This window comes from Neofelis nebulosa, chromosome X (assembly GCF_028018385.1).
Source record: "Neofelis nebulosa isolate mNeoNeb1 chromosome X, mNeoNeb1.pri, whole genome shotgun sequence".
In the NCBI taxonomy this organism is placed as follows: Eukaryota; Metazoa; Chordata; class Mammalia; order Carnivora; family Felidae; genus Neofelis; species Neofelis nebulosa.
The window spans coordinates 12,371,756-12,426,552 of NC_080800.1; the positions used below are offsets into that span (position 1 = coordinate 12,371,756).

The window sequence follows — 54,797 nt, forward strand, 5'->3', positions numbered from 1 at the left end:
CATTTTCCAGGCAAAAATGACTGACAGTTGAAACATTTTATAAATGAGGCAGGGTTCTCAGGGTCAGGGTGAGCTTAATACAACTGTTCTGTTGAAACTTGTTCTTTTCTCTGTGTTCCTTGTAGCGCAACATTTTGTATAGTCCCACTATCTTCAAGCCAGAAATGATATGGAGGGTGGGAAGGAAAGAAAAACTAAATATGCTATCACAAAATTATATTGTTGGCATATGAAGAAATAAATGTAGCAAATCTTACTGCTAGGAAAGGAGGAATGTTATCTTTCTACACATGTGAAAAATATAAGTATTCAATGAAGATTTATTGAGAATTTATTGTGTAAAGAAGTGTACTAAGGCCCATAAAAGTGGCTTCCTGTGTTTGCTGCCCAAAATATCCCTACTAATCAAATCAAGAAGACTTGTGCTTACCAAATCCTTTTCCACCTATCAGCCCCTTGCCACATCTTCTCTTTCTCATCATTTCTTGTCACACTGAGACCCAAGTTGGGACAACTTCAGACTGTAAGCTCCTTGAAGCTCACCTCCTTTGTTACAGGAGCATGTACTCCAAAAATAGGATTTGAATTAATGAATCAGATTTCTGCACAGGAGTAGAAAAGCTGGTTATAACCTTCACATTTCTCTTGTGGACCCAGAGTTTTAAGTGGAGAGAGTAAGGCTAGCACAGTGATTTCAGAGCGCACACAGGGCTGCAACCAGAGTTTCAGTCTCATTGTGGTCGTGTCTCTACAGGCCGTAGACAGCCGAAGCTCACTGGGTGCCTAGCCAAGGTCATCTGGAGGAGGCATCAGGAAATACAGGAATTCTGTTTACTCCACTCGTCTGTCTAGCACTTAAGGTTGGCTGAGGGACTAGAAAAAACATTGGCCCATAGTTCTGGTTGAGGGGATGTGAAAACTGGCAGAAAGGGGCAGTTTCAAATTCTAGTTCAAATGTGAAAACTGGCCTGAACAAACTCGGGTAAAGTGGACATGAAAATAGCGGGAAAGGGACACGGCTGCGTGACTCGTCCAATGCTTGCGTTTCCCTACTGAGCCACGTGCTCTCAGTACATTCAGTCTTCATGTTTGGAAATGGGAGAAACCTGAGAAAATCATTCTCTCTACACGAGGCTCGTAAGCCTGCAGTCTGATTGCACCCGACAAAATGTCGCCAGCGCTCAGTTCCCAGACCCGGGAGTGTTTCTCTAGAGACAAGGGGAGGCCGCCCACGCGACCTCAAATTCCTACGATCAAGTCCCGCCTGGTAGGAGGGAGCGCTAGGGGCTCAGGGCAAGCGGGGCAAGCGGGGCCAGAGCGGAGCCCAGGGGCGTAACCAAGGTGGAGGGCTGGGCCCAGGGGGAGCTCAGGGCGGTGGCCCCGATGGGGAGGCGTGGCTGTGACCGGGCGGGAGAGGCCAGACCGCGGACTAGGAAGAGCACGGCCGGGGGGCGTGGTCAGGGCAGCACGTAAGGACGTGAAGGGGCGTGGTCCTGCCCTGTGGGGAGAGGCCTAAAGGAGAGAGGCGTGGCCTAGGCTGTGGGGCGTGACGATGGGGCGTGGCTATGATGGCCCCCCGCACTAGCGGCAGGTCCCGGGACTAGAGCTAGCCGCCAAGGTTCGCGCTCTGGAGAAACGCTAAGGTAAGGGCCGGTGGCCGACTGGAGTGGGGGCTACAGCGGAGACACGCCGACTCGGGGAGACCCTCACACCCCCCGCCCCACCACGCCAGGTCTCAGACTCGGGACAGCTGTTGGTCCAGCGAGAATTGCAGGGGTCCCCGCGGGGCGTCGCTCTTTCACCCCCGCAGCCCTATTCTACCATGGGACTCATCAACTAGATGGCTGCACCTCCTTAGGGTTATTGCACTTGCGGGGAAACAGTTGTCTGAGGGAATTTGGCGGGGAGGCGTGAGGGCAGTTCCCTAGGAGAGAGCGCTGCCAGGGGTGGTTGGATGTGAATTAACGCAAGTCCAACCTGCTGTGAAATAGGTGTAGACAGGGGTAAGGGCTACAAAATCTCAGATTGCAGTTCCGGAAACCAAGGCGCGGCAAACTGGGACTAACTTGGGTCTGGATTGTATTCCCCCCACCCCCGACTATACCAAGGTCTGTGGACGGAGTCCCAGCCACCCCCAAGGCAGGGACTCAGCATCACAGCTGTGTCACGTGAACGAATCTGAGCCTTCTCCATTCCGCAGTTACTTCTGGCCTTTTTGTTTTGTGCCCCACCCCAGAACTGAAGGAAAAACGCCTAAGTACATTTTTGATAGTTATGAGTCTTTGTGGCATTCACTGCTAAACGCTGCTACCTTAAGGCTGGTGGCAACTCTTTAATATTAATGTAAGCACCCTCCCGTCCCCTGTATTTTCCCTGGGAAAATTTGAGAAATACAAGAAGTTAATGTGTACACCTGAATTTGGTTCGAACTTGTTCTCTCCCAGCGTCTGAATACTACAGACTATATTGCTTTCTGCTTCTCCTTCTTAGTCCTTTACAGATAATGTGGCCACCTCCTCTCTGCTATTAAAAGCCTTGCTGGAATAAGGAAAGGAGTAGCCAGATTTTCGGGTGAGGGAAGCTCCCCAGCCCCTACCCCTTATCTGCCTGCACATCCCTCAGAATATGTTGGAATATGGAAAACCTTTCAGCTATCTAGGGCCTTTCTCAGATAATTTTTATGTCAGAACCAGGACTGAAATTCACCAGAAGGCCAAGATCATCAAGGGCACGGTTCTCTGTGCCTGTACACACCGGCCCTGTTCTCCCTGGAGCCAGGCGAAAGGTTGTGACCACTCACAGTTGGGACTCGATAAAGAATGTGAATTGTGAGCGAATGAGAGAACTTGAATATTTTGGAAATCTGATGGGAGGAAGAAAATTCCATCTCATCGGCACCACAGGGGAGCTTGGTTGTGGCACACAAAACAGTTACTAGAAATGTATTTTGAAACCTTTGGCCACCCCAGATTGGGATCACGATCTTGGGGAAGAAGTGGGTGAGAGGAAGAAGCTCCGTTTTCTCGTCAAGACGTGACAGCTTAACCTTTCATTTACATTTCAGGGCATATTGCAAAAGACTGGCTTCCTTTGGAACTCAGGAGGTGAGAAAATGGAGAGTCAGTCTGATGAAAATTAAGGAATTTTCTTCAATGTAATTGTAACCTTTAGTCAGTACTTTTTTTTTTCTGTCTGTTTTGCATACATATAAATGGCTTAATCAGGCAGAGTTCAAACTACAGCTGACCCTTAAACAGCACAGGGATTAGGGGACACCAACCCCCTGCCCAGTCGAAAATCCATCTATAACTTTTGACTCCCCCTAAAACATAACTACTAATAGCCTAGTGTTGATCAAAAACCTTACCAATAATATAGCCAATTAACACATATTTTGTGTATTATATGTATTATATACTATATTACAATAAAGGAAGCTAGGCAGTCAGTTGAGCCTCCGATTCTTGGTTTTGGCTCAGGTCATGATCTCACGGTTCATGAGTTCAAGCCCTATGTCAGGCTCTGTGCTGCCAACCCGGAGCCTGCTTGGGATCCTCTCTCTCCCTCTTTCTCTGCCCCTCCCCTGCTCGCTCTCTCTCTCAAAATAAATCAATAAACTTTAAAGTAAGCTAGAGAAAAGAATATTAATCATAGGGAAGAGAAAATACATTTACCCTACTGTACTGTATTTGTTGAAAAGAAACCCACAGGGGCGCCTCGGTGGCTCAGTCGGTTGAGTGTCCGACTTCGGCTCAGGTCATGATCTCGTGGTTCACTAGTTCGGGCCCCGCGTTGGGCTCTGTGCTGACAGCTCGGAGCCTGGAGCCTGCTTCCGGTTCTGTGTCTCCTTCTCTCTCTGACCCTCCCCCCATTCATGCTCTCTCTCTGTCTCAAAAGTAAATAAATGTTAAAAAAAATTAAAAAAAAAAAACCCCACATACAAATGGAGCTGTGTTGTTCAAGGATCAACTCTCCCTATCATTTAATAAATACATAACTTATTAATGATTCTTTAAAAGCTTTTAGAATCTTTTTTTCATACATTTCTAAGTCTGCAAAACAGCAGATAAAGGACATGTTAGTAAAAGTTAAGGACGTACATAAATAATTAGTGATAGTAAAGGCATATAGTGAAAAAAATGTAGCGCTCCTGGGGCCCATTCAAGCTACTGTCCCATCTTTAAGGACAAACTTAAGTAAGGATGGATTTTCTGTGAAATCTAGTAATGTATACTAGTAGTTCATTGTTATATATAATGTTTGATAAACATTATTTATGGTTTTTACAAGTTACGGTTTTATGAGATCAACAGGTAAATTTAACTATCAATAAATTATAATTTTAATATAACAGAGGGGATTATCTTTAGGCTTTGGCATAAATAACCTCACGTATTGCTACAGGTATTGTAGCCCAGCATTAGCTAAGTTGAGTTTCTGTTTATTTGAATTTTCCTGGAACCCTCCTCACCCCTGACCTTCCATGCTCTGTTCCTTCCTTGATCGCCTTTACTCTTCCTTCTGTCTCTTGGCTTCCTCACTGCACTTTGTCAGTCTCCCTCTATACACCTGTTACTCCTGGGGGAGGGAAGGGAATTTTCTTCTCTCTCTGACCTCAGGACCTCTCCTGAGCACCAGAGCTGCACTGACTCTCTCCTAGACTTTTCCTCCCGCTGTCCCCTTGGACCTCAACTCCGTAAGATTCACGGGAAGAATGACCTCTTTCCCTTCCCACCTGCTCCTTGAGCCGGCTTATTTCTCTCCTCAGGGACTCATCCTCCTTCTACCGTCAGCGTCGTCCCTCCATAAAATCATGGGGCCTTCTTCAACTTCTTCCCTCTTCTCTCTTCCAGTTGAGTGCCGGATCCTAGGTTTTTTTACCCAAGTGGCAATCTCTTGCATACAGAGTACCTTGGTTCATCGCTACTGTCACTGTCCCGTCAGTGCTTCATATTCTGTCACTTGGATTCCTGGAATTTCATTTCAAACTCAAGTGCCCAAATCTGAGCTGCTCCTGTCCCACCCGAAACCTGTTCTGCACACTGTGGTGCTCATCTCGGTTCCTGGCAACTCCGTCCTTCTGGCTGATTAGGCGGAGAATCTTTCAGTCATCCTTGAGTCCTTTCTTTCACATCTTACGGGCTGTCTCTCCAGGATACAGCCAACACCCAACTGCTTCTCACCACCTCCACTACGACATCCTTCGTTCCAGCCCCTGGATTATTCTGAGTGATCTCCCTGCTTCTTTCCTGCCTCCCATCCCAGTTGATTTCCAGTAGGCACCCTGAATGATCTTTTAAAGATGCAGATCAGGTTGTGTCCTTTCTCTGCTCCCAAAACTCCATTGTGTCCCCCATTTCACTTAGAGCGGGGGTTTCCACTCAGGGGTGATTCCCCTTCTCCAAGAAACATCAGCGGTGTCAGGACACATTTTTGGTGGTCGTAATGGAGGGAGTGTGTCAGCGGCATCTAACGGGTAGAGGCCAGGGATGCTGCTAACCATCGTACAATGTATGGGACAGCCCCAAAACAGAGTTATCTGGTCAAATGTCAACAATGTCAAGGGTGAGAAATGCTGAATTAGAGACAGAACCTTTACAGTGGCCTAGAAATCTACTTGATCTGGCATTCATGGTCTCTCCACCTTATCTCCTACTACCGTCCTGCTAGTACACTCTGCTCCTGCCGTGTTGGGCTCCTTACTATCCCTTGTATGTGCCAGCCATGCTCCCGCCTCAGGATCTCTGCATAGGCAATTCCGTCTTCCTGGAAAACCCTTCCCCCGATAGCCCCGGAACTAATTCCTTCATTTCCTTCAACTTTTTGCTCAGACTTCACCTTCTCAGTAAGGCCTCCTTCAAGCGATTTATTTCAAAAGCAACACTCCTTTCCCAGTGGCACTCCAGAGTCACCTCATCCTGCTCTACTTTTCACTGAATTTATTTTAATTGTCCGTGCAACTGACTTATGTGTTACGTTGCTGTTTATCATCTGTCTCCCCGACTAGAATGTAATTTCCACCAGGATAGGGACTTTGTTTTATTTCCTCGGTGATCCGAGACCAGTGTCTGGCATTTGGTAGCTGCTTGATTGACGTCCTGATGAATGCGAGGATGAAAGAGTGATGGATTGAAGGAAGGATGGTTGGAGGAATCTCCTTGTCACGGACCTTCCCGCGTCCGTTCTGCCCACTCCCATCCATCCTGTGCTGTGCGCACAGAGTCCTCAGAAACCATCCTGTATATGTGGAATAATACCTGAGGGTCTTCCAGCCTCCTGGAAATTCATATTCTTCAAGTTAATCTCCAGTCCCATCCAGCTTCACCTTCAGCTGCGTCACCTGGGCATCTGCTTGACCAGCACCTTAACAAATATTCATAACAGACTTGGGATAATGGGAAATTCAGATACACTTGGCTTTGTAACAAAATGGGATTTTTTGGTTTAAAAACACAAAAAAATAATCCTCAGAGACTATGTTCACTGCAGTGAGGTCAGCAGCATTCTTAGAAGACAGAGAAATGGTTCAGGTTTCTAGACCCTGCGCACAGCCCACAGCTTGATGGGCTTTGTGAAAGAAGATGACCAAGAGCTGAGGGTACCAGCGGGCTCGCTGGAACTTTGTGTACTCCTTCCCCCTAGAGAGCGAGTCCAGAAGCGGGCAGGAGATACTTCCTCTGGGCCGGGTGTCATCAGCCACCAGCCTCAGTGTCGTGCACAGACAGCATGACTGCAGAAAGCAGGGCAGTCGCCCAAGGAATGAGCACAGCCCTGGCCATGCCACGGTACTTTCCTGATGGCTCTCGGTGGAGCTAGACCAAGGACCATTCACCCAGACTTCGCTGGGCACCACGCTCACATGCTTCAGATCCCCACACAGCCTCTTATGCAGGGCCAAGTGAGTACCCACTTGTCTGTACAACTCCCCTGGCAGTCAGACACGCACTTGGCTGTGTCTTATCACAACTTTCCCTTTGAAGGACAACCAGCATGCCCCTTCTTTTGAGTATATGTTGTACTTATCACTGGGTTCCTGGGAATTACTAAGTCTCCTTTTCCATTTAGATTGTTAAGCAAGAAAGGAGTCCTTTTCGATATGTTTGCCGACCTCTCTCTGACACTGGGATTGATTATTGAATAAGCCCAAGGTTCTGCCCATTTCAACCTCAGTTGTCCTCTCCAGCCTTGACTACTAAACACTCCTGCCTCCCCAAATGTCCTCATCATCCCTGACATTACCCCTATCTCTCTAGCTTTGCCTCTCCTGTTCAAAGTATCTCTCTCCTGTGACACATGGTCCAGATGCTGCCCCCTGCTAAAATTTAGAGCCTCTGCCCTCTGTGTTCTCATTGAATTAAGTCAGAGCTGCCATCACATCTGGCTTTGATTAGGAAGTATTTGTTTAATTATACTAAGTGAAATAAGACAGGCACAGAGGGAAAATGTTGTATGAGTCCACTTACATGAATTATCTGGAATAGGCAAATACATAGAGGCAGAAAGTAGACCAGGGAGTGCTGGGGGTGGGGGGGGGCTGGGGAGGATTGGGGAGTTATTGTTTAACAGGGATACAGTTTATGCCGGGAATGATGAAAGCTTGGGGTATAGATACTGGTGATGGTTACACAACGTTGTGAATATGATATTTCATGCCACTGAATTGTACACTTAAAAAAAGGTTAAAATGGTAAATATTATGTACATTTTTCCATAATATAAAAAGGTAACTAAAAAAAACAGAAAAGTTACATGTTTAATAGTTTTTTATAGATTGTAAGTTTGTGGGAATGGGGAGAAAACATGACTTTTTCGTCTTCACCCAGCCCGGTGCTTTGCATGAGATAATCACTCATTATTGCTTCAAGTCAGGAACGGAAATCAATGAAAAGAAGCACAGAATTCAGGCAAGATTTCCCCATACCTCTTAGCAACTTTTAAAATTTTATTTTATTTTTGGGGTGCCTGGGTGGCTCAGTCAGGTAAGCATCCAACTTTGGCTCAGGTCATGATCTCACGGTTCATGAGTCCGTGCCCCACTTTGGGCTCTGTGCTGACAGCTCAGAGCCTGGAGCCTGCTTTGGATTCTGTGTCTCCCTCTCTCTCTGTCCCTCCCCTGCTCGTTCTCTCTCTCCCTGTCTCTCTATATATCAAAAATAAGTAAACATTGAAGAAAAAAGAAAAAAATGTTACCGTCAAATTGATTTTATCAGAAAGAACCTTCTGTAGTTGGAATTGTTTAATGGCATTGTCTCAAAAAGCAAACAAAAAACATGAAATTAAAAATTGTCCCAAACTGCTTTCTATTTTCTTAGTGTTTGCATTTATAGCATCAGTAGCATTTTAGCAAACTCGATTTGAATAATAAGAACTTTCATTTATACAACACTTATACCAGCTTTTCTGAGAGCTTTTTCAGCCCTTAGACCATTTGAAGTCACAGAAAGAGTCAAGGTCATGTATAGCATTACTGAACAAATGTTTCTCCTTCTTCTGTGGTTCTAGATTCTTTCTTGCATAAGATGAAGTGTGTACATTAAGCCTTATTCTTACATATTTCAGTTCATATAATCCTTTTACTCTGCTGATCTGCAATTATAAATTATACAGTTTCGTGCTGCACATAGTCTTACAAGTTAGAAAAAAGCATAAAGGTCTTGATATGACTCTCATCCAAGATTAGGGTGGAGATATCAAGAGAGAGGTGAAATGTTTACATGAAGGGATAGGCAGGTACTGAGAAAATATCAGGTTACTGGGCTTTTTTGCAATGTTTTTAATTTTGGAAAATTGATTGTTCTTATATTCTGTCCATAAACAACACCAGAGGGTATTTTCTACAGATGATTTTTGTGGAGAAGAAACTATAAATTTGGAGATATTTTCCTATGGAAAACAATCATGGATAAGTTTCTAAGATGTCGACCATTTGCTTCAAAGTAATACAGAGAGGGGAAGTAGAAGGGAGGGTAGAAATAAAACATGCTTGGCCACCAGCAGATGATTGTTGGAATAAAGTATTGGGTATAGAGGTGGTTTTATTATAGTATTTCCACTGTTTGTACGAATTTGAAGTTTGCCAAAAGAAAAAATTAAGGACAAAAAAGAAATAGATTCTGAAAGGAGGTAGCCAATGGTCTATTATTTCATACACCTGATGAGTTAATTCAGTGAATGGAGGGATTTGAAAATGAGGTACTTTTATTTGGCACAAGGCACTGTCAAGATAATATCTTGAGAAGCAGCCTGTGTGGCTCTGTCAGTTGAGCATCCGACTCCTAATTTTGGCTCAGGTCAGTGATCCCAGGGTCATGGGATCAAGCCCCGTGTTGGGCTCTGTGCTGAGCACGGAACCTACTTGGGTTCTCTCTCTCTCTGTCTCTCTCTCTCTCTCTGCCCCTCCCCTGCTCGTGTGTATGTGCACGCATGCTCTCTCTCTCTTGAATAAATAAACATTAAAAAAACCTGATAATATCGTGAAAGTTTATTACCAATCTATATTTGAAATCTGCATAGCTTAAAGAAGGTACATATTGACATATCGCCCCAAAATGTGTATGCGTATGTATACGCGCACACACACATAAAACTAAACAAAAGTGATTTTATGTTGGTTTGAGAATTTCTGATACCTGTTGGCAATGCAAACATACTTTAGTTGTCGCTGATCTAAAGACCCCAGGTAAGGAGTTAGGCCTGCAGGCAAGGAGCCTCCATGGGATTCAGAACTTTCTACCACTCCCCTTTAATGCAGCGACCATGCATCTTTGCTTCCTGTGTTCAGTGTGTTCACTGGCAAAGTGATGTATACAACAGGGTACATGGCACCAGGTTTCAAGGCTGGCTGCTTGCCACAGGTCACTTTACAGTACTTGGCCAGACACATGGCTCGTTGATGGTCATGAAGGGTTCTGCCTGGAGCCCTCACTGGTTCCTTTCAGGTAGTAACAGGAAGTAACTCTCCTTCCTGTTTTTACTGGACACACTTCAGGTGTGATTTTTTTTTTTCCTCTCCTTTCCCTTAGATGTAGACCTCTCCTCTAGCTCAGATCTAGCAAGGTTAAGGGCAGCAGCACAGGGGAGAAGAGCTAGTTCACCGTCAGTTAAAACCAGTGTACTTCGTGAAGTACACGAAGAGAGGAAAGGGTGAAATGAGAACATTTGCCTCTTTGCTCAGCATTGCTAGGGATCATTATTTCTCTTCTTATACCTTTGGGCACCTCTCCTTCCCCCACCATTGCCAGACAATTGAGAGGCCTCTAATAGGCTGAAGGCAGAATCTGAGGAGTCATGGTTTCCCTTCCCGTATGATGTGCATTTCAAGACGCCCTGAGCAGGAGAAATTAATGGCACACCTGGAAGGTAGAGTTCGTGCCTTGTTCGGCTTTGCATCCCGGCACCCAACATGGTGCCTGGAACAAAGGAAATGACGATAAATGTTGAAATACAAACGTTTACTGGCAGAACTTCCATCCCTGTGAGACCAGCTTAGGCTCATATTTAGCTATGGTCCTCCTTCAGATCGTACAGAACTTTGGGGGTCCTTCAGATCTTACAGGTAGGGATTGGGGCCCTACCCTTAAATGGCAAGCATTCCAAAGTGTTTCAGAAGTATAAATAACCCCACAAATGGGTGACGGTGGCATCTAGGAAAAGGAAAAACCCTTCATACTGTCTTAGAATATTCTGGCATCACTTCACAGTTTGTGGTTCTTGAAATTAGTTAAGATCAACATCTTCTCTATCGCCAAGGAAGTGTGCCCAGGTCACTGAGTGGCCATCAGGTGCCAGACAGTAAGACATACAGCTACGGGAGAGACAGACACGGTCCCTACCACCATGGGGCTCGGCTTCCAGGAAGGTGGCGTCATAAAGTACATTCCTGATCAGGTGTTCAACTGCAAGGAGCACCGTGAGGGAGACGAGGGTGCTGGGCTCACCTGGTGAGTGCCGGTCAGGGGAGGCTTCTAGGAAGTGATGCTGGAGTGGAACACCTGGAGGGGGGTGGGGGGGAAGAACCAGGCGGGGATGGAGGGAGAGTGGTCCAGGGAAGGAGGAGCATCCCTACAAGCCCTGAGGCCGGAGGGAGCATGGGGAGTGGGAAGAACCGGAGTCCTTGTGGCTGGTGTGCAGGCAGAAGTGGGAAGGAGACTTGACAGCAAAGGATCTTTCCTGCTGGAGTGGCAGGTGAGTTTCAGGAAGAGGAGTGGATTAACTCTTGACTCATTCCCCCTCCACCCCTCCCCACCCCCGCCCCACCATGTGTGCTCAGAGTCCTAATGTTGTTGCCCTACTCAGAGCTTCCGCTCGATGGTCACCGTCGGTTGTTTACAGCTTCGCCTTCTCTGTCCTCCTCCCTCTAGGTTATCAGGTTCCTGCACGTTATTTCGGGCCTGATCAACATTTCAAGCTAAACATGGTGGTGATGAGTATCCTCAGGGCCATTCTGCAAGCCTCTCCATGCAGGTCACCGTGGAGAAGATTCCAGATCCCCAGCTCCGTGCCGGCGAGGCCCTGCAGCCTCTACACCTGCACGTACAAAACCCGGAACCGAGCCTGTGAGTACCTCGCTGCCTTCGAGAGAGCGAAAGGCTGGTTTCGTAGCAATCACGTGTGTCCTGTTTATCCACGTGCTGTCAGTGGCATTCCAGAGTGGGATTCTGTGCCCTAAGAACCGTGGGAACAGCTACTTGTTTCTCTACTTGTCTTCTCAGATAAATGTGGAAAATTCTTTTCCCCCAGGTTCTTTGAGATGTAGTCGCCACATAACATTGTGTAAGTCGAAGTTGTGCAGCGTGATGATTTGATACACGTGTGTTGCAAAACCGTCATAAGGTTCAGAAAGTCCTTTCCTTGACCGATTCTAACATGTTCAAAGGATGTCGTGCCGAAATAGGACAAGGGAGATGTCCCAGTTTCCGGTACTCTGGAACCTGTTCTGTGCTGTTGTGGTTAGCAGTGGTCTTCTTACTAACGTGGATCCACAGACGGCGAATTCTCCCCGTGAATCTTAACGTTCTGCAAGTTGCGTATTCACGTTTGCCAGCAGGTCAGTGGCTTCGCGCTCTGGAATGTTCTTTCCCGAGTCACAAACTGCAGAGTTAATTCCAGCTGAGCAGCTTGCCAGCGTGTGCTCTGCTGTCAGTGCGGCATCAAGGGAGGCGGCAGATGGTCTCTCCTGCCACCTCCCGCATCCCGTTCTTCTCCTGAGACACCAGCTACCTGGCACATCCCTGTGGTGCAGGGATTGTCCACCGAGGCACTACTGACTGGGGTATGGGCCACTCTGTGATGTTGCATGTGAAGCGTGCACAGTAGGGTGATTAGCTGCATCCCTGCCCTGTATCCACAGTGGTCATCCACAGAGATGACAGTTGCACCCTCACCCAGTTAGAACAACCACAAATGTCAGCGGACGTTACTAAATGAGCTCTGCGGGAGACAGAATTGCGCTGGTTAAAAATCAGTGGGATGAGAGGAGAGAATAAGAATGCATGTTTTTGTGGAGAGGTGAGTTTGAATTTGTGGAGAGGTAAAATGCCTAAGTATATTGTGAAAGAGGAATTTTTCATATTTTCTATTATCTTAAAGGAATTGACGCAGGGTTTTCAAATGTTCGTTTCCTTCTAGGTCTGGGTTTCTCTGCTTTTTCTCTCTGGGTTTTCTCTCTTTTGACATCATAAGCACATACTAAAAAAAGAAGGTAAGAAAGGAATGTTTTTATATCAGTAGTACTAATCTAGCTAAATCCAAGGACTTGAAACTTCTTCACAAATGCATTTTTATTATGAATTTACTTTCTTTCCTCTAACATTGACAATGTTCTCATTAAAATGAATTGGTCGGAGTCATAATAAATTTCTGGTTGCTGGGTGTGGCTTCCTACCAGCAGACCCACATCCTACTGGGACTGGCTTATTCTCAACACTGGCATTTTGTGGTCTGAGGCTTCAAATGGAAAAAAAGAGTCATATTTATGTAACTACCAAAGTTTTACTTTTTTTTTTTTTTAACAGAGAGTTGAAAGATAAAAGTCTAAAGTCCAACATACATATGTCTTGCTTCTTTTAGTGCCGACAAACAAAACGCGGTGGCTTGGGGAGGTGTGGGCTTTCCTTGATTAATTTTTCACATCAGATGTTCTTGTTTTTAACTTACTAAGAAAAACAGGCGACAGTCATGATTTGGTTTTGCTTTTGGCATATTGCTCTGCCCCTCCTGTTTTCACTGGGGAGAATATTGTAATTTCTGCTGCTCTGAGCCACCGGCAGCTTAATACGATGGCAGAAGGCCCCGTTGTGTACTTGTGTGACCAAGAATGACCCAAGATCGTTGGGGGCTAGAAAAGATAACCTGCAAAGCCCGTAGCTAGTGGCCGCCATACAGTGAGGACTGTGTTGGCAAGTACTCCTACTCCTAGTACTACGATTATCATCATCACTGTCCTTATCGTCATAGGCTCAGTGCCCCCGTCAGATGTTTTTGTGACCATTTTTAACATTGGGTTAAGCGGGCGGCACCTGGGTGGCTCAGTCGGTTGAGCGTCCGACTTCGGCTCAGGTCATGATCTCACAGTCTGTGAGTTCAAGCCCGGCGTCGGGCTCTGTGCTGATGGCTCAGAGCCTGGAGCCTGCTTCCAATTCTGTGTCTCCCTCTCTCTCTGCCCCTTCCCTGCTCATGCTCTGTCTCTCTCTGTCTCAAAAATAAAATAAAAACATTAAGAAAAAAAAATTAAAAAAAAAAGATTGGGGTAAGCAGAATGAGGAGTAAATGAAGTAGGAGGATATGGCAAATTCAGGAAGCAGCATTTCACTAGGGCCTTGTGCTCTGGGATTCACCTTCAGTCCCCGCTTCTCACCTCCCAGGGAATCATTGGCTGTCGACTCAGATCACTGTTCGCTGTTATCTCAAGTAGCAGACAGTGTTGACAGTCCTAATTTGAGGACTTGTAGTATGATAAAATAAAGCTAAAAGCCTGCCCCTGTTACCCAAGATGAAAATAAAATCAAATTCACTTGGTATATCTTCTACTGAAATTTATGTTAATTGTTACATAAAACATTCAGTGTTAGAGTAGATCAGAAAATGAAGCCCAACAGTCAACAATAAAGAAGTCTAATTAAAAACGGATCAAAGACCTTACTTAACAGATACCTCACCAAAGAAGATCTATAGATGGCAAATAAGAATATAAAAAGATGCCCCACTATGTGATCTGTGATCAGGGAAATACAAACTACCACAATAATGAGATATCACCAAACATCTATTACAGTGGCCAAATTCCAGAACACTGAGCATACTGAGTGGGTATGAGGGTGTGGGGCAACACAAACTCTTACTCATTGCTGGTGAAAATGGTACAGCCACCCTGCAAGATACTTTGGCAGTTTCTTTCAGAACTAAATATATCCTTGCCATACAATTCAGCAATCATGTACCTTGGTATTTACCCAGCATTGTTTTAAACTCATGTCTACACAAAAACCTACACATGGATATTTACAGCAGCTTCATTCATAATTGCCAAAACTTGGAAGCAGCCAAGAGGTCCTGCAGTACTTGAATGGATGCCTTATCTATGGTGTATCCAGACAATGGAATTTTATATCCTCACTGAAAAGAAATGAGCTATGAAACCAGGAAGAGAAATGTAGGAACCTTAAATGCATATGACTAAGTGAAAGAAGCCAATCTGAAAAGGCTACAAACTGTGTGATTCCAACTGTATGGCATTCTAGAAAAGGCAAAACTATGCAGGCAGTAAAAAGATCAGTAGTTGCCATGTGTTAGAGTATAGGGAGGGATGGCTAGGTGGAGCAGAGGATTTTTTTAGGGTAGTGAAAATACTGTGTATATTATGATGGATACAGATCAGTATACATTTGTCCAAACCCAAGGAATATATAACATTGAGAGTGAACTACAATGTAACGTATGGGCTTTGGGTGTTATCATGTATCAGTGTAGGTTCATGAATTATAACAAATGTACCACTCTGGTGGGGGTTGGTCATAATGGGCGATGCTGCATGTGTGGGGGCAGGGGTAAATGGGAAATCACTGTACCTTAAATTAATGAATAAATAAAGTCCTAAAAAATTAAACATGTGATCTGAGACCAAAACGACATAAATTTAATAATTTTAATTCTTAATTAAATATAAAGAGTATCATCTAGAATTGAAATAGTACATATTTTTATTTGTTATTATTTCATTGATTCTTATATTTCATGATCTCTGTGTTTAGATGGAAGAGAAATATTATTTTAGGACAACATGGAATAGAATGGCACTGTATAGGAGCACCTGAGTGGCTCAGTCAGTTAAGCGTCCAACTTTGGCTCAGGTCATGATCTCATGGTTCGTGAGTTCAAGCCCCACATCAGGCTCTCTGCTGTCAGCACAGAGCCCACTTTCTCTGTGCCCCGCTCTCTGCCCTGTATAAAATCTAGCCACTAACCCTATGTGTGTATTTTCATGTAAATATAAATGTATTAAAATGTTATGGCCACATGTTGCTAGCACTTACCACAATGGAAATTTCCATCATCAGAGAAAGTTCTGTTGGACAGGACTGGTCTGTATTATAGTTGAACTGTGTTAGAAAGTTGTTCTGTTATTTCTCCAGTTAATTTTGAAGGATAAAAATCCTAGAGGACAATAGTAGCAAAAAGTTTGTTTTGCAATGTGTTCACAAAGAACTCTAATAATCCCTAAATAATACAGATTCAGGATGCCCCAGAGAGAGTTTTTCATTAACATTCAAATAACCTTGAGAAACAATAGGCTGATTAAGAGCCCCTTGGAATTGTATTAATAGCTTCAGGGGTATCAGCAGCAACAAGGAGCTAACAAACAGCCCTGAACTGACCCCCAGGAACTGTGGCCTTTAGTCTTCTGTGTTGTTGACTGCATGTGTATGCTGCTGTTACCTGGGCTCAACATCAAAGTGCCTTTTAGAGCCCTCATGCTCTGAGAAGACAATTTATGATTCTGTGATCATCCCTAACAATATCACATGGGAGGGGGCTGTCCCTGTGTATCCTATCACTGTGCTAAGCCCTCGGGCCTACTAGGATGGTCTTCAATCACATGAGAAAATTGTACAGCTCAAGAAAAAGGATGGTAACAGGGCAAGGCGAATGAGAAAAAAACAATGAGGGCCTAGAATAACAATGTCCAGTAGATGAATAATGTGAACCACCAATATGAGAGCCATATAGGCAATTCTGTATTTTCTAAAACTACATCTTTAAAAAGAACAAATAATGTCAATTACATCTCAGTAAAATGGGAAAATTCATTCTAAAATAGCAAAAACATAGGCAAAATATAGTATATAAAGGGGCACCTGGGTGGCTCAGTTGGTTAAGTGTCTGACTCTTGATTTCAGCTCAGGTCATGATCTCACTTTCTTGAGATTGAGCCCCGCATTGGGATTCTCTCTTTCCCTTTCTCTCTACCCCTCCCCAACTTGTACTCTTTCTCTCTCTCTCTCTCTCTCTCTCTCTCTCAAAACAAATAAACAAATAAACTTAAAATATGTGTATAGTATATAGTTAAAAATATTTTTGCCAATATATTTGTTGGGGAGGAAGAATATTTAACCTAGCATATCCAAAATATTCTCATTTTAACATGAAATGAGTATAAAAATTCTAAATGAAATATTTTACATTGCTTTGTGCTAAGTCTTTAAGGTCCCTCGCTGTTTTACATTTATAGCACATCTCAATTTGAACAGTCACGCAAGGTGAGTGGTTACCTTATTATGTAGTGCAGGTACAGAGAATAGATATCAAGGGATGCTTAATGCAGTGTGGGGTTGTCTGGGAAGGGGCTCGAAGTGATCTTGAGAGCCTGTGGGATTTTAAGAAATGAGAAATGGGTAGATGTGATCATATGAACTGTTAAGGGGGAAGCATTTCTTTTACCCAGTTCCTGCTAGCCGGACTGAGAATCGAATTGACATGAGACAGATTAAAGGAAGATCAAATTTAATAGCATACATAAGGGAAATCCAGAGACATGAAAATTCCAAGTATAGTGAGGCAACATGAGGCTTGTATGAGCTACAGAGAGGGGTAGGGGTCTGAGGACAAAGGGAAGGAAGACCATTAGCAGGAAGGTGTGAAGAGATGTTTGGAAAACAAAGGTTGCCCTATTAAGATCAGTCTCTTAAGTAAAGAGGACTCTTTATTAGTAGCTCTCTTCCTGGTATAAGCAAGCAGTTGAGGGAGAGGTACAGAGCTTTTCCTGAATCTGCTGGGGTTATTTGCTTTTAACACAAAATAGCATTCATGCCAAAGTGGCCTATCTTGGGGCAGCCTACACGTGGCCCCTACAGTTCGTTCCTCTGAAACTTGCCTGAAGTTTCTACACATTAAAAGTTGAGCTGGCAAATTGTTCCATCTCATTGAACCAGTCTTAGTCCTGACAGTAGGTCAATTCAGCTAAGTTCATTTCATCTCTACCATGATGCAGATGTGTTTTCAAAATTAGGCCTTTGGTTCAAGTCATTGGGTATTAAACAACAGGCATTTCTGTGGAAACAAAAGAAAAACAATGGTTATTCATTAGGTCAAAATATACATCAGGTTTTTTTGTTCTGAGGATAGCCAGTGGAGAGGATTTCTAGATGTCAAGCTCGAAGCATCTTCAGATAGAGTGAGAGCAGGCAGTGGCAGTGTGACAGAACTTCCTGGTTTGTAGTTCTGAGTGTCTGTGGTGATTTTTGCGTGGTCAATAGAAGAGCAGGCATGAAGATTGCCTACACATGAGCTGTTGTGATTTCTCTGAACTTACATCAGGTGGTTTATATTTATTTTGCAGGGCTTCGGGGGAAAAAGGGCAGTTTTAGTTCTCAAATGAATCCAATTCAGAAAGGAGGAACAAAAATCAAAAGCATTAGTTTGGACAGTTGCAGCAAAGCATTGGAAGGGACTAGAAGAAATTAGGAGCTAGCCTTGTTTGTAACAGACAGCATTAGAATCTAGTATTTACATAGGTGTGTTATTGAAACATACTTTTTCCTTTCTGTAATCACCCTGATTTCTACCAAAGATAGTCAAATTTAATATTTGTTTACAAAGTAAGTCTAGTTTTAAAAATTTGGCCTAATTATTTACAGAACCACCACAAGAACACTGATTGGCCATGTAGTTTCCTTTAAATCTCCTTTGCTGGAACTTTTCCTTGTTGTTACGAAATTATTGGAGTCTTTAAAAAAATAGGAAATATCTAGTTTCAAGATTTCAAGCTTAATTACCTTTTTTTACCATTAAAAATTTTTATTTTAATTCCAGTATAGTTAACATGCAGTGTTATATTAGTTTCAGGTGTAAAATATAGAGATTCAGCAATTCTATACATTACTCAGTGCTCATCATAATAAATGTACTCTTAATCCCCTTCACCTACTTTACCCATCCCCCCCCCCCAACTGCCCCTCTGGTAACCACCAGTTTGTTCTCTATAGTTAAGAATCTGTTTCTTGGTTTGTCTCTTTTTATCTTTGTTCCTTCGTTTTGTTTCATAAATTCCACATATCAGTGAAATCATATGGTATTTGTCTTTCTCTGACTGACTTACTTTATTTAGCATCATACTCTCTAGCTCCATCTGTGTTGTTGCAAATGGCAAAGGATCTCATTCTTTTTTATGGCTTAGCAACATTCCATTGTGTATACATGTACTTTTTCTTTATCCATTCATCTATAGGTGGACCATTGGACTGTTTCCGTAATTTGGCTATTGTAAATAATGCTGCAATAAATATAGGGGTGTATATATCTTTTCAATTAGTGTTTTTGTATTGTTTGGATAAATACCTAGTAGTGCCATTACTGGATCGTATGGTAATTCTATTTGTAATTTTTTGAGGATCCTCCATACTGTCTTCCACAGTGGTTACACCAGTTTGCATTCCCACCAACAGTGCACAATACTTCCTTTTTATCCACACCCTCACCAACACTTGTTTCCTGTATTTTTTTTATTTTAGCTATCCTGTCAGGTGTGAGGTGATACAGCCATTGTGGTGTTGATTTGCATTTTCCTGATGATGAATGATGTTGAGCATCTTTTCATGTGTCTGTTGGCCACCTGGATGTCTTTTTTTGGTGAAATGTCTTCTGCCCATTTTTAAATCGGATTTTTTGGGTTTTGGGTGTTGAGTTGTAGAATTTCTTTATATATTTTAGATAATGACCCTTTATCAGATATATCATTTGCAGGGGCACCTGGGTGGCTCAGTCAGTTAAGTGGCCAACTCTTGGTTTTGGCTCAGGCATGATCCCAGAGTCATGGGATCAAACCCCGCATCAAGTTCTACACTGAGTGTGGAGCCTGCTTAAGATTCTCTCTCCCTCCCTCCCTCTCTCTCTCCCCTGTCCCTCCCCTCACTCACACATGCTCTCTCTCTCTCTCAAAAAAAGATATCATTTGCAAATATCTTCTCCCATTCTGTAGATTGCCATTTACTTCTGTTGATCATTTCCTTTGCTGTACAGAAATTTTTATTTTTACGTAGTCCCAATAGTTTATTTTGCTTTTGTTTCCCCTGCCTCATGGAGACATATCTAAAAAATGTTGCTACAGCTGATGTCCAGAGACATTACTGCCTGTGCTGTCTTCTAGGATTTTTATGGTTTCAGGTTTCACATTTAGGTCCATAATCCATTTTGAGTTGATTTTTGTGTATGGTGAAATAAAGTGGTCCAGTTTCATTTTTTGCATGTAGCTGTCTAGTTTCCCTAGAACCATTCGTTGAAGAGACTATCTTTTTCCCCTTGCATATTCTTGCCTCCTTTGTCATAGATTAATAGACCATATAATAGTGGGTTTACTTCTGGGCTCTTTTGGTTGCATTGATCTATGTGTCTGTTTTTAATGCCAGTACCATACTGTTTTGACTACTACAGCTTTGTAGTATATCTTAAAATCTGGGACTGTGACAGTTACAGCTTTGTTGTTTCCTTTCAAGATTGCTTTGGCTATTCGGCGTCTTGTGTGGTTCCATGCTAATTTTCGGATTATTTGTTTTAGTTCTGTGTAAAATGCTGTTGGCATTTTAATAGGGATTGCATTAAATATGCAGATTGTTTTCAGTAGTATAGACATTTTGAGAATATTTGTTCTTCCTGCTGGAACTTTTCATAAGGAATTTCTAGTTGTATTTTTAGCAGCATCAAGGCCAGAAGCCAAGCCAAAACTTGCACCAAATACCTGCCAGACTTTGCCTGTAAGACCTATAGATTTGGGTGAATTTTTCTCTTCTTGAGGTTCTCCAAATATTCTGAGGTTCCCATATACCTGTCAGGAAGTAACCTTCTTTATCATCTGGTATGGCTGCTGGGAACTCTGTAAGCAAGGTTAATATTAAGGCCAATATTTCCAGGGGGCTTTATTGGCTCCATGAAGCCAATCTTAGTTCCTTAAAGCTGTCTGGTCATATCTAAATCTATATAGGTATCAAATATTACATTCCAGTCAAAGCCTTGGTAATATAACCTATGTTTCCAATTGTGTCCTGTTACAGGAGAACGGATTCTTATTGACCTTATGCAAATAAATGTATTGCCATAAAAATATAAGAATACTTGGGCTCCTGTGTGGCTCAGTCAGTTGGGCGTCCAACTTCGGCTCAGGTCATGATCTCACGGTTCGTGGGTTCGAGCCCTGCATTCAGGGTTTCCACTGTCAGTGTGGAGCCTGCTTTGGATCCTCTGTCTCTCTCTCTCTGCCCTTCCCCTGCTGGTTCTCTCTCTCTCTCATAATAAATAAATAAACTTAAAGTTTTTAAAAATATAAGAATACTCATTTTCTGAATTATGGAGGGTTCAGGTAGGGAGAAAAGATAAATGTTTCAATTCTGTTTATAACAATATAATTTATCAAATTATTATAGGTCAGTTAGCTTAAGAGAAAAGATTTCCTCAATCTTGAAAAACAAACCATTTCATGGGGCGCCTGGGTGGCCCAGTTGGTTAAGCGTCCGACTTCAGCTCAGGTCATGATCTCACAGTCTGTGAGTTTGAGCCCCGCGTCAGGCTCTGTGCTGACAGCTCAGAGCCTGGAGCCTGCTTCAGATTCTGTGTATCCCTCTCTCTCTGCCCCTTCCCCGCTCATGCTCTGTCTCTCTCTGTCTCAAAAATAAATAAAAACATTTAAAAAAAAAAGAAAAGAAAAGAAAAACAAACCACTTCAAAAAGTCAGATATATTTTAAACATAGAGTCACCAAAATTATAATTATCATCCTCAGTTCATTGAGTCCCATGTTTTTGTTTTGCTTGAATCCAGTTTTTCCACTAGTTTTAGAGATTCTTACCTAGTTCTGTTCTATGATTTTTTAAAATTATATTTAAAAAAATTTTTTTTATGTTTTTATTTATTTTTGAGACAGAGAGAGACAGAGCATGAGCAAGGGAAGGGCAGAGAGAGAGGGAGACACAGAATCTGAAGCAGGCTCCAGGCTCTGATCTGTCAGCACAGAGCCTGACACGGGGCTTGAACTCACCACGAGATCATGACCTGAGCTGAAGTCAGATGCATAACCAACTGAGCCACCCAGGTGCCCCTCTGTTTTATGATTTTAAGGTTATCAGAAACCTGTGCTCAAGAGTTTTTTCAATGAGTTTTACTGAAGATGAAATACATTTGCAGTGACATCCCAGTGTAAAACAGTAACTGTCAATGACAAGAGTTAAAAATGGCCATGGCTGAAGATTTGATTAGAGTTCAGTATGATGCTGTTCAGTATGATATGCTGTTCAGATGATATGTTCAGTATGATGATCACAAGGAAATTTGATTATTTGTCTAACACACAGCACTTCAAGATAACATACCACGACATCAGATTTCTAAGGGTGTTATAAATAGTTTTTAGGACACTTATTTTAATTGTATATCTTACACAAATATAATCTAACAGGGTTTAATGTCACTTATTTGACAATGCTTCTCATTTAATTTAATACATCAAATAAGCCTAATTAGTTTAATTTTTCACAAAATCTTTGAAATGTTCCAGGAGTTCTCTCAAACATCTCAGTTAGATTGTAGTCATTTTAGAATTTGATTTTGGGGTGTATGTAAAAAAATATCAAAAGGTTTGAACATTTCATTAAATAGGATCTCTGATCATTATGAAACAATATTTAATTATCCATGTAACCAAAGCGACAATAAAAGATACCAAAGGCAAATACAGAAGGTTACACAGCTGTGAGCAAATTTAGGTTTTTTAAAAAATATTATGATTCAGGTTTTTTAAAAAAGTAAATCAAAGATCACATAAACATAGAAAATTTTGGCAAAATACAGAATCCTTGTTTTCTAGTCAGATAACTTTAAAGATAAAAGCATTTACAGTGTTTTATTAAGAGCAGATCAATAGTTTAAGAAAAAATTTTTTAACAACGAGAAAACAAGAATTTTACCTTTGCGTTAGTATATTTTTGTCATTGAAACCCATTTACTTACTTAAACTTATTCTAATCTTAGCTAGTACTGACCATACACAAAATTCCCTTCTAAAGATTCCCTCTTCATAAACCTTCTACAACTTTACTGTTTACATTCAGAGTTTGTCCTAAGTTTTCCTTCTTTAAATAACCAGTCTTACTTTAGGAAGAAATTACTTTCTTGTCCCTCAACAAAAATGTATTCCCATTCCTCATATTTTTCCCCAAAACACAGATCTTACTTTTCTTGCATACAGAGTCATTTTTCTTATTATTTCTAGTAGATTTAACTACATTTATTAGAATTCTTAACCCTTAGGATCTTTAGCTTCTAGTGAAAACTAAGTACTAAGCAATTATGAACTTTTGTTATACCAACATTCTTTAGATTCGCAAATTTATGAATACATTCCATAATTTCTAGAAACATGCATTTTTTCATAGTACAATTTCTTAAAGAAATCACATAGCAAATTTACTAATAGAACCATATTTGTCTTTAGTTGCTCTGCAATAAAGCAAAAGTAGACAGATCTACGTTTACTACTTAATGTTTCATTATTTTATCTTATTTGGAAATGATGCAGATAATTCAATAAATCAACTCATCATGTAACTTAGCAAAATTCCAAATTTTCAGGCTACCAAACATTTTGGAAGCCACCCAAAAGTTTACCTATAAACCTTTTTTTTTTTTAATTAAAAAAAATGTTTTTTTAATGTTTATTTATTTTTGAGACAGAGGGAGACAGAGCGTGAGCGGGGGCAGGGTGCAGAGAGAGAGGGAGACACAGAATCTGAAACAGGCTTCAGGCTCTGAGCTGTCAGCACAGAGCCCAATGTGGGGCTCAAACCCACGAACCATGAGATCATGACCTGAGCCAAAAGTTGGACGCTTAACCGACTGAGCCACCCAGGCACCCTGCTTACCTATAAACCTTTTAATCTTATTTATATCTATTTACTCTACTTGTTCTTAGAACAATTATGTTCAGGTTACCCACAAAACTTCATGAAGCATTAGACAAAGTTAACCATTACTCTAATGTTTTTGACACATTTGCAACAGAGACAACAAGAACCCATTCGACCTTCATTAAACACAGACAAAAGTCTTACATTAAAAATTTTTTTGTTAACATTTATTTATTTTTGAGACAGAGAGAGACAGAGCATGAATGGGGGAGGGTCAGCGAGAGGGAGACACAGAATCTGAAACAGGCTCCAGGCTCTGAGCTGTCAGCACAGAGCCCGACGCGGGGCTTGAACTCACAGACTGCGAGATGATGACCTGAGCCGAAGTCGGCCGCTTAACCGACTGAGCCACCCAGGCGCCCCAAAAGTCTTATATTTAATGCACAATGCTAAAGACAATTTTATTTTAATTAAGCCAACAACCTTAAATTAGCTTTAGTACTGGATATTTCCCCGGATCACATATCCTTAACAGAGCATTTGGGTTTCTACCTTCCAGAGTTTTGGAATACTCAATTCTTATAAGCACTTGCCTACAAACCAATGAAATAGAACTCTTCTACAAGTTTATTTATTTATTTTTTTAATGTTTATTTTTGAGAGAGAGAGAGAGCAGGGGAGGGACAGAGAGAGGAAGACACAGAATCTGAAGCAGGCTCCAGGCTCCGAGCAAGCAGCAGATATCCCGATGCGGGGCTTGAACTCACAAACCTGTGAGATCATGACCTGAGCTGAAGTTGGCCACTTAACCGACTGAGCCACCCAGGTGCCCCTAGAAGTTTGTATTTTTAAAAAACCTCTTTTTCCCTTTTATTTTTTCAGTCTCAGGCAATTGTGGGATATGTTTACATTTTAAAGATGTAAGATGTATGATTTCAAGAGACAGGATGAATGCAAAAAAATGTGTTTTTTCCGAGTTTCAGGGTAATTGTGATTTAAAATTTACCTTTTTAAAAAAAAAAGTACAGGACACTGTTTTAATATCCTGATCTTTCATGATATCCACAAATACTTTGAGAGGAATAGGTGAGGTTTGGGGATTGGTAAAGATAGGTGGGCTTTGACTGGCTTCTAGAGTTGCATTTCTGGGTTTGTAGAGACTTATAAGACCAAGAGTTGTTTTTAATTCCTCAAAGAACTAGATTACAGCCCGAATATCAAAAGACTGACCTGTCCTTTTAACTAAATTAGGGAGGTTTTTAACTAAAATGGGAATGAAAAGATTTTTCTCTGTATAAAGTCTGTATAAAGCATCTTAACATTCTCACATTTAAGAAAGCATTTTAACCCTTCTTTCTGGGTACATAATTCAACACGGGCTTCTATTAATCCCTGAATAATGCTTTTTACAGATCATTTGTAAGAGGGCCTAGGAGAAATTTTTGGTCCTGTTTCCTGTGAAGGGGGTTTGTGTAGTCATTCTTTTTATCGCTACATTTAGTTGGATCTTTTCAAAGTGGAGCTAAAAGGGCTTTATAATTTAAAACATCTTGCTCCTGTCCAGAAGACATGAATTCTTTTGTAGTAGGGGGTTAGGAAACACCTGCAAAGGACATTGCATTGGAATGCCTGAAGCTGACAGGGCCCGATTATCAATGCTTGGAAGGTAGAATCAAAGCCAGCCTTGTTGGTAGTTTCAGGTGCTTTTTTTAAATTCACTTCCTAGCTTTCAGGATTCACATGGCTACCTGCATACTTTAAGCCTGGAGATTAGGCCTCGAGTGCTCCCTATAAATCTTACATAGAAAGGAAAATTCTTAAGTCTAATTTCTGTGATTTTTACTAGTAAGACAAGTGAGAGCTCTCTATAAAGAATATTTTTCTTTTAAATATAGCTAATTTAAAGGTTCCATTGTCTGGCCATTGATGAGTGGGATCTATTAATAGCAACGGAAACCAATAAGCCTTAATGGTTAACCGAAAATGCAAGATGCGTCCAAAGAGGGCACAGGTGATCTGTCCCTGTGATCCAGAAGTTTACTCCCAAAATCAGTCTAAGAGAGCAAAGACCTTCATTTCACAGGCAGTAAGGCTCATATGGCGAAAATGGTGTTTCCAGTCTCCCACAACATCGTGAGACGCCTCCAGTAGGACAAAGGAGGTTTACTGGCGTAAACCTGCTTGCCTGGTTGGAGAGACTATTGGTGTGAGTGAGGTAAGGGTAGAGAGCCTTGGTATCAACTTGTTTGGTTTTCTCTATCAATAAAATAAGCATTAAGTGCCTCCTTTGTGCCTGGTACCAAGTTCAGCCTGGAGGCTGTAGAAGAAGTCTAGGCCACAGGCCCTAACACTGAGGCCTTGACACGGGCCCCGTGAGCAGATAAAGCAAATGCACACTGCACGAGCAATGGTTGGATGTGAAAAGGGCTAGAGTCAACATGATGTGAGTTCAAAAGAAGGAAAGGTCAACCTGGTGGGAGCTAATGTCAAAACCAAAGTTTGGGAAGATGGAGTAAAGGGGAATGAGAGAGCAGGAAAAGAAATCAAGGAGCATGGTATGAAGTCTGGGGTGTAGGGGCCTGAACTGGGCTGCTGGTCATGGGCCAGGCACGGAAGAGATAGACCTGAAAGATCCTTAATGCAAAAGTAATGTGGTGATCAGTAGGGTACTAGGACTAAACAGAAAAGGGGACTGGAACCTTCTCAAGGATGCTCTTTATCTTGTACATTCAGTGCACAAGCAGTGATTGAAAGCCAGCTCAGCTGTAGACTGTGGAGCAGTGGGAGAGGCAGATAATTACGCGTATGTGTGTAGGGGAGAACAAATCATTTTCCTTCCACCTTTCTGAGTTCTTGGCCGAGACCACCCATAATAAAAGACAGGTTAACAAGAGAAAAACAAACACAAGTTTAGTGACCTGTACACCTCCTGGACACATGGGAGAGACCTAGGAAGACTGAGAAGCTCCCCGAGATGGCCACAGCCATCACCTTAAATACCATCTTCAGCTAAGGACAAAAGATGTTGAGGGGGGCAGTCATGGGAGGTTACCAAACAAAGCACAGTGAACAAGGGCATGGTTGTTAGGTGGATTTAAGTCTAGCCTTTTCCTGTTGATGAGAGCTCCTGGTGATGTATAGTCATCCTTCTCTGCTGGTACAGAGAGGGAGACACCCATGCACAGGGAGATTTCCCTTATAAATGGAGATTTCCCTTACACCAAGAGTAATTTCTACTCAGTTTTCAGAGCTTCTCCTGTGTTGGCTGTTGCCAGAAGAATCAGCTCAAAATAATCCTTGTGCCAAAGAGGCATATGGGATGGTGTATCTTGCTACCCTTCACCACCTCAAAATATGCCTCTTTGGCATAAGGATTACTTTGAGCTGATTATTTTGAGAAACTGCAGATACAGGAGAAGCACTGAAAGGAGAGTAGAAGTTATCCTTTCATCAGGGAAATTTACATTAAAAGGGGGGGCTGGACCAGGAGGAGAGTTATTACCAGAGACAGCTTTTTCTTTAGAGAGACTTACCTGCTTGGAAGGGCAAACTTGGCTTCCCCTGCATTTTCTCTTCTCACCTTCCTGTGAATTGCCTTCCTCCGCTTTGAAGCCTTGGGCCTCTGCACCTTTCCTTATCTCCCCTGTTATTTAAGCCTCAATTGCCTGACTGCCATTGGAGTCTCATACCTCTGTGGGTCTCCAGTCAGGAAATAGATAATTAAAAATTTTTCTCCTACTAATCTATATTTTTATTACAGTGGGGGGAGGGTGTCTCAGCTAAGGACCTCGAAGGGTAGAGTAAAACTTATTTGTCCTTCCCTACAATGGCATATTCTGCTACCCTTCATATAAATACAATAATAATTATACCAGTGGAATAAATCTTCTGAAAGAAAAATAATCAGAGTGTTATGATGAAAAAATAAGAAGATCATATTATAAGAGTAGCCAGAGAACATTTTACTGAGGAGTTGACGGTAAAGCCCAAGACTTACAGATGATGGGAGCTGAGTGAGGGGAAAGTGTTTTCTGAGGAGAGGGAGGAGCAGGAACTGAGGGGCCAAGGCAGGAACGCGCTTCCTGTGTTTCAGGAGTTGAAAGAGGGACACTCCTGAGGCTGGACACATAGGGTGGTACAGGCACAAAAGAAATCAAAGCCGGGACTAGTCCTATTAATAAGGACTAAAACCGAGCACATTTTCTCCATGGAATCTAAAGAGATGTTGATGCTTGTCAGCAATAGATTAGTGACTCCTTCATGATGATGGTGTACCTCTACTCACTGAAACCATGGTTGATAAAATCACGGTTTCTGTTTATTTCATTTTCTTCATACAAGAATAACCTGAAAATGAAGGCACTGTTAGAACACGTAATCGTCCTCCTATTTGGGGGGAAAGTATGAGCAACTACCAAGATATTGTTTCATTCTGTATTTTGTTAACATGGAGGAAGAGGATGGGAGAGGAGAACAAAATGTGAATTATTTTTAGCAGATCAAACCGTTGGCAAAAGTTGTCTTCCCTAAGGCCACAGTAGACAAGGGCCCCTGGTGGGGGGATGGTTTGGGTTCCAGAGGAGGAGGTTTGGGGTGGGGGTGGGGGTCAAAAATCTTCCAGAAGCTGACCTCGTGAATCGAAGGACATAAATTGACAGAAGCATCAAGGCCATAAAAGAGCAATGAAGGAATAGGTCTGGGATTTGGGGGCTGGTGTTTGCATGGGTGAGAACAGATTCTGGTCATTTCCTGAATGGGGTGGGGGACGAGTCAGGGTGAAAGGAGGGATCGTCTTGGGGATCTGCTTGTTAGTCCCCTTCTTGCCTGGTCTTTACAGGAGACCCTCACGAATTGGTTTTGAAGAATGTGAATTCTCAACTCCTGGGCCACAGTCTGAGTATCTCAGAGGGGAAGGTCCTGCAGAGTCTCTTGGTGCCAGGCATCCTACAATTGAATCAGCCTGAACAGACCAATTACCAGCAAAGAGACTGGATCTGTAATCAAGACTTCCAGCAAACAAAAGTCCAGGACCAGATGGCTTCACAGGCAAAATTTAAAACATTTAAAGAGTAAATAAAAAAAAAAAATTAAAGAGTTAATACCTATTCTTCTCAAACTATTCCAAAAAATAGAAGGAAAACTTCCAAAATCATTCTATGAAGCCAGTAAACAGCCTGATACAAAGCAGATAAAGACACCACAAAAAAAGGAACTATGGGCCAATATCTCTGATGACCAAAGATGCAAAAATCCTCAACAAAATACTAGCAAATAGAATCCGTTAAAAAAAACCATTCACCATGATGAAATGGGACTTATTCCCAGGATACAAGGGTGGTTCAATATTGAAGTATCAATCAACGTGATACATCACATCAATAACAGAAATAATAAGAACTATATGATCATTTCAATAGATGCAGAAAAAGCATTTGACAAAGTAAAATATTCATTCATGATCAAAGCCCTCAACAAAGTAGGTTTAGAGAGAACATACCTCAACATAATAAAGGCCATGTATGAATAACTCACAGTGAACATCATACTCAATGGGGCAAACCTGAGAGCTTTCCCCTAAAGGTCAGGAGCAAGACACAGATGTCTACTCTCACCACTTTTATTCAACATAGTACTGGAAGTCCAGGCCACACTAATGAGACAACAACAAAATCAATAAATGAAAAGGATCCAAATCTGGAAGGAAGAAGTAAAACTTTCACTATTTGTAGATGACATGGTACTACATACAGAAACTGGAAAGACTCCATCAAAAAAACTACTAGAACTGATAGATCAATTCAGTAAAGTCACAGGATACAAAATCAATGTACAGAACTCTGTTGCATTTCTATACACTAATATCAAAACAGAAGAAAGAGAAATCAAGGAATTGATCCTGTTTACAGTTGCACCAAAAATAAGATACCCAGGGATAAACCTAACCAAAGAGGTGAAAGACCTGTATTCTGAAAACTATAAAACATGGATGAAAGAAATTGAAGATGACACAAAGAAATGGAAAGACGTTCCATGCTCACGGATTGGGAGAATAAATATTTTTTAAATGTCTATACTACCCAAAGGAATCTACACATTTAATGCAATCCCTATCAAAATTCCAACAACATTTCCCACAGAACTAGAACAAAAAATCCTAAAATTTATATGGAACCACAAAAGACTCCAAATAGCCAAAGCAATTTTGAAAAAGAAGAACAAAACTGGAGGTATCACAATTCGAGACTTCAAATTATATTACAAAGCTGTAGAAATCAAAACAGTATGGTACTGGCACAAAAATAGACATACAGATCAATGTAACACAACAGAAAACCCAGAAATAAACCCATGATTATATGGTCAATTAATCTTTGACAAGGCAGGCAAGAATATGCAGTGGGAAAAAGTCTCTTCAACAAATGGTTCTGGGAAAACTGGACAACTACATACAAAAGAATCAAACTGGACCACAGTTCATACACAAAATAAAGTAAAAAATGGATTAAGGGCCTAAATGTGAGACCTGAAACCATAAAAATCCCAGAAGAGAGCACAGGCAGTAATGTCTCTGACATCAGCCATAGCAACATTTTTCTAAGTATGTCTCCTGAGGCAAGGGAAACAGAAGCAAAAATAAACTATTGGAACTATATCAAAATAAAAAGCATCTGCACAGCAAAGGGAATGATCAACAAAACTAAAAAGCAAACTACTGAATGAGAGAAGATATTTGCAAATTACATATCTGATAAAGGGTTAGTTTCCAAAATAAATAAGGAACCTATACAACTCAAAACAAAACAAAAAACCCAAATTATCCAATTTAAAAATGGGCCAAGGACATGAACAGACATTTCTCCAAAGAAGACATACAGATGGCCAACAGACGCATGAAAAGATGCTCAGCATTACTAATCGTCAGGAAAATGAAAATCAACACCACAATGATATATCACTTCACGCCTTTCAGAATGGCTAAAATCACTAAAGAAACAAGAAAGAGACAAAAATCACTAAAGAGACAAGAAACAACAAGTGTTGGTGAGTATATGGAGAAAAAAGAACCCTCTTCCACTGTTGGTAGCAATGCAAAACTGGTGCTGCCATTGTGGAAAACAATATGGAGATGCCTCAAAATGTTAAGGAACCTACCCCTTAGTTCCCAGCAACTGCACTACTGGGTATGTACCCCCAAAATACAAAAACACTAATTCAAAGGGATACATGCACCACTACGTTTATTGTAGCATTATTTGCAATAGCCAAATTACAGAAGCAGCCCAAGTGTCCATCGACAGATGAATGGGTAAGAAAAGGTATATATACACATACATATATACACACACATACACACATATACAATGCAGTATTATTCAGTCATAAAAATGAATGAAATCTTGACATTTACAAGGACATGGATGGAGCTAGAGAGTATAATGTTAAGTGAAGTAAGTCAGAGAAAGAGAAATACCATATGATTTTACTCATATGTGGAATTTAGAAACAAAGCAAACAAGCAAAGGGGAAAAAAAGGAGAGAGAGAGAGAGAGAGAGAGAAACCAAGAAACAGACTCTTAAACTATAGAGAACAAACTGATGGTTACCAGGGGGGAGTTGGGTGGGGGGTGATGGGTGCAACAGGTGATAGGGTTTAAGGATGAGCACAGGTTGATATATGGAATTGTTGAATCACTATATTGTATACCTGAAACTAATATAACACTGTATGTTAACTAAATTGGAATTAAAAGTTTTAAAATCAGAACAAAAAATAATCAAACCGAATCAGGGCTTTTCTAGGGGATTCTAGAAGTTTAAAAAATATTACACAGGTAATGAAATAGACCTTTTTATTCCAGAAATGGCAGATGGATAATCAATATGAAAATGAAAGGACATATATTCAATAAGGCACTATAGGGGAACAAACAGAGGAGGAAGATATGGCTCCTGTCTGCAAGGAATTTGCATTGTAATCAGATTGTGACTGTATTGTAACAATTCATATGTATTTTTCACTTAGGATTTATGAAACAGAAAGTTGTCATTCTTTTCTAAAATAAATTCTCGTTCTTCACCAGTTCTTTTACACTAAGGGAAAAAAACAAAAACCCTGGGTTCAGATTTCTCTAGGGATGGGAGTACTGAGCTATATGAAAAAAGAAAATGAAAAAGAGGATAGTTTGAGTTTGCCTCTATCTTTCAGCCCAAGACAAAGACTTGTCAAGTTTTGTATTATTGGTAATTGGGGCCAGACGATTCTTTCTTGTGGGTGCCTGTCCTAGGAATTTTAGGATGTTTAGCTGCATGCCTGGCCTCTACCCACTAGATGTCAGTAGCACCTAACTCTAGTTGCGACAACCAAAAATATCTGCAGACATTACCAAATGTCCCCTGGGAGCAGAATTGCTCCCTTCATTGAGAATCGCTATTCTAGTAACTGCCTGAAGAGCTTTGTCTATACTGCTGGGGCTCTTTTTCCAAAAATAACAAGGCTAAGATCTTGAATTTCTAGCTTTGGGGCAGCTAGCTCAGAAAGAGATGCCTTCTCTGTAAGAGTAAACAGTGGTAGGGGCGCCTGTGTGGCTCAGTCGGTTAGGCATCCGACTTCGACTTCGGCTCAGGTCATGATCTCACGGTCTGTGAGTTTGAGCCCCACGTCGGGCTCTGTGCTGACAGCTCAGAGCCTGGGGCCTGCTTCGGATTCTGTGTCTCCCTCTCTCTCTGACCCTCCCCTGTTCATGCTGTGTCTCTCTCTGTCTCAAAAATAAATAAACATTAAAAAGAAAATTTTTAAAGAGTAAACAGTGGTAAGTTTCTGTTTGGTTTTGTTTTATTTTATGAAAAGTGGAGTGTCAAGGGACCCCATCATACACACAGGAGATTGACTAAGTCACAGCTACCTCATCACTTTCTCAAATCCTTAGACTCTTTCTTAGAGGTGGAGTGAGGTACAGAGCATTGTTGGTAATGATTTATCTCAACTCATATTTCTTCTGGTTGTCCTGCTACTCTTGGTTCTTCTGTGTCCGTGGTGCTACTAAAGGGTGGAGAACTGGAGCACACCGTATCATGCACATGGGTTCTATCACATCATGCATGGATGTCTCAGCAGCTGCTCTGTCTATGTTACAGGAAGTCTGCTGAGATTTATCAGGAATTTAGCACAAAGACCTGGTGCTTGGCTCTTTGTAGAAAAATCGTCGTCAGTGCTATATTGTGTCTGTGGGGAACAAACTGTGCATGGACACTTTAATATATAATGTCCATAGCTATGTATGTGACAGAACTCGAGGGACCTTAGCAGTACTAATATTCCACCCGGGTTTTGTAGGATGGTTGCCTAATCCTCACAGTTTGCTTATATAGGAGATGAACTCAGCATACACACTTATATAGGACCATATAATCCCACCAAAGGGATTCATCTCTCTGCTTCTCTTCCCTCTGACACACTTCTCTGCTGTGATTCAGGAAGTGTTCAAGTCTGTCCTTAAAGATGTAGGTGTCTCTGTGTCCCCTGTTTTTGTTTTTTCTTCTCCTTGGTATAATATGGCCCCCAAACCCTGAACATCTTACTCACATGTCTCAAATTTAGAAGAAAGTACTCTTCTTTTCCCCAGATTCTTTGGCATTTGTGTTAGTTTTTCTAAAACCCAAGACTGTCTCCCCCATCTCAGTTGGAAGACTGTAATATTGCATTGTGTAAATAATCCAGAGATCTTCAAAACTGCAAGTTAAGTTACAGGTGCATGCCACGAAAGTGTTTATTTCAACCAGCCAAGCGATCAAAAACTTACAGTGCTTGGTTCAACATTTGCTTTCCAAAAATTCTTCCTCTTCTTCCCACATTTCCTTTGTTGGAAATAACTCATTATTGAAAATTTCATTGATTTATACTTGTAGGTATATCTGGTTTGGCAAGTGGGGCTCAGAAAATTATCACTAAAGAAAAGAAGCTCATTTAAGGATACCCTCCTTCCACACGGTGCTAATCTGCACACGTCTTACTGTTACCACAAGAGCGGGTGGCACTTGGTTCGGGTGAAATCAGAGGGTGGACTGAGCCGCTTGTGTCTGACAAAGCAGCAGACGTCTGTGCCCGTGCAAGGTGCTCTCTGAGCTGCCTTTGTCCTCTGCCTTAATCAGTCCGTTTAGCCCCCAGGTGGCTAATTCCTAAGATGTAGACTCCATGGGCCTGGACACACTCCCCACAACTAGAATTGCCTCGTGTGTGATCCCACATAGCAGACGTCTTGATGATGGCCCCGCTGTGCTTTTTCTCCTAGTGCACCCGCTCTGGGAGAGCGTGGACCTGGTCCCGGCGGGCGAGCGCCAGTCGCCCATCAACATCCGGTGGAGGGACAGTGTGTATGATCCTGGCTTAAAACCGCTCACCATCTCTTACGACCCGACCACCTGCCTCCACGTCTGGAATAACGGGTACTCCTTCCTCGTGGAATTTGAAGATTCTACAGATAAATCCGGTGAGGGTCAGACTGGTGGTCTTGTCTGGAGTTAAAGGGACAGTTTGATGTGAGCACAGGCCACACCACACTGCCTCCTTGGGACCATGGACCTGTATGAGTGGTGGCATGGAACTCCTTGCACTCAGCTTTTTCAATGTATGAAAAAAATCCCTTCGAGTTTTTATGAACATTTTCTTCTACTAGTATAGGTAGTACTTTTATTAATAAGTATGTGTATCTCTATGTATAGACAGAAGATAGGTTGTGAAATTAAAGCTTTGCCTGAAATTTATTTTGTGTGTATTGAATACGTACTGATTTTCTCTGCTTGCTGACTTTACAAGACACTTTTACCTTTAATAGTAATACTATTTAATCAGATTTAACTGATCAGATTGCAGTACCTTTGAAATGGGGCAAAAAAGCATATTCATGTGTGCATGAGGTTATAATCTTAACAACCAGTTCTATATTATAAAATGAAAACTCATATTCTGTTAATTTTGTTGATTTAGAAGAAACACAATTTAAAGGAGATTTTCAAAACCAGATATTATATTGCTTTTGAATCTTCTCTGGTTTTGAACCTACCCAGATATAAACTAATCTGAATGATTTCAAAGTTTACCTAAAACTTTTAGTATCTATTGAACACAGAATGTGATTAATTCTATGTAGGTTTCTTTTCTCTTTTTCTTTTCCTTTTCAAATCAAATTTGATGGTACCAAATAGTCTTCATCTGAAATAATTATTATTTGAAATAGTCTCTCTTTGTGGTTATCAACCAGTGGCAATTTTATCACCCCTTCCTCCCTAGGGGCTGGGGACACTTGGCAACATGCGTAGGCATTTTAAGTTGTCACACTTGGGAGGGTGGGGTGCACCTGTTGTCTTGTGGGTCAAGGCCAGGAAAACAGCTGAAGAGCCTACAGTATGCAGGACAACATTCGCAAAGAGTTATTCAGCCCCTAATATCAATAGAGCCGAGATTGAGAAACCCTTTAGGAAATTAGTTTTCTCTTATGAATATGAGGAAATAAGCCCATGAACGTGTTAATGAATCAAGTACAAAATGTAACCTAAAGCATAAATGGAAGCGTTTAGTCCTGTATCTATCCTCGCTCTAGAATTCCCAACTGTATCTTGGTTCTCTATGCGTTTTCCTAGGGTTGCTCTGAAACTTAGACATGGCTCTCTGGCCCAACAGCAAACAGACTGCTCCTCCAATGGGAATTCTCTCTCTCTGGCTCTCTTCCCTTTGATGTACTTCTCTGCTGTGATCCACCAAGTGCTCAGGCCTGTCTTTAAGAGCTTAGGTGTTTCTATGTTCCCCATTTTTTTCCTTTCTCCTCTGTGGTATGACGTGGCCCCCCAAACCTGAGCATCTTGCTTACATTTCTCAAACTGAGAAGAAATTACTCCTTTTCCTCCCAGATTCATTAGTATCTTTCCTAACTTTTCCAAAACCCTATAGTGTGCTCCTGTCTCAACCGGAAGCTGTATCACTGGAATACTGTAGTGTTACATTGTATATAAGGATTCCAGAAATCTTCAAAACAGCAACCTAAATTCCTATATTCCAGATAGCTATCTTGCATGACAATGAGCTTTACTTGTCTCAGGAGTTCTAGCATTACTCCTGCCGACTACACCAATGGGCAGACCCAGTCTGTAAATACCAACTCTCCTACATACACTCTGGATGCCCAGCAACCCTCTCAAGTCTCAATTTTGTCTAGGTCCTTGGCAACCTTCTTTTTCTTCTGAGGATCCTAAATGTTGGTCAGCTTTCTAATGACCTTGACGGTCTAGAGACTGTTTCCAATATAGGTTTCCTTCACTGAGTTGGAAATTGTGGGAAGTTGTTTAATAGGTTTCTAACCAAGTGAGTTAATCTCAAGATCATTCGAGGCAAATAGCTTTCTGTTTCATTTTTTTAGTCATTTTTTCCCCCTTTTTAACAATAGATTCACGAATTCTTATCCACCCATTTGCTAGGGCAATCTCAGATGGAATACAAATGACCTGCATTTTCCTCATAATAACTCCTTAGATACCTCCAAGCACAACTCACTAAACTGATTATTCCTCGATGTTACCTTCCCTAGGTGTGTCAGTGTCGCACTATTTTTATAAAATATCCAGAAAAATTGTAGAGAGGTTGCTAATTTTCCACTTATTTTGTTAGGAAGGACCAAAATAGGTAACCCTTTTTAAAATTATGCTTTAATAATCATTCTCTTTAAAATACCATTAATCTTTGATAAGTATCTAACTTTCTCTATCTCTCTCTTTTTCCATATTTCAGTGACTGCCTCCTATTTCCTGCTTATTCTTCATTGCTATTTCTCCATGCTGTTGCAAAATAATTAATAGCATTCAAAGAGGAGGAAAGAGTGAATGAACATAAAAAATAAAGAAAAAGTAAAAGACAGCAAAGACTTCCTAGAAATGAAGAAAGGCAAGAACCAATTCTAATTGTAGAAAGGAAAGGAGCTAATAAATATCAATGTCTATAAATTAAAAAAACAACAACTAGGAAATGCTGCTACAGTGTGCTTTACAAAGAACTCGGGATAAGGTGTGCAAAGAAAGGGTTTGAGGAAGGTATGTGACAAAAAGAAACCATACCAAACCTTATGGGATGTAGCAAAAGTAGTGCTTAGAGGGAAATTAGAGATGAAAATGCCTTTATTGGAGAAGAAGAAATTTCTCAAATCAATAATCTAGCTTCCCACCTTAAGGAGCTAGAAGGAGAAGAGCAAACTAAACCCAAAACAAACACAAAGAACAGAGCAGAAACCAATGAAGTCAAAAGTTGGTTCTCCAGAAAGATCAACAAAACTGATAAACCTTTAGCTAGGTGGAGCGAGAAAACAAATAAGAGAAGACTCAAATTACTGAAATCAGGAATGAAAGAGGGACATCACCACCAACCTTACAGAAATTAAAAGGATAATAAGAGAAGGTATGTGAGCATCTCATAGCACTGCCCTTTGCTGGGTACTGTTTTGTTGTTTGGCTCCCCTGAATAGGACACAGTGCATGTGAGGGATGCAAAATGCCATGGGGAGTGGCACTAAATTATGCCTGGGCTGAGGTCCATGGATGATCTCTAATTTCACCTCCTGTGAAAGTACTCTCATCAGCTAGGTCACTAGGCCTCAAAGAGAGGAAGAGATGGGTCCTGTTGCTCCCCAAAGGGTGCTTCCTGCCCCATCTTGTGTCACTTTACACTTTTCTGGGGTATCACTGGTAAACCCAGGAAGAATGTTTCCCAGACATTTGAAGAGTTCTCCTTCCTAATTTTGGTCTTACATTTGCTTTTTGGGAGAAAACAATGTAATGATTTGTAGCAAACCTACAGAGTGGTGTATCCGTTAGGACCATCTAATTTGAGAACATTTCCATCACCCCAGTTATTCCATATATCTTATGACCACTCTGCTTTCTAATTTGCAATCTTCTGTTTCGCTTCTGCCTGTTTCTTGCTGACTGTACTTCCCCCTGTCGTCCACACATCTGCCCCACCCGACCCCACCTTTTTCTTCCCTCTTGCTGAGGTTACCAGTGATGTTTCAATTAACAAACCCAACAGATACTTTGCAGTCTATTTCTTTAGTTCCTGGTTTCATTGAGAATCTTCTAAGTGCCACACACTGTGCCAGGTGCTCAGAATGGAAAGAGGAAGAAGGGATGGTCGCCACCTTTAAGGAGCTAATACTGTGGTGGGGAGACAGACCCATGAACAGACAGCGCTAATGCAGAGTGCCAAGCGCTGCGAGGGAAGTGTTCAGGTGGGGTCCGGTGGGAGAAGGCTTCCTGGAGGGGGTGACACCTGGGCCGTCTGCATGGAGGGGGAGGTTCAAGGCAGTGCAATGATTGTGTTTGGTACTACTGTGTGTAAGTGCAAGAAGGAAATGGCAGCCAAGTGAGGCCTGAGGTAGGCAGGAGCTGATACACAGCCAGTTCTGCAGACCTTGCCCAGAGAGGGGTAATGTGGGTGCAGCTTACCTGCGAACTCTTGCTCTGGGTCTCGCGCTGGGCTGTGATGGAGGTGTCAGCTGTGGTTGGGGTTTCATCTCAAGACTCCTCTGGCGAAGGATCCTCATCCAAATTCACTCACGTGGCTGTTGGCAGAATTCAGTTTCTCTCAGGGCCTTGGTTTCTTTGCTGGCTGTTGGCGAGAGGCCACTCCCTTTTCCTTGCCCAGTGGGCCTCTCCGTAGGGCAGCTCACAACATGGCAGCTGGCTTCGTCAGAGAGAGCAAGCAAGATGACAACCAGCATCTTTTTGTAACCTAATCTGAAAACTCATATCGCATGACTTTTACCCTTAGAAGCAAGTCACAAGGTCCAGCTCACACTCAGGAGAGGGCATTACACAAGGGTGTGAATACCAAGAGATAGGGTTCATTGGGAGTCTTCTTAGAAACTGCCAGGATGCATGGCCAATGGCACAAAGCCAATGAATTCAAACTGAGGTCCCTTTCCTGTAAAGTGCATGCCCTCAGCCCCATTATATAGGAGAATACCTCCTTGGCTCACTTCTCCCCTATGTACAATTTATGTGGATCTAGTACCCAGTGCATGTAGAGACTTCATGATTTTTCTAGTTAGAAGTGCCCAAATCAGATGCCTGGGCATCTCACTTCTCTCCCAGGGATCACAAATGTAGAGGTGCCTATAGTGCCATAGAAGTAATGAGCATGAGCCAGGCTGGGAGAATCTGAGACAAATGGCAGTGATGGCGACTGAGAAACTGGCAGGACCGTCGAAAGGTGGTGGCCGTTTCTCCCATCTAGCCTGTTGTTGCCTGGTGGGAGCATGTGCCCAACATGGGCAGGGCTTCTCATTCTCCAGTTTGAAATGCGGAGTTTTATGGGAAATTGTCTAGCTTTAAATGTCGGCAATGAACTTTAAGATGTATTTAGCATTGTGTGGGTGAATCAAAACACACCTGAAGACCAGTTCTGCCCCCTTCCCCCTGCAGCCACCCACTAGTAACAGCTCCTCTCTGCCTTGCTCATTATCTTTGGAGGAGACACACAGTAAGTTTCCAGAATATGTTGCCAGTGTTTTTCTGGAGATAGGAGAGAAAAGCTAGCCTTCCCTTCTGCCTTGGTCACTTAACATGGGACGAGAACTTCCATTTCATTCAACAGATTAGATTGAATTTTGCCAAAGTCAAGCTCACAATATGGAGCTGGCATAGAAAAGCAAGGTTTTGGAAAATATTTTATTTTTATTTCAGTATGCTTTAGTACCATCCTCCTGTTATTTTAGTGAATCAGGTGGTATTAGTCTCTGTACCTCCCCTGCCCCTTGAAGAAAAGTGGTCATTGGTGTCTTTGCTCACCTCTTTCAAAACATTTTTTTTAGAGGAAGAAATTATGTAAAGTATTTTCAAAAGGCAATAAGATACATAGCAGACCACTGCATGACATATCCGACGTATTTAGTCCTGGGATTGTTGTAATTGCACATAAAATTCAACTAATGATGCAGTAAACTCTAAAGATCACTAAGGTAGTTGAGATAGATGGGTTTTATGCTCTTATATTGGTTTAACCATGAACAGACATCTCCAGGGTTGGATTAGATGGAAGAAATGAGGAACTAATGAATATGTGTTAGGAAACTCAAGAAAAAAAATCAGTACAACCCAAAGTCTGAGGAAAGATGATTTTAAAATCTTGTTTTATCTGGATATTTTGCATTTAAAGTATTATTTCACTAGTTCAGAAAACACTAGCCAAACAAAAGGTATTTATTATCCAACGTGGTAAGGACAGTGGTACAGTGTGGATGACTCACATCGTTCACTCTGTCCAAAGGGACATGGGTGATAAGTTTTCACTTGCAAATTTCCTATTTTATTTCAATGGAAGGGGAAGACAAACAGTAGTATCTTCCAAAATTGAAATGCAAGAGGCACCTGGCTGGCACATGATGGCACATGGTACAGCACATGACTCTTCATCTCAGGGTCATGAGTTTGGGTCCCACATTGGGTGTAGAGTTTACTTTAAAAAAAGTATCAGTGCATAAAAAAGAAAGAATATCTTTTGTCCCCATACTTCAGTTTTATGAGATTGGGTTGGATAAATATGCTACGAGAAATTGGCATTTTACTGCACATTTAAAAAGTAGGTGCAGTAACTCAAGGTCAAGAGCATGTTCTAGGAGGAGGCGAACGCCCTCATCTTCTAGGCACAGGCAGTCAGGAAGCAGATCGAGAAGGAGATCACATTCTAAGTCAAGGAGTAGGGGATGATCCAAACGTCCAAGACAGAGAAGATCTCATTTCAGAGAGAGAGGTAGAAGGTCAAGGAGTACATCAAAAACCAGGGCAAAAAGAAAGAAGACAAAGAAAAGGAGTGTTCCAAAACACCACCAAAAAGTTATAGCACAGCCATAGATTCCAGAAATGCAAGCACAGACAGACAACCCCAATGAAGTAGGCGTGGCACAAGATCTCCTACAAAGCCTAGGTCACCTAAAAGAAAAATGTCTAGTTATATCCTGTAGGAGATATAAAAAGGAGAAGAAAGGTAAAGAAAGAAGCAGAGATGAAAGAGAATGACCAACAAGCAAGAAGAAAAGTGAAGATAAGGAAAAGAATCAGAAAACGAAATCAGAGAGTGATAAAGATGTAAAATTAATAATGAAGAGGAACAAGGGAATGACAGTAAGAAAGAGAAAAAAGAGAAGAAACCAACAGAACCAAGTTCCCCTAAAACAAAAGGATGTTTTGTGGAAAAGGGAACTGGTGATTCACTAAAAGAATCCAAAGTGAATGGGAATGATCATCATGGAGAAGACATGTTTATGAGTGACTGAATATTGCCACCATGGGAATCCAGCTGCATACATGCATGAATGTCATTCCTTCGTGTGATTTCTTAATGCTGTTTTTGTTTCTACCAAACCTAGATGTTTACAGTTCTGAGTTATAAATGGATACAAAGCTTCTAATTTTGATACTAGTTATTTACATCCAAAACCATTTAGAAAATAATACAGGAGTAACCAATTCTTTAAAAAATTTTTTTTCAATGTTTATTTATTTTTGACAGAGAGAGAGAGAGAGAGAGAAAGAGAGAGAGAGAGAGAGAGAGAGAGAGAGAGTGTGTGTGTGTGTGTGTGTGCATGAGCGGGGGAGGGGCAGAGAGAGAAGGAGACACAGAATCCAAAGCAGGCTCCAGGCTCTGAGCTGTCAGCACAGAGCCCAACATGGGGCTCGAACTCACAGACTGCGAGATCATAACCTGAGCCGAAGTCGGACGCTCAACCGACTGAGCCACCCAGGCGCCCCCGGGAGCAACCAATCTTGACCTGGTGAAATCTGTCAAGCAGTTTTAAAAGTATTCTGGTGCTGCTTTAAAACAAAAACGAAAAGCTGCATACATCACAGCACCCACGGATAGTTTATGTTGTATGATCTCCTTTATTAAGTAAGTTCACTTATAGTATTTCTAGAATTTGATTCATTGCTATAATGCAGCTATGTAGGGAATGCACTGATTGCATGTTAATTGTGGCAGGAATATCCTAAATGTCATTAAAACCCTCCAACATGATGGATCTACTTATGGTCTTATCTGTTGACATGACAAATTAACATTCTTTTTAAAAAATTTTTTGTTAATGTTTATTTATTTTTGAGAGAGAGTCACAGCATGAGCAGGGAAGGGGCCTGAAGCAGGCTCCAGGCTCCAAGCTGTCAGCACAGAGCCTGACACGGGGCTTGAACTCATGAACTGTGAGATCATGACCTGAGCTGAACTCAGACACTCGACTGACTGAGCCACCCAGGCGCCCCAACATTCTTATAATTACATCTGAAAATGAAAATTTGAAATAAATCACCCTTTAAGGCTTGTAGCTAAATTTTTGTGGCTTTTGTTTAACTTTGAAAGGTTCTATCTGCACTAACCTTTTTTGATGACTGACTAGGCTTTAATTACAGAAACAAGATTTGAAATGAAATTGTCTTTGGTAGTAAGCAAATAACGTATTTTGAAGTAGAGTTGTATACTTTTTTCATAAGGTGTTTGGGAATTTTTTTCCCTGAAATAATTTATTCCACATCTACATCAGTGAAGGCTTCTGCCTATCCTGAGCCCATCTGTTAAAGAAAGTTATCTCTTGTCCTGGTTTTCAATTTTCCACTCTTTTATTAGTTTGTTTTAATCTCAGTGTTGGGAAAAGGGGGTAGGGCATTTTAAATTGACTTTCATATACTTTAAAATAAGACAAATCTACTTTTAATGTTTATTTATTTTTGAGAGAGAGACAGAGTATGAGTGGGGGAGGAGCAGAGAGAGAGGGAGACGCAGAATCTGAAGCAGGCTCCAGGCTCTGAGCTGTCAGCACAGAGCCCGACACAGGGCTCGAACTCACAAACCTGATCATGACCTGAGCTGAAGTCGGACGCTTACTGAGTGAGCTACCCAGGCGCCCCAAGACAAATCTACTTTTAAATAAATGTTTATTATTTTGAGAGAGAAGTGTGCATGCACATGAGCAGGGGAGGGGCAAAGAGAAAGGGAGAGAGAGGATCACAAGCAGGCTCCACACTGTCAGCACAGAGCCTGATGCAGGGCTCAATCCCAAGAAAGCCTGTGATCATGACCTGAGCCAAAGTGAAGAGTCAGATGCTTAACCGACTGAACCACCCAGGAGTCCCAAGACAAGTCTACTTGATAATGTACTTTTTATGTGACGTCCGGTATAAAACCTATCAATTTGTGTTACTGGTACTGCAGTAGTAATCTTATGCACACAGTGATTCCACGTTAAATGCAAAGTAGTTAGGCAACGGTTTTCTTAGTTACAGGAGTTTCAAGGTTCACTTTTGTGCAGAAAAAACTAAAGTAGGCTATAGTCTGTGTCATGTTGATGTACAGTTTCTGAAATTGTTTTATAAGACTTTGTTAATAAAACCCTTATTTCATGTTCCTGTAAAAAAAGAAGTGGGCACAGTAAATATAGAATATAAAAATAAGTCAAGAATTGGCCTTTAATGGTTGTGCAGAGCTTGGAGTGTGTTAATTCTCAGTGTCTTTCAGAGTGCAAGTCTTGCCCTTATACCTGTACTGACTGCGTGGAAATCAAGTTTATATACACGTGTATCTAATACAGTGTGCCCCATTTAAGACAGTTCACATAGAAGGTCCCTCCAAAGAGTCGGCCTTTCCCCTGCATTCCTCCATGGTATGAAAAACTGTCCCCTGAATTGTTGGATGTGCCATTTCAGTGATCGAGGGAGGACCCCTGGAACACAACTACCGACTGAAGCAATTCCATTTTCACTGGGGGGCCATTGATGCTTGGGGCTCCGAGCACACTGTGGACAGCAAATGTTACCCGGCAGAGGTATGTTGAGCAGCTTGGGAACAGCGACAGCCGTGAAGTGGGGATAATGCTGAATTTCTAAGAAATTATCAGGGAAAATCCAATGATTCCTATAAATGCTAAATAGCTCTCTCGGGCATATTTGATTATTCCCAGTTTATACATGTAAAAATGATATGTGCCCTCATCTCACATAATCGAGCAGAAATGAAACTTAAGATCCTAAAACGGAATCCTTCCAGAATTCCAAGCTAGGCTCAAATTATAGCCTGAAGTTATAAGCCAGGCAACAATGCAGGGCCACCAGATTAAATTAATCCAAGTGAGAATTGGGAGGAGCCTAAATAAAGCCTGTGACAATAGAAACAGAAAAAGAGCAAGATTTAACAAGCATTTCTGAAATAAAAGCAACAGGACTTGGAGGCATGGTCCACTTCAGGAGAGGAGAGGAGCAAGTTAACCGTGACCTTGAGGATCTTACTTGGGAGACTGGGTGATGATGCATTGGCAAATGATGGACAAGAAATAATTTGTAGGGAAGTACAGGGACCGCATAAGGAAACACAATTTATTCTTACAATTTCTCCTTAATTTGGTTTTAAATGTTACCGTGAAAAGAAACACATTTTAAGTGGTTATCCCTCAAAGAAATTTATCTTCAACTCTTGTCTAATTCCCATACAGAGAATCTATTTCTCTCAATATAAACATCTCTCCTTTAGATGCAAGTGGATTTTGGATATGACGGTTTCATATCCAAAACAGCGTGGGAATGGACAAAGTTTGCTCCCTCCCTGAAATGTTACCCACTTTGCTGTATTTGTTTTCTTTTATTTTTCTCCAAATAAATCCCTCTATTCAGAAGTAATGTTAATTGCTGTTCCTGCATACATTTCTTCCTGTTATTTATTTCTATCTCATTTTGCACCAGATTGGTGTATGCTTTTCTCAGGGGCTTTATTTTGGGCAAGGAAACATTAAAATATTATGTGTTGAATAAGGCTGTCTGTTTTGGAGCAATCCTATATGCTCATGTATCAAACCATCTTTTAATGCTGTTTTAGCTGCACTTGGTACATTGGAATGCAGTCAAATTTGAAAACTTTGAGGATGCAGCACTGGAAGAAAATGGTTTGGCTGTGATAGGAGTATTTTTAAAGGTAAAAAAGTCTTACCACTTTACATGATGTGTTGTATTGTGGGGTAAAAAGATATAACATTGTCATATTAAGATCTAAGTATATTGGGATAAAAAAAAAACCATAATTGACTTGTGGAATCAATATGTTGTACACCCGAAACTAATGTAAAATTGTATGTCAACTCTACTTCAATTTCAGGGAAAAAAAAAAGAAAATGAACAATGGTTAAAAGAAGAGATTGCTATGAATATATTTCAAATGATATTAAAATGCACAGTCCAGGGGCACCTGGGCGACTCAGTCAGTTAAGCGTCCAACTCTTGATTGTGGCTCAGGTCATGATCTCATGGTCATGAGATCAAGCCCCCTGTCGGGCTGTGTGCCAAGTAGCTGAGCATGGACCCTGCTTAAGATTCTCTCCCTCTCCCTCTCTCTCTCCCTCTGCCCCTGCCACACACACTCTCTCTGAAAACAAAAATGTCCAGTCCAATAGAGTAACAAGAGTAACAAGCCACATGTGGCAAATGAGCTCTTGAAATGTGGCTACTTTGACCATGGTATGGTTTTTCATTCTAATTAATTAAAATTTCAATGTAAGAACTGGTGTTTATTATTTATTTGAGAGAGAGAGAGAGAGAGAGAGAGAGAGAGAGAGAGAGCATGTAAGTAGGGGAGAGGGACAGAGGGAAAGAGAGAATCTTAAGCAATCTCCATGCTCCACATGGAACCTGACAAGGGGCTGGATCCCAGGACCCTGAGATCATGACCTCAGGGGAAATCAAGAGTTGGCTGCTTAACCAACTGAGGCACCCAGGCGCCCAACGAACTGATATTTAAATGGAGCTGGGGCACCTTTCCCCGCAGGCACCCTGACCCTATCACCACACAGCCTGCTCATTTGTTTTGTGTCTAATTTGATTCAGTGACGTTTATAGCAACCTAAATTGCCCGTTTAAGTGTAGTTTAAGTAGTGTGATTGGTTTGTTTATATGTGATCACCAGGTGGCTAATTTTAATTCATATTCTGTTCTGATTTCAAAAGTGAAGTGTCAATTGTTTTTAATATTTTCTCATTGCTTCTTCTTTAGCTAGGAAAACATCACAAAGAGCTGCAGAAATTGGTGGATACTTTGCCATCAATCAAGCATAAGGTAATTTCCCCCCCTAAATCACTTGAAATACATTTTATGTTTAATCTCCGAGTGGAGACGCTGACAAGGCGCCCTGGAACACAACTCGCCACTGCCTTGGTTCTGCCGCCATGCCACTGAGCGCTCGGCACTCGGGAACACGGTGCCGTCCCCTCCTCTGCTCCGACACCTGCACACCTGCGTCTTCGAAGTCCCCGTGGGAACACTCAGACCAGCCCTCTTGGCTAGACCTCCCATCCCGCAGGCGGGGAGCAGGGAAGAGTGGGACGGACACTTGGCTTGGCTAGCTGTGAAGAACAGTTACCCGTTTCCGTCCGGCCCGTCCGCATGGACGCCTCTGTCCAGGCCCCAGGATTAACTGTTGCCTCTTGAGGATCCCAAAGGGGCTGTTCCCTGGAAGTCCTCCTCTTCCCTGTCTCCCCCTCTTCTCCCCACCTCAGTCCCTCCCCACTGCCTCTTTCCCTCTCCCTCCCTCTCACTCTCCCTCTTTTTCCTTGCCTGTCTCTTTCTCCCCTTTTGATGCAGGAGCCTGGCTGCCTCTACTTTGCGTTGTGTTTTAGAAAGGAGAATTCTGTTCGTTTCTCTTGAGAAAGACAAGCTTCCTTGGTCATGCACCAGCTACCACCTGACGCCTCCCGCCTCCCGCCTCCCGAAGAGTTCAGAGGAGACTGGCACCTGCAGCAAACTCACGACAATGGAGGGGGAAAGTGCTTTTGGCGGTGTTCCCATGGAGGATGATCAGAAATACATAGTTAGGGGCGCCTGGGTGGCGCAGTCGGTTAAGCGTCCGACTTCAGCCAGGTCACGATCTCGCGGTCCGTGAGTTCGAGCCCCGCGTCAGGCTCTGGGCTGATGGCTCGGAGCCTGGAGCCTGTTTCCAATTCTGTGTCTCCCTCTCTCTCTGCCCCTCCCCCGTTCATGCTCTGTCTCTGTCTGTCCCAAAAATAAATAAAAAACATTAAAAAAAAAAAATTTAAAAAGAAATACATAGTTAATTACAGGAGCAGTGCGCGGGTGTGATTCTGTCCGAAGGTGCCCAGAGATACTCTAGACCACTGCTGGTCCCCAGATTCCCCTCGAATCATCGCCTCATCATCCGATTTCTGAGTGGTTTTCATCACAAAATGATGACTCGGTGTCCCCTTCTCTTTGCCAGGACACCCTTGTGGAATTTGGGTCATTTGATCCTTCCTGCCTGATGCCCGCCTGCCCAGATTACTGGACCTACTCGGGGTCCCTGACTACCCCGCCCCTCTCCGAGTCTGTCACCTGGATCATTAAGAAGCAGCCCGTAGAGGTTGATCACGATCAGGTATGTTCTTTCCACCTTTCTGTATGAGGACATGCTAGTCTGCTCCTTTAACTCAAGGCTGGGCTCAAACTTTGGCATCGGTTTTGAACATCTTGTAACGCTTCTACATTTTTATTAAAATGCGCTAACATCTCAAAATTTGGATATAAATTGGGGAATTCTTCAAACCAACTAGAGAGAACAGTTAAAATTTAGGACACATAAGCTTTTTACTTCCATATTTGCCAATGACATATGTCTTATGTATTGTGTATTTTATATATAAATATGACTCTTTATATAAACAAGGCCCTTTTAAAGGGAAGAATGAAGACTGGAGATGGGTGTGCTCACAACCCTTTAAAATCCTTAAGGAGGGGCGCCTGGGTGGCTCAGTCGATTGAGTGTCCAACTCTTAATTTTGGCTCAGGTCATGATCTCACTGTTCATGAGTTCAAGCCCCACATCTGGCTCTGCAGTAACAGTGCAGAGCCTGCTTGGGATTCTTTCTCTCTCCCTCTCTCTCTGTCCCTTCCCACTTACATGCACTTTCTCTCAAAATAAATAAATAAACTTAAAAAAAAAATTCCTTAAGGAAATTTTGCTCTGGAACCTCAGGATAAAGACAGAATCCAACAGTGTCTGTCCATAAATTTCAAGTCAGTTGTTTTGAACTTGGAGTTTATTTTCTTTTTAAAAAGTAAGTTTAAGTGGTAATTACTTGCCACTAATTACTAAATTCAATGCACAAAATCCTGTTTAATTCATAATTTAAACTGTAATAGTACTTGTATATGCTTGCTTTATGGGATTTTTATTAATTACAAAGCATTTTTATAGGAGCAAAGGCTTCCAAAATCTTTTTTATGAAGCCAAGATAACTGATACCAACACCCATTAAATATTTTTAAAAATTAAAAGTAAACTAAAGATTGATCTCTCTGAAGAATATGTTTTAAAGGAAGCAAAAGTAATACATGAAAAACAGAAGCTAGCAGTACATTAGAAGAAACATACACATTTTGACCAAGTAGTATATATTCTAGTAAAGCAAGGATGGTTCGTTATTAGGAATGATATTAACATACTTCATCATGTCAGTGAATCTTAATAGAGAAATCATGTAATCATTTCCATATATTGTTAAAAGGCATTAGCAAAATGTACTATTCAGTTTTTTAAATTTTTAAATAAAATAGAAATGAATGGAGATTTCCCTAACTTGCAAAAAAGACATGGCTCTCACTTCAAAAGTAAACAGTATGTTTACTATGGAAAGAATTGTTACCATATACACTTTGGAAGTTGTTCTGGAAGTAGCCAATACAATTAGACCAGAAAAGAAAAAATGAATTAGAGAAACAATAAAAACTACTTTAAAAATAAGGTCGTTTAGTAATTAGTGGAGTATAACATTAATTTGTAGAAATCAATACATTGATTTTTTAAGTTCTTTTAACTTATTTGAGAGACAACACGCGCACACAAGCTGGGGAGGGGCAGAGAGAAGGAGAGACAGAATCCAAATCAGGCTCCATGCCGTCAGCACAGAGCCCAGTGTAGGGCTCAAACTCACAAACTGTGAGATCATGACCTGAGCCGAGACCAAGAGTTGGATGTTTAACCAACTGTGCCACCCAGGTGCCCCTAGAAATCAATACATTTAAAGCACATATAAATATATATATCACTATATATAAATCACAATCAGTTAAAGGATGCAATGATATAAAGTTATAATGGAAGAATGAACCCTATTTATAATGAAAACAAAAGTATAAAATGCCTTGGAATAAGCTTAAGAAAATTTAACAAGTAAACTTAAAATATCCCTGAAGGACACAAAAGAAGAATTCATAAAATGTATACCATGTTATTGAATCAGAAGACACCATAAAGATATCTTTAGGTGTCAATTCTCCCTGACTCGTTATTATCCACTGTTTATTCTCCAGAAATTTGATGTGGTCCATTCACTATGCCAGTAGGATTTTTAGATAGATGTGCTACTTCTAAAATCATGTGGCAAAACGAACAAGCATAAATAGCCAGGGAAAATTCTGAGAGAGAAAATGAGAGATGATTAGATCTACAAACTTATAAAGTCACAATAATTAAATAGTATGGTACTGGCACACAAATAAAGAGATCACTGGAGGGAAGAAAGCAGTAAGTTCAGAAATATGTCTAAGTACATATGAGAATTTAGTTTCTGATAAAGGTAGCATCTCATCTCAATGGGGAGAAAAGATAAGATTCTTCAGTAAATGCTAATGCGAGGACAACTGGGCAGGCATTTGGGGGAGAAAAATTAGATCCACCATGCAGACCTTATGCAAGAATATATTCCACATATATTAAATGTTAAAAACACTGCTAGGACAAGCATAGGAAAATCTTTTTATACCTCCAAATGGAGGAAGCTTTTTTCACTATATACCAAAACCAGAAGTCCTAAAGAAACCAACTAGTAAATTAGACCACATAATTTTTTTAAATCTGTCTGATAAAAGCCACCAAAAACAAATGACAAAACATAGAGTTTACCTGCTCATAAGCCTGGGCTTGGTGACCTATATGTTTAGTCTGCGTTTATCCTTCACATTTAAAAATTGACCTAACACTGGGGCGCCTGGCTGGCTTCCCTGGTTCAGTGTCCAACTTCAGCTCAGGCCATGATTTCATGGTTCGTGGGTTCAAGCCCCGTGTCGCGCTCTGTGCTGACAGCTCAGAGCCTGGAACCTGCTTCCGATTCTGTGTCTCCCTCTCTCTCTGCCCCTCCGCCACTCATTCTCTCTCTCCTTCTCTCTCTCTCCCTCTCTCTCTCTCTCAAAAACAAATAAACGTCAAAAATCAACCTAACACTGAAAAATAAGTCAGTAAAATAAATAAATCAGAGAGTCAGTGGCCCATGTGAGGAGTTTTCAAATGAAATCTCTACACAGAAAATTCAGTAAGAAAAAAAACGTTAGCTGTCATCTATAATCCTAGTCACCTATAATCAGTGTTAGTCATTGTTTGGGTAAATCTTTCTGGTTGTATATCTATACACATACACATAAATCCTTTTAGTCTTTTATCTATATAAATATACATAATTTTCTTCACCAAATGGAATCATTCTGTACATACCATTTGGTTCCTCTTTTTACTCAGTGATATGTGAAACATTTTATCGGTAATAAATGTCTTCAATATCACTTTTAATGGCTATGTACTAGTCCATTTTATAGATCTAATGTAACTTAATGATACTTGAGCGATTTCTAATCTTTTGCAATTAGTTGAATAAAAATAAATCTTAAGTACTTGGACACATTCTTAATTTCTGAGGGTATATGCGTAATTTGCAAATACGGTCCCTATGTTTGCCACTCGCCCCTGGTCACAATCCTGCCTCCGCAGCTCTACTTGGCCTGAAGTCTTTGATCGAAACACATCTTCACATGCTTGCCTACTGTGCCCCAGGCTGTCCTCTCCATAGCTGCAGCGTGCCTGACTGACTGAGGAGAAATGTTGTGAAAAGATTTTACAGCGGGCTTGAAGTCCAGTGTTCCATAATAAGGTGGCTCGGAAAGCCAGGGGGGCGAATGATGGTATCGCCATACTAGAGAACAAGCTTTTGACTTGGGGTTGCTCCTCTTTGTACTGAGCTGCATTGTCCAGTCCATGAGCCACTAGCTGCACATGGCCATTTACATTGAAATATAAACACATTAAAATAAAAATTAAACATTCAGTTCCAAGGTACCTGGCTGGCTCAGTCATTAGAGTATGTGACTCTTGATCTTGGGATCGTTGAGTTTGAACCCCACGATGGGTGTAGAGATTCCTAAAAAATAAATGAATAAAGTTTCAATAAATAAATAAGTAAATAATCCAGTTCCTTAGTTACACTAGCCACATTTCAAGCACTCGGTAGCCATATGTGGCTAGTGGTTATGATAATGAATCACGCAGAGGACATTTCCGTCATTACAGAAAGTTCTATTGGACAGTGCTGGCTGGGGGCATCCTACTGCCTGTTAAGAAGACATCCATACTACGGGCACCTGGGTGGCTCAGTCGGTTGAGCATACAACTCTTAGTTTCAGCTCAGGTCATGATCTCATGGTTCGTGAGTTCGAGCTCCACATCAGGCTCTGTGCTGATAGCACGGAGCCTGCTTGGGATTCTCTCTCTCCCTCTCTCTGCCCCTCCCCTGCTCGCTCTCTGTCTCTCAAAAATAAATAAACTTTAAAAAAATGTAAAAAGAAGAAGACATCCATATGCATTGCCTTCCCCTGCAATGCCCAGGTACAGTGAGCAATGAAGAAGACATTGTTTACATTAATGATACAGTTACATTTTGAAAAAAATGAAACATTTTTGGCACTGTTACTGTATACATCAGGCCTTCCCTATAGTATTCTGTAAGCTAGTTATTTTGCCCATTTAAAGATGAGGTTCCTGGAATCAAAGATGAAAACTTGTCCTTGGCAAAAGGCTAATGTGTGGGGGACAGGGCCTTTGACCCCCAGTCTTTGGATCCCAAGTACCCTGCCGGCTTCACCACCTCCTGTTACCCTCCTCCTCATACATTTTATTCCCTGTCTAGTAGTGAAGGTATTCCTAACCAGAAATAAGTTGTTCTGTATCTAGTTTTAGACGAATGTTTTGGAATTGTAAAAATAAAAGTAATTTATTCATGAAGTTAAACTGTTACGCCATTGAAATCATTTATGCTTCCTACTTCTATTTCTAGCTTGAGCAGTTTCGGACCCTGCTCTTCACTTCGGAGGGGGAGAAAGAGAAAAGAATGGTGGACAATTTCCGCCCCCTTCAGCCCCTAATGAATCGCACTGTCCGCTCTTCCTTCCGTCACGATTACGTACTGAATATACAAGCGAAACCCCAGCCTTCAACTAGCCAAGCAACTCCCTAAGACACTCATATCTAGGCACTACTTTGCTTTAATGAATACATACTAGCTTTTTAGAGATTGCTGATTGGAGTGTTCTAAACGCCTACATTTAATAATAATTGTAGATGCGCATTTCTTGGTGTGGCAGTGCTCCTTCAGTGTTTGAAGAAAGCTCTTTGGTAAAGAAGTTCTTAAGTTTTATTGATAATGATGTTTAACACTGATGTGGCAGTAAGAGACACAAGTTTGTCCTTCAGCAACCTGTTGGTAATCGTAATGTCTTTTTATGTCCTATATTTCTGAGTTGTCTTATGTTTATTAGTTGTCTTTTTATGTTTATTAGTTAGTAACTCTATAGAGTTGTAAGTAGTGATGGTAATCAAAATATTTAACACCGGTAAGGTGCAGACACTGACCATCCAGAATGCAGGCCTTTCAGAAATGGCCCCAGCGCCCAAACTGGTACTTCCTGGCTAGCTGAACATTGGCCATGGTTTTAGGGATATTTTATTTCAAAATCTGAATGTATATTCTTTTCTAAAGCCTTCTCAACAAGTATATTTGCCTGATCTTTAGTTGTTATCCCTAGTACATGATATGCTTACTATCAATTTATGACATAGAAGAAAATATTTTGTAGTTCTAAGAAAATAAGAATTTACTTATAACGGGGAATCCTTTTGCACTTCTGAAGATCAAATATTTTACCTCAAGACCTGATCATATAGAAAGCATATACAGAGCATTTTAAAGAAAATGCTTGAGGTTCCTAGAATTTAAAATTCTTTCATGCTTTATTTACAGGCATCATTTTCAAAAGACTAGTAATATAATAGTCTATAGTTTATAGTGTTATTTTGCATTGTTTGTACACTGTTTCATAGAATATAATATTTTCCACAATAACAGAACTATCATGGCTTTCCTTGAGAACTGCCTGACCTTTATTTCATGAGTTGAGGTTCTGTGCAAGGCAGGTGCTCAACATAAATCTCCCAGTTAATATAATGGTTTAAATGACTTCTGCTACAGTAATAAGGAGAGAAAATTAACAGGCTAAAATCTAGAGAATTCTACGTATTTGGGGGAATCCATGCCATTGTTGCCTTTGCTTGTAAATATCTTGGAATGTTTCTAGTTGCCTATAAGCCTGTGTTCAAACTCAATATTGAATTTACTGGTGGTCTTTCTTTCATTAGTATGCTAGTCATCTGATCTGCAAGGTAGGGTTGGATGAGTAGACTTGACACTACTAAACTATACACTGTAAAAGTTTAAGATGGTAAATTTTATGTGTATCTTACCACAGTTAAAAATAAATAATACATTCAGTAGAAGAAAAAGAGGGTTGGAGTTGTATATGTGAGTTTTGGGGGGGGGTATGGATATCTGCTCTTAAAAAAGGGAGGGGGCGCTCCTGGGTGGCCCAGTCCATTAAGCATCAGACTCTTGATCTCAGCTCAGGTCATCATGACCTCACGGTTCGTGAGATGGAGCCCTGTGCCACGCTTAAGATCGTCTCTCTCCCTCTCTCTCTAAAAAATAAATAAACAAACAGATAAATAATTTTTTTGTTTTGTTTTTAAAGGGGGGGGGTGAAGGCATTTGCTTCTAGAGTACATGCCTTCTCTGGGAAGAAAATGAATAAAATTCTTAAAAAGATAAATGCGAGGGGAAAAGTTTATGTTAACTATCTAATTGATCTGTTCAAACCATATTTATCTTTAAAAGGGTAAACACACGATATGCATTTTCTAGAGCACAGGGCTTCCCTCCTAGGCCTCTCACAAAGTCTTTGTGCAAAATTCTATTGCAGTGAGTCTTCCAAATTGGAGTGAGAACCAGTGCACCAATATCCGACTTACCCTTACTTCTTAGAGCTACAGAGGATGTCTTTATTGGGTGTGTCCCAGCTTGCCACTCCTGATTCACCTGCACCTGGTGTTTTGGTGTGATTATTAACAGCACCCTCTCGCTCTCAACCATGTCCTGGTTCTCATGATCAATTCTTGCTCACCTTCTCTGCGGAGGTTACATGGAAACCGCCTTGGGGAGGTGTGTTTCTTTTCCTCGGTGCCTTAGTCATCTGAGCTCCGAAGGGGCTTGCAGATTCCAGGGCTACTGATACACCCTAACAAGAAATGTTGTGTCTTTTGTGCCTCCAAAAGTGTTTTACTTGTACCTTCCTAAACAGCAAGGGGCAAAATGTCCTTGAGAAGGAATTTTGTATTAACATTGCTGCTTATCTTCATTAAATACTATAATAAAACCCTTTCTTTACAATATTAATATTGAATGGCTTTTTCTTCCTATTAGTTTTTTTTTTCAATATGTAAGATGTCTATAAAACTAGCGAGACATCCTTTAAGATGTAGTGACTTTACCATGAAAGTGACTGGAAAACTTGTAACGGATTTATTAGAAAAGCAGGAAACAAAAACCACCCACTCTTCAGCTCACCTGTTTCTGTCAAATTAGTGCACAATCTGCTGATATCACCAGTAGGGGAAACTGCCAACCCTTTTCTCCTCTGTGAGCCTACATGGATTAGGGTAAAATTGCCTATTCTGAAGCAGGCATTCACCTCAAAAAAGTTTAGGAAGATACCTTTCCCTTGCTCACTGGGGGACACATTTCTTTTGGTGTGTTAGCAAAATTACAGTATTGTAATCATTTTAGGTATTTTTCTGTGTCACTAGAAGAACCAACACTATTTACTTGATACGTGTTGTCCTTAACATTTTACTGTCTTCTTGATTCAACTTTATTGGTTATTCTTTCCCATAAAATTTTACTTGGATATCATTGTTTTTTAAGCGAATAGGCTCTAACTTTACCATATAATGAGTGCATCTAAACAATACTGGCTTCTTTACATATAAATAGTAATGCATCCTTGTTAGGAACTGAATGTTTATGTCCCTCCTGCACCAAATTCATGGGTTGACACCTAACCCCCAACGTGATGGTGTTAGGAGGTGGGGCCTTAGGGAAGTGAGTAGGTCATAAGGGTGGTGCCTCATGATGGGATTAGTGCCCTTATAAAAGAGACCCCAGAGTGGTCCCTCACCCCTTCTGCCATGTGAGGATGGATACAG

The 54,797-nt window shown here is 41.3% G+C and overlaps 1 protein-coding gene and 1 pseudogene across 4 annotated transcripts; both read left to right on the forward strand.

Annotated features, from left to right (window-relative positions):
• The first annotated feature begins 1,536 nt into the window (after positions 1-1,536).
• Positions 1,537-53,988, forward strand: CA5B (carbonic anhydrase 5B). 4 transcript variants are annotated; one of them, XM_058712325.1, is made up of 9 exons: positions 1,595-1,643; positions 3,065-3,104; positions 11,361-11,555; positions 33,673-33,870; positions 43,115-43,233; positions 44,277-44,372; positions 45,443-45,505; positions 46,662-46,817; positions 51,541-53,988. In XM_058712325.1, exons 3-9 carry the CDS (start codon positions 11,414-11,416, stop codon positions 51,718-51,720), a joined length of 954 nt encoding a protein of 317 aa, XP_058568308.1. In that variant the 5' UTR covers positions 1,595-1,643; positions 3,065-3,104; positions 11,361-11,413; the 3' UTR covers positions 51,721-53,988. The 4 variants fall into 4 exon arrangements, with proteins under 4 accessions (XP_058568307.1, XP_058568308.1, XP_058568305.1 ...); XM_058712324.1 differs by lacking the exon at positions 3,065-3,104 and having other exon boundaries at positions 1,537-1,643; XM_058712322.1 differs by lacking the exons at positions 1,595-1,643; positions 3,065-3,104; positions 11,361-11,555 and adding an exon at positions 11,866-12,046.
• Positions 36,832-40,939, forward strand: LOC131501880 (serine/arginine-rich splicing factor 11-like; annotated as a pseudogene).
• Positions 53,989-54,797: the final 809 nt, after the last annotated feature.

Excerpts from the sequence above, each read along its gene's own strand:
- CA5B (XM_058712322.1), top strand. The coding sequence starts at position 11,866 with ATGTTCAAAGGATGTCGTGCCGAAATAGGACAAGGGAGATGTCCCAGT. Across the intron at positions 43,234-44,276 it reads GCAAATGTTACCCGGCAGAG|CTGCACTTGGTACATTGGAA; the intron begins GTATGTTGAGCA and ends ATGCTGTTTTAG. Across the intron at positions 46,818-51,540 it reads TAGAGGTTGATCACGATCAG|CTTGAGCAGTTTCGGACCCT; the intron begins GTATGTTCTTTC and ends TTCTATTTCTAG.